A 58,510-nucleotide genomic window follows, 5' to 3' on the forward strand; every position below is an offset into this window, starting at 1 on the left:
CGAGGATGTCAAATTAGCTATTAAGGTTAAAAGAGAGTGTTATAGAAATCTAAGTAAGAGTCGTGATAATGAGAATTTGGAGAAGTATATGATAGCAAAGAAGGAAGCTAAAAAAGTTGTTCGAAACGCGAGGGCTAAGGTATATAAGGAGGTTTATGACAAGTTGGATACCAAAGAAGGCGAGAAGGATATTTATAGGCTTGCAAAGATGAGAGATAGGAAATCGAAGGATTTGGGTATGGTTAGATGTATCAAAGATGAAACGCAAAGGGTTTTAGTCAAAGATGAGGAGATTAAGGAGAGATGGAAAGATTATTTTGATAAGCTATTTAATGATAGTCATGCTCAAGATCTTGGAGACTTCTCCATTCCTTTTCATGAGATAAATCGTGACTTCATGCGCAAGATTCAAAAGAAAGAAATTGCAGAGGCTTTGAAGAAAATGAAATCAAGAAGGGCAGTTGGCCCAGATGGTATACCTATCGAGGCTTGGAAATGCTTGGGAGAGAAAGGTTTAGAATGGTTGACAAATCTTTTTAACTTGATTTGGCGAACAAATAAGATGCCTAATGAGTGGAGGAAGAGTACTTTGGTGCCTTTATATAAGAATAAGGGTGATATACAAGATTGCACAAACTATCGTGGTATAAAACTCATGAGTCATACTATGAAACTTTGGGAGAGGGTGATTGAGTCTAGGTTGAGGAAGGTTGTCATGATATCGGAGAATCAATTTGGTTTTATGCCTGGAAGATCAACTATGGAAGCTATACATCTTCTTAGACAACTTATTGAAAGATATAGAGAGAGGAACAAAGATTTGCATATGGTTTTTATTGATTTAGAGAAGGCATACGATAGAGTACCTAGGGACGTTCTCTGGTGGACAATGATGAAGAAAGGTGTTTCTCTCAAGTACATTAGTATAATTAAAGATATGTATGAAGGAGTAGTAACCAATGTCCGCACTTGTGGAGGGGTGACAACCAATTTTCCGATAACGGTTGGGTTACATCAAGGATCTGCTTTAAGCCCTTTCCTATTTGCGATAGTGATGGATGAGCTTACGAGATCAATTCAAGAAAATGTACCGTGGTGTATGTTGTTTGCTGATGATATTGTTTTGATTGATGAGTCTAGAGCTGGGGTTAATGCTAAGTTAGAATTATGGAGACAGACATTGGAAGCTAGAGGTTTTAAGTTGAGTAAGAGTAAGACTGAATATATGGAATGTCGGTTTAGTAAGCAACGAAGTAGTGATGGGAGTGTAGTGAAGCTTGGTGAGCAAGATATACCGGTGAATGATTATTTCAAATATTTGGGATCCATCATTCAAAAGTATGGAGAAATTGATGGAGATGTAAATCATAGGATAAAGGTTGGGTGGATGAAATGGAAAAGTGCTACTGGAGTGCTGTGCGATCGTAGAATGCCATTGCGGTTGAAGGGAAAGTTTTATAGGACGACTATTAGACCCGCTTTACTATATGGTACGGAATGTTGGGCTGCCAAGAGACATCATATTCAAAAAATGAGTGTAGCTGAGATGCGGATGCTTAGATGGATGTGTGGAAATACAATAAAAGATAAGATTCGGAACGAAGAGATACGTAAGAAGGTAGGTGTTGCACCCATTGAAAATAAGATGCGAGAGAATCGTTTACGGTGGTTTGGACATATTCGGCGAAGGCCTAATGATGCTCCAGTTAGAAGGTTGGAGAAATGAGAAAATATATTAGTTAAAAGAGGTCGGGGTAGGCCTAGGAAGACTTGGATGGAGATGATAGGAAAGGATATGAATGCTTTGAACCTCACCGAGGACATGGCGTTGGATAGAAATGATTGGAGGAAAAGGATTCATGTGGAAGACCCAAAATGAATTTCTTTTTTGGTTCATATCGCTGACCCCAATTGTTTTGGGATGAAGGCGTAGTTGTTGTTGTTGTTGTTGTGAATTATGACCATGTTTGACAATTTTATTTTTATTTTTTCCACTAGTTTTCATAAATAGAAATAGAAATCACCCTCTTTTAAAAAGCAAAGAACCTTTTTTTCTAATTATATTTTTCTTCCATCATTCCTCATCTACCTACCTTTACCACCATCATCATCCTTTTTCACCACCCATTTTTCAAGACCAAGATCATCACCACCACCACCAACCTTTCTTAAATACTAAAACCATCACCATCAACACCATCTCTATATCCTCTATATCCACTACTTCAGCCCACTGCAACAACCATCACCAAGACTCTCTCCTTCAACAGCAAGACCACCAACCCCTCTGCGTCAATACCTTCACCACACCACCCCCTTTTTTCAACAGTTAAATACCATCATCCCTACATCCACAACTCTCAGTGCTACCACTACCACCAACACCACCAAAATCCCCACTTGTTCAACACCCACACCACCATCACCACTATTTCAATACCAAAACCATCATCATCCCCGTCGTTTGACACCAAGATTGCCATCACCATTGCTGCAGCCCCCTCACTACAACACCAAAATCACCATCATCACCCCTTCGACCTTTTTAACACCAAAACCACCACCGCCCACAATCTTTATCCTCCCTATACTTTTTTTCATCTTCCCCCACCCACCACCTATCATTTTCTCTTCTTGATCCTAGATAGTTAGTGATGCAAACATTGACTTAGTTATAAGCAAAAATATAGTTATTATTTATAAAATATGTTCTTATTGGTTTATAAACAACAAATAAAACACACCCAAACAGAGCCTAAGTTCGTTAAAAGGATATGATTCTGGTTCAAAATAAGCTCTTTTAGGAGACTTCAAACAAACGAAACTGACAAAGTTTAAACAGCTTGCATGGAATCAACAATGGACATCTTTATTACAGCCCTGCATGAAGAAAAATGCATATGCAAATTTTTTACATTATATGTCAGTAGTATAGAGATTTCTGATAAAGATTCATATACAACAGCCTCTAGTTCCCCTAGGGAGTGCAAGTATTATCTGACTGAATAGCAGTTTCAGAACACAATCCAAAGCTACGCTTGTGCAAATTCCAATGCATTCCCATCTGGATCACGTGCAAATATTGCCGGCCTACCAGAGCGGCTGAGCGTGTAAGGAATACCTAAAGAATAAATAATAATCACATCAGAAATATACATTTTCATCTACAACCAGTAAAAATTCCTATCAGATTGTCGCCTTTTCTGTGTCAAGCCTGGAATACAGGCTTAAGTATTCAGATTATTAGATGAAAAAATAAAATTACATGAGAATCAATGCAACCAGATCTATCATGAACACCACAAATGTTACCAATTATAAAGACATTAATGAGAAGCATTCCTAGCACATTTTTATGTCAGCAATTTGGTAGCATTGCCACATATATATGTGAGCAATGTGATAAATATCATTAGGTTTTGAAATATCAACTCAATGTGATATTGGGAAGAATAAATAAAAGGAGAGAGGGAGGGGAACTGCATTAATGGGTTGGTCCAATTCTCTATAATGTTTCCTGTGCAAAATTTTGAACATAAATAGAGCGGACTTGTATCAAAGGGATCCCTTTCAGTGAAGCTCATATTGAAATAGGAGTCACAAGCAAAAGGATTTGCAAGAAGGTACGAGTTGTAGCATTACCTGCTTTATCAAAAATCTCCCTGAGCTTTGAAACATCGCAGATACTAATACAAGCATGGCGATCTCTTCCTCCATGTTCTGGACGCCCAGTTATAGGGTCTGGATTTGGAAGCTCCATCAAGTGAATCATTTCTGAACCCACCCATAACCAAGCACCCCTATACGGAAGCTTATCATCTGGTCTAGCTTCATTTATTTTTAGACCTGGTATATGCATCATGAGAATACATCAAGAAGAGGGAAATAAAGCTATTGACATGATTCATATAAGCAACTAACGTACCCAATATATTTTGATAAAAGTCGAGTGACCTTTCAAGATTTTCGCATAATATTCCCACATGATGAATGCTAATCACTCCAATATCTGCAAGAAACAGTCAAGTTTTATTTATAGATGCCAATTGGGAAAAGACTGACTTGTCCTAATACTACTTGCTAGAGGCGCCTCACTTTGTGAACTAAAGATCAAAAGAAACAAAGCTTTTAACATAAACTCCATTTAAATGATATTCTAGATTGAAAAGGTGCAGCACAAAAATATACTGAGCTTGATAGGAGTCTTGCAGTCTGGATTTCCAAGTAAATCGCTCTTAGGTCTCAAACTTGAAAACCAACTAAAACATTCCTTATGAAAACTTTGAAACCTGACAATTGTCAGCTTTCATTCATTTAGGATGAATCTTTGAAAATATAAAATGACTTGGACGTTCTTATAAGGTAATATTTTACACAGATGCTTCTCCAAAAATGTTGATATGTGCCCAGATGCAGCAAACTCTGATATCCTTGGTCTCTGGCAGTTAGGCATCTAACTGCTGGTTTCAAAACCAGCAATAAGATGCGTCCACAGGAATTTGATTGCAATAAATTGGGCAACAAATTTTGTGCAAGTTTCAAAATTTCATGATTTCATCTATTATATTGTCCTGAATAAAGTGGTTATATATCACATATGTGATTATCTGCAAGGTGCAATACAGTGATTTAGTGAAAATTGGTAAAATATTTTTTTTAAATAGCAATTGGATGCCTTTGATATCATTTTATGAAATAGTAGATAGTATCATGATATTTTCAGAATATGGAGATATTTGTTACTATAATTTGGAGCACAATTTACATTCTCCAACTAATATTTTCATGTAAACTATAGGTGGTGCATGCACAGCAGCTATCATAGCTCATGAGAAAAGCAACATCAGTTAAGGTATCTAATGAAAAAAATACACATATAATGTTTGAGAATAAAGAGAAGCGACCATCATTGTTACTAAGCCTCTTATTCAGTAGCCAATGATCGGGAGGATTTTCAGCATTGATATCATATTATTCAACTTGATCATATCCACTTACATGGCACAAAAATCTTTCATCTAAAACTTTTCAAGAAGTAACCTTTTGATTGTAGCAGTAAGATTCTTTGAATTGTCACTTGTGAGGATGTAATTTCCTTTTAACTAATCAAATCTGAAGAACCTTAAGGAATCTAGTTACACATTCAAATTCATGAAATATCAGTAATAACGGTAGGGAAAAAATATCAATGGTTAGGTTAAAAACCCAATTTTGGCTAACAATATGGAGTTGTGTCCACCAAACAAAGTCAAATTCATGAAGAACAAGATAAAAACCTTGAAGTTGTAATGAAATAAGAACAAAAGCAAACATACAAGAACACAACCAACCCACAAAGAACACTAATTGATCAATCCACACCACCCACACAAGGGTCAAGAATAAAGGATTTTGTATTATACAAATGCTTAAGAAAGCATTAGAATTTACAAGGGGGCTTAAAGCCCTATTTATAACAAGCAAGAGAGATAAGGAGCAGCTCCAATAGCTAGTTGGAGCTATCCCAATCGATTGTACCAAAAAACAAAAATAAAAAATAACAATTATACAGTCATCCCCTAATGGGTTGACTTCTATTACAAGGTAAAATAACCGAAATACCCTTGATGGGTATTTCGGTTTACATACATATGGACATACATATATATATTAATATATACATATGTACATATAAATATATATATTAGAAGCACATCTTAACACCCTCGCCTCAAACTCACGGTGTAACGACCAAAAGTTTGCCAAGTAGGAAGTGAAATCTAGGTGATAGGAGCGCTTTAGTGAAGAAATTCACCAATTGATAATATAGAGTTGAATCCTTCAGAGGTTTTGCAACATCTTTCTTCATCTTTGTACTGATGACCTCTAGAATATCAACTCATTTTTCATCTAAGAGTCCTGACAATTCGATGATCTTTACTGCATACTTAGTCTGTGATAACAAATAACCACGAGGTGAGTAAGTCACTTCTATTACAAGAAAATACCGTAAAAAACCAAGATTTGTCATATCAAAGTTAGCTTTGAGCATATCTTTAATATGACTAACAGTGTTGTGAGAGGCGTACGCCTCAGAGGCGAAGCGCAGGCTCAACGCCTCGCTTCGCCTCATCGCATTTACAACCTTGCTTGAGAGTCTCACGTTGTGAGAGGCGTACGCCTCAGTACCAGAGGCGTACGCCTCAGAGGCGAAGCGCAGGCTCAACGCCTCGCTTCGCCTCATCGCATTTAACAACCTTGATGACTAACTCACTATTTATCACCTCCTATGATAATCATATCATCAACGTAGAGAAGTAATATCACAATTCCTACATTAGAAGACTTAACAAGCAATGCAGTGTCAGTGTAAGAAGATTTAAAGCCAAGTTGTGTCATCACACTATTGAATCGACCATACCAAGCCTTGAGGGCTTGCTTTAGACCATACAATGTTTTGCGTAACCAAAGAATTTTTTCATATGCTAAACTTAAACCTGGTGGGAGATCCATGTAAACTTTCTCATTGAGATTACCATTCAAAAATGCATTTTTTACATCCATTTGAAAGATTGACCATTTTTTAATTGGTGCTATAGAAATAAAGGTTCTAACAGTAGTCATTCAAGCAATTGGAGAAAATGTCTCATCATAGTCTATTTTGTATTCTTAACTATATCTTTTGGCTACTAACATAGTTTTATATATTTTTAATGTCCCATCACTTTTAGTTTTTATCTTATAGATCCATCTACATCCTATAGTTTTCTTTTCTTTAGGTAATGTTTAAATTTCCTAAGTTTTTGTCTTTTCTAAAGCTTTTAATTTATCATTCATTGTCTTAATTCATTCTTGATGATTTTTGGCATCATGGTAAGATGATGATTCTACGTATGAGTGTATAGTTATTAGACAAGTTCTATATTTAAGTTCAAAAGAATCATAGGATATGAATATACTAGGAGCCTTTAAAATTCTCATGGATCTTCTAACACTAGAAGAATCTATATTTTGATTTTGAGAATATCTTTCTAAAGCACACGGTGGATGGTCTTCGGTACGTCGAGTATAAGTTTGAATTTGATTATGAGATAAGCCTATATTATCAAGACCCTTGTTCACATTCACATTCTCATGTGCATCATGAGTGTCCTCATTGTCACTCTCATGCATATCATGAATGTCATCACATCTTTCATGCTCATTGACAAGGTTGAAAAGAAAAGAATAGTCATAATGCTCTTGGATTTTCTCTTTACCAAATCCATTTTCGTTTTCAAGAAAAGAAACATTTCTTGAAACATATAATTTGTTCTCTTTAATTTCATAACATCTATACCCATTTTAATTTTTGGCATAACCTAGAAAAACACAAGGAATAGCTTTTGGAAAAAGTTTGTCGTTTTTGTCGGTAAGGACAAAGCATTTACAACCAAAAACTCTCAACCTTTTATAAACGGGAGATGTTTTAAATAATTTTTCAATAGAAGAAATGTTTTCAATGGTTTTTTAAGGCATCCTATTTATCAAATAAACCATCGCAAGAGCGGCTTTGGCTCAAAACATTTTTGGAACATTTCTTGATATAAGAAGTTTCTATTAGTCTCAACAATATGACTATGCTTCATTTCGGCTATTCCATTTTGTTGAGGAGTATGAGGACATGATTTTTTATCAATAATCTCATGCAAGTCAAGATAATTTTTTAACTTCTTTTATATAAATTTTCCTCAAAATTCATTCTAAAGATTTTAATATTAGTTTTAAATTGAATCTTTGTATAACAAAATATTTTTTAAAACAATCAAATACTTCGGATTTGTGTTTAAGAAAATATATCCAAGAGTATCTACTATAATCATCCACAAACACAACATAATAAGATACTTCTCCTTTGGATATAACCGGAGTTGGTGCCCATACATCCGAATATACCAACTCAAATGGATTTTTAGATATAAAATAACTAGGCCCAAAGGGTAAAGATTTTATTTTACTAAGGATGAAATCTGCACAAACAAAACCCCTTTCTTCATAAGAAATGGAAACAAATGTAATTTGGATACACTAGGATGTCCTAGTCTTTTGTACCATATTTCTATATCTTTCTTTTCCACAAAATTACAAAAAGTGTGTTTTGATAATTCAAGATTGTCCATAACATAGAGATCTCCTCTTCTATGGCCTCTCCCAATCGGCTTCCCGGACTGAAGATTTTGTATCAAACAATCATTAGATGAAAACAAAATTTTACATCCATGATCTGCAATTTGAGAAAAGAATAAGATGTTTAAATTCAATTTTGGTACTACTCTAATATTTGGTATAAAAAGGTTTATTATTTTTTTAAAAACCCAAAACTTTAATTTTTAAAGAAGTTTCATCGGCGGTTGAAATATAAAAATCATTTGAGTTAGTATTACATTCGGATAATATGAACTCATTTTGGGTCATATGAAAAGAAGCACTAGAATCAAGAATCCAAAAAGTCTTACCAGGGTCAATGCTTGTGGATACGGCCACACCCGAGAAGGAAGAAGCTTGATTTTTGAACATTGGTTGTAGTGCCTTTATGAGTTGTGCCAAGGATAATGAGCCGATGCATTTGGAGTTGTGTACACCATTTCTTTCAAAAGATGGTCCCATTGAAGTCACCTTTTTATCATCTCTTTGATTTTCTTTCCTTTTTTTAGGGCAAAAAAGCTTGATGTGACCTGACTCATAGCAATGGTAACATATTAGTTTCCTACTCTTCTAGTATTCATGATCGCCTCTTTTATCATTTTGACTTTTTCCATAGTTATTGGAATTTCTTTCATTCTCATTATTTCTTCCAAAATGAGGAGCCTTATAACTCCTTGTGTGATTTTCGGGTTTTGACATAGCAAGCACGAATTCTTCATCTTTTGAAGATGGTGGTTTTTTCAACATATTTTCCTCCATAGTTAATTCTTCAAGAGTTTCAAATATGGTAGGTACACCTCCTCTATGAAGAAGGGTCGATTTGGTTCCTTCAAATTCAGGTCTAAACTTATTAACAAATTGAAAGAAATGTTTTGTTCTAATTTATTTTTCACGGAGTTCTACATCTTGAGGGCAATACCATTTTGGCTCTAGAAGAGTTAATTCATCCCAAAGAAGAGAGAGAGCATTGTAATATTCTCGAATGTTCATCTCTCCTTGGGTTATAGTTCTCACATTATTTTGCACATTGCATATGTGAGCAATATCCTTGAGAATATACATATCTTTAAGATACTTTCATGCATCACTAGCAAAATCAAATTTTGCTAAGCTAGAGCATTTTTTATGTCAACACTATTGATGAGCCATGGAATGACCCATCCTCCATTCTTTCCATTTTTCTCAAATTCGGTGACAGCCTTAGACATCTCTTCTCCTTGAAGAGTCACTTTCTTTCCATTTTTCATCTTGGTAAGTATAAGTTTAGGCTTTATTTCGGTGTCATTAATCAAACCCCATAAACCCTTTTCTCATATTTTATGTTTCACTATGGATGCCCACGTTACATGGTTAGTATCATTGAGTCTCATGGGAATGGAAACGATCATTTCTTTTTCATCCTATATTTTTACAATAGTGAGAGAGAGAGAGAGAGAAATGAAGGTAGTAAGAATTTTGTTGAGGAGATCTTTGATGGTGCGCTTCCCGATGCAACGATCCTACGAACCACCAAAGCTCTTATACCATGTAATGAAATAAGAACAAAAGCAAACAAGTATCTCTTATGGACTTACCAGAACACAACCAACCCACGAAGAACATTAATTGATCAATCTACACCACCCACATAAGGGTCAAGAATAAATGCTTTTGTATTACACAAATGCTTAAGAAAGCATTAGAATTTACAAGGAATTAATGCCCTATTTATAACAAGCAATTATACCAAAAAACAAAAATTAACAATATACAGTCAACCCTTAATAGGTTGACTTCTATTACAAGATAAAATGACCAAAATACTCTGAGATTCTTCACTAGAACCTGTTTTGTGAGAAAGAGAAAAGAAGAGGAGAATAGGGGCTATGGCTGTCACGATTTCCTTAATGAAATCGTGACCTAGAACCTGTATTTAAAGTTTTAACATACAATATGAGTCCGAGTCTGTTATGATATCCAGACCCGGTACATGATACATTCGGTAACACGTGATATTATACAAAATACTACTTTTTCACCTCCCCTCAAGTTGATCATGGTTTTAAACCATGAACAACTTGCCTTTAAGCATCCAAAAACGATCTTTTGTTAAGCCCTTTGTAAATATGTCTGCTACTTGTCTTTCAGTATTAACAAATTCAGGCTCGATCTCTTTTTCTTCAACTTTTTGTCTTACAAAATGCTGGTCGATCTCAATATGCTTGGCGCAACTGTGATGTACTGGATTGAATGACATGTTGAGAGCACTTTGATTGTCACACAACAAGGTAGACCGAGAGATCGTTTCTCCCACTTCAATCAGTAAATGTCTGGCCCATGTGACTTCGACAGTAGCGGCAACCATGGATCTATACTCGGCCTCAGTGCTTGATCTAGCGACGACCTTTTGTTTTCTACTACTCCAAGAGACTAAGTTTTTTCCAATGAAGACACAATATACTGATGTAGACCTTCGTTCATCTGGATCTCCTGCCCAGTCTGCATCACAGTATACAGTAAGCTCACGCATATCCTTGCCAGACGATTTTGGAGAATATATCAACCCATCCCCAATTGTTCCTTTCAGATATCTGAGTATCCTCTTAACCGTCTACATATGTCCAGTACGTGGTGCATACATAAACTGAGACACTTGATTGACTGAATAAACAATATCAGGTCGAGTGAATGTGAGATACTGTAACATCTCTATTAGACTGTGATACCTGGTGGGACCTCACACAGGTCTCCATCATGAGTGTTTAATTTTTGGTGGAGCACACTTGGAGTTCCTAGAGGTTTGCAATCTTTCATACCTGCCTTGCCGAGAACGTCTATCGTATACTTGTGCTGAGTGAGAATCAAGCCATCAGCCCGGCTATCGACTTCTACCCCAAGAAAATAACACAAGGCACCAAGATCTTTCATTTTGAATCTCTGACCTAATAGGTTTTTCACTTCTTTGATGTGATCTCCAGAGTTTCCTATGATGACAATATCATCCGCATAGATTAGTAATAGGGTGATCACATTCTGCCTTTTAAAAATGAATAATGAGTGATCTAGTAGAGAGCGTGAAAAGCCATGCTTTTGAATCTCAAGTGAGAAGCTGTCAAACCAAGAACGAGATGCTTGTTTTAGGCCATAAATAACTGTCTTTAGCCTGCATACATGTGTTTTACAATCTTGCTCATGATATCCAGGTGGTTGTTCCATGTAAACTTCTTCCTTCAAATCCCCATGAAAGAATGCATTTTTTGTATCAAGTTGACTCAGCTTTCATCCATGTTCAATAGCCAAAGAAAGAATAATTTGAATCGTTCCCATTCTCACCACTGGGCTAAAGGACTCATCATAGTCTTGCCCTGCTTCTTGGGTGAACCCTTTTGCCACCAGTCTTGCCTTGTATCGTTCAATGGTCTCATCTGGTTTATACTTTATTTTGTAGACCCATTTGCATCCGACAACATTTTTGTCAGGTGGTTTAGAAACAATTTCTCAGGTTGCACATTTATGCAAGTCTTGCATTTCATCATTCATGGCTTCTACCTATTTGGTAGAAGTGGTTGCTTGATAATACATAATAGGTTCATCTTCCTTATTGAGGGCAGTTAAAAAGAGCTAAAAATCCAAGGAGAAGTTATTATAGCTAATCCACCAATCAATAGGATGTCGCATACGATTGGATCTTCTGACCTCAAGAATATGAGAGAAAGTAGGTGCAGCTGCTGGGGCGTGATTTAAAAGACCTGACGCGGTCGTTCTTTGTCTAGTATAGAAAATGCCCTTGTATCTGCCTAGTACCGATGATGGTACTTCTTCCCCATTCTGTGATCTCGGTGCACCAATAGTTTCAAACCTTTCTTCTTCCGGTTGCACGCAGTCTGAAGAACGGACTTCATTGGGACTAGCAAAAAGTTCTGAGTTCAGCCAAGGATAATAAACTTCAGTTGTAGTAGAAGGAATAGCCGTTGTGCCAGCTTTGTGATCAAAATTTTGTTTATCGAAGAAAACATGTCTTGAGATTCTGATACGTCTGTTAGCGAGATCATAACACCTATAACCTTTGTAGTCGTCTGCATATCCCACAAATCTACACCTTTGACCGATCAATGTGCATATAACAAACACATCCGAAGGCACGTAAATCATGATAACTAGGATGAACTCCAAAAAGACAGTAATAAGGAGACTTATTTTCTAAAACAACCATAGGTAATCTATTTATCACATGTACGGCAGAATAAAAAGCTTTTGTCCACAGATTGATGAGAAGATTACTATCATGGAGCATACTCATTGCACTTTCGACGATATGCCTGTGTTTTCGCTCAGCAATCCCATTTTGTTGAGGTGTGTGTGGACAGGATAACCTTCTTCCTATCCCATTATTTTGAAGAAAAGAAATAAAGTCACTAGATGAGAACTCCCCTCCTCCATCACATTGGAAAAATTGTATGGACTCAGAGATTTGATTTTTTACTAAGAAAAGAAAGTTTTGAAACAAAAGAAAAATTTCTGACTTATTTTTTATGAAATATATCCAGGTGTATCGAGAGTAGCTATCAACAAAAATTAAGTAGTATCTGCTTCCAGATCCAGAGGCAACTGGGGCAGGTCTCCATACATCAGAACATATTATCTCAAAAGGCTGTGAAGCTCTCTTATTAACAGAGTGAAAAGGCAATGCATGACTTTTGCATAAAAAACAACTGAAACACTTTTGACTTTTCTCATCCACATTGAGACTTTCTTTTGGAATGAGATTATTAGAAACAAGTTTCTCAATAAAATGACTCCCACAATGACCTAACCGACCGTGCCATAGGAAAGGCTTATTACATTCAGAAATACTAAAAACATTTGCTGAAGAGAAAGAACACGACTCTAGTGAAGACTTCAAATCCAGATGAGTAGAGCGGACAGGATGGCATGGAGCTTCTTGAAAGACATACATATTGCCTTGTCCTTTTCCTTCAGCGAATGTTTCCCTCGTGCGAAGGTCCTTGACCTGCACAGAGAAGGGAGTGAATTCGACTGAAGCATGATTATCATCAACAAGTTTAGAAACAGAGACTATTTTTCTTGATATTGGGAGCATGAAGGACATCAGAAAGTTCAAGAGTAGAATGTGACATAGGAATAACAGATTTTCCAACGTGAGAAACAGGATGGTAGGATCCATCTCCAGTGACAATCTTACTTTTACCAAAATAAGGAATAGGTTTAAAAAGTTTACCTGCATCACCAGTCATGTGAGTTGCTGCCCCTGAGTCAACGAACCAAGTTCATTGATCATTCTGCTTTAAATTCAATTCTGACAAGGCGGATATCAACAAATCTCTAATCTCTCCATTGTCTCTGATATTGCTGGACTTTCTTTTTGGTTCTGTTTGTGGAGTCTTTCCTTTATTTTCAGGATTGTGCCAACAATTCGCCTTGATATGCCCCCTTTTGTTACAAAGAAAGCAAGTGGGGATAGATCTCTGTCCTTGAGCATGGGTCGACATATTTGGAGTGCGAAGCAATCCACGTCCTCCGTGTCCATTTCGTCCTTGTCCTCCTCGCCCCTGTCCTCGACCATAAGTCCCCCCTGTGGCAAAAATTTCTTGAGAATTTGCATGAGCGTGGGTTTCTTCAGAAAATCCTTTCAGAGTCATTTCATACTGAATTAATTTAGCCCGCAACTCATCAAAAGTAAGAAGAGCAGGCAAGCACAGTAGTGAAGTGACAATCATATTATAATTGGATCCCAATTCACTCAGAGTTTGTTGCACCATATCACTGTCACTCACTGCACACCCTATAACTGCAAGTTGGTCTGTGATAGTCTGCATCTTGTTTAGATATTTCATGATGGTCATGGAGTCTTTTCTCAGCAGCTAAAATTCTCTCTTAAGAAAAACCATTCTCGACTGTGAAACTTGTGAATACGTCTGAACCAATCTCTTCCAAAGTTGCAGGGTTGTACAATTGTCAAGAATTGCAACAAGAACCTCTTGAGACAAGGTAGAGGTAATGTATGCAACTACTGATTAGTCTTTTCTTTCCCAGTTGAGATATTCTGCATTTTTGACATACACAATTGAAGTTGCCCCTTTATCATCTTTCTCTTCTCTCGTAACAAATTCTAGCGGGACTGGAGTGGTTTCATCCAGATGACCTAAGAAACCTTGGCTCCTTATAAAAGGAATGATTTGTCTCTTCCAAATCAAGAAGTTTGAGGTGGTTAACTTTTCATAAACAAACTGGTTGAGGAAACTCGAAGGAAGACTCGATTGAGAAGAATGAGAATCCATGAAAAAAAAAATTTAACAAGGGTAATCACGAAGTGCAAAAAATTTAACAAGGGTATTCAGGAAGTGCCCAGTCTAGTGCCAAAGAAGTTTGTTGGTCGGCCTTTTTTTTTTTTGAAGTTGAGCAACCTTCAAGAAACTGTCGATCAGAGACTGTCAGATTCAAAGAGGAACGAGACCTAAAATTTTCCCTTCCTTTTTTTATTTATAAGGTTTGTGATTGACGCAATAAGAAGTTCTCACACGTTGAACAAAATTTGAAACTAATTGTGTTTTCAGACAAAACGCAGATGGGTATGATGTGGACAGACAACTGCTATGCGAATATCAGTTGTGACAGCAAGAAGAAATATACTATAAAGTGGAGACGCTTGATAGAAATAAACTCAGATTGAAATCTGCTGTCAAATATAAAGTCTGGACAAAAAAAAACTTAATATTTCAGATCTGATGCAACTTCAGATCTGAATATTCTGGTTCAAGTGAAAAGGAGAATGCGCAGAGATGAAGTGCTTCAGATCTGGTGCAAAAACACAACCAGATCTGAATATCCAAGACGAAGAAGAAGATGGGTCGACTTTAGGGATTCACGTGAAACAAGGAATTCACGTGAAACATGATTTTTTAGGATAGTTTAAGAGATTCACGTGAGTTGTGATGATTTTAGGGATTCACGTGAGACGTGAATCCTCCAGAAAAAAAAATGAAAGGTGAGATGAAGAAAACGAAAGGAGAGAAAACGAAACCTCAAAGCTCTGGTTGCACCTTTTGGAAGCCCCTTCAAACCCTAGGTGGATCTCGGCTTTGATACCATGTGAGATTCTTCACTAGAACCTGTTTTGTGAGAAAGAGAAAAGAAGAAGAGAATAGGGGCTGCGGCTGTCATGATTTCCTTAATGAAATCGTGACCTAGAACCTGTATTTAAAGTTTTAACATACAATATGGGTCCGGATCTGTTATGATATCCAGACCCGGTACATGGTACATTCGGTAACACGTGATATTATACAAAATACTACTTTTTCAAATATCCCTATGGGTATTTCGGTTTACATATGGACATACATATATATTAATATATACATATACATATAGATATATATACATATAAATATATATATTAGAAGCACATCTTATCAGAAGTCACATTCTCAAAGCTTGTTGCATTCCATCAATCAGTTTCTTCAGCTGTGTGTGCACTTCTAGGATTCCTTCTTACGTCCAAGCAACTGAATGATGTAATCTTCCTTGAGTTATGGTAAAATGAATTTTTTATGTCTAGCTAGTTAATCACCACAAATATATCAAAGTCCATGAATTAATAGCATAAAAAATAACAATCTTTATTATAAAACTAAGCATGTCATCATGCACTAGTTAATGCTATTGGATAATGCATATGGTCCACTACCGATTCTAATTTTATGTGCAAGTAGTGATTATATGCCAAAGATGATTAAATAAGAACATGGACAGTAACAATCTTCATGGCAAAACTAAATAGTTCATCATGATCTAGTTAGAACTGCCAGAAAAATGTAAAATACAGCATGACTGCATGAGTTATTTAGCATTCTTCTGTCTGTATGCATCTTGGCATATTATGCATCTATTGCTAACTTCATATTTATTTGAGATGACTACCTGGATTAAAAAAATGTCACCCAAATATCATTTCTTTTCTTCTTTTCACAGCAATCATTCACATGGTACCGAATTAGAACCAACTTCAAGGAAGGTTTAGTTGTACATAAGTTATATGACCTGGTTCTTAGGTCATTAGCCAAAAGACCCATCAGATTATTATGCAGAAATAATCTAATCAAGGTTAACATTTATAAAGAAAAAGAATATTCAATATTTTTATTTTATTTTTCTTGGGCAGCTTTATATAAGGACCATAAACTAAACTTTTAATAGCCACATTTATAATACCTTTTTTTCATTTTCTTTGTTAGCCTTAAAAAGAATGTTAAAACAATACAGAGTAAATTTACATCATAGCTTCAAAAAGAGGCAATAAAGGCATTAAAAAAACACATTCCCGTAACCATAGATTTCTAGAGAACGAAAAAGTAAAGTGCACAACTAAAACACGCCTGTTTACAACTCCATAAAATCAAACCCCCCTTAAACTCATCTTAACACAAAAGAGATTTCCACAGAGAAAGTATAGACAAGAACAGGCTTATGCGAAAGTCAAAAACCTAAGATCATTTGTAACATGGGAAGACTAGGAAGTAGGAACATCATCATAGAACTATTATAAAACAATGATAATCCATCTTTATATACCTCATCAACTCGTTATGTGTTTTATTTCTAGAAATCCAGATACCTCACACAAAAAAGTTAAGATGGTGATATTGGCGAGATAGCAACATGTACCAAAAGCCTCGAATCTTAAACAAGTTGATGTTAATGAAGAACCATTATCCTGTTGAACCTCTCCAAACAGACTGAAAACACACCAACACTAGAGGGGATATGGTTTGAATCTTGAAATTGGTGATTGTATTGAATCATTGGTCAAATTCTTAAAATATACTCAGCCAAGAGAAAGGTTTAGGATTTGGGAGCTCCAGGAGTGAATGTCAGGAGCAATGTCACGAACTGACTGGCTCTAAATGGCTGGGGAGCATTTGTCCCCATCAGCCCTGTTACTGACCCATGAGTCTCACTAGCTCCAGTATCAGTAAGTCTTCTTGAGAAGATGAAGTGGGATCCGATCTTCTAAGAGGACCAGAAACTTGTTCCATAATCTTGGACATATTGTGCTAAAAGCCACAAACTGAGAGAAAGCTTTAGGGCTTAATGTCTTGGCGCTAAAGATTCAAAAGTTGCTGGCTTGGGCTAACAGAGGAACCAACATAAGAGTATATATATATATATATATATATATATATATATATGGAACAGCATTTGCTACCCTCGTGGGTAAGGAAACCCTTAGAACTCAACGGGGAGGTTATTTTGTCCAAATCTGGATGTGTTCAGCATAACCAAAATAGTAGGAATCAACTCTTGAATCATAGTTTTTGGACATAAAAACATGTTTTTAGGTTTGAAATTTTGGTACATTGTAGGCTGTTGGTATTTCAACCCTCAACTTAATATGTAGATCACGTCTGGAGGGCTGGATGTGCAAAAAACTGAAAACAAAAATTGAAAACATTACATTTTTCCACTAGGGAGTTCCTTACCCACGATATATATATATATATATATATATATATATATATATATATATATATATATATATATATATATATATATATATATATATATATATATATATACTACCCTTGTGGATAAGAAACCCCCTACTTGAACTCATAGGGGGAGGTTTTTTTACTAAATCTGACTTCATGGATATGTTCAACATGGTCAAAATAGTAGAAATTGACCCTTCGATCATAGTTTTCCGATGTAAAAAAAAAAATTGATGTTCAAAAATTTGATATATTGTATACATTGTACTCCATGGATTTTCAACCCTCATAATATCTGACATATACATCAGAAAAACATGATACAAAGGTATCAGTTTCTACTAAACTTAATATGTAGATCTGTTATCATTGCAAAATTTTACTTTTGCAAGTCAAATTGACCTTTGAAAAAGATTTTGAAAATAACTCGCCTCCATTTTAAAATGCATAATAATTTCGAAGAATGGGACTCGCTTGTCGGTACGAGGTTCAACCGTTCCTGGCACCATAACCAGGGGTAATCGAACCAATGATCAATCATGTGCTTTGCTTTGCTCAACTGTCAAAATCGATGTTTTATTCTTAAATGCACAAAGAATCAGATATGTGTTATGACTTTTTGAAAATGCAGATTTGAGAACATGATGTTTGCTTTGGATATTTGGAAAATACTTGGAAAAAGGACATTTTGGAAAATCGTGAATTACATTGAGAAAGTATTTTGAAGAAAAGGAAAATCGATTGCTGAGAAAATCTTTATGTTTTGAGAAAATCGAATTCTGAAGAAAACTTTGAAGATTTTGAGAAAATCGATTTCTGAGATAGAATTGGAAAATATATCAAAAGGGATGGGCGTGTAGCCTTGTGAAATTCTTTTCATGATGCACTCTAACCTAGATGATGCATGAATGCAATTTGAGAAATTTTTTTCTGAAGAATTTGAGGAAAATCTTTGAAAAAGGAATTTATGTGCCTTATAGGAATTTTCATTCAATAAATTCTCTACATATCCCTGACTATGGCCACGAATACGTATGGAATATAGTTCATTTGATTCTAAAAGAAGAAAATGTTTGGAAAAACTTTGAAATATGCAATGATTTCTGAAAATGCCTAAGAGTGTAGGTCATTTGTAGCTTAGAAAAAGGTATCTATCTTTTTGCCTTCATTGTTGCTTACGCCGGACTTAGAACCTCTCATGCTGCCACTCTTGCTAGTGATGTTCTTGGAGGAGGTGGCATATGCCTTCTTCTTGATGAGAGCTTTTCTGGGACTATCTTCGGCTTACTCGGACATCATTTTAATTATTATTTTCTTAAATAGCTGATATGTGGCGAGATCAATGTCATCCCTGTCAGTCTGACTCTGTGTTCTGCCAGATCGCAGAGAGGCCATTTCTTGCTCGGATATAAAAGAGTAGTTGATGTGCTGGACGGGTGCGGTTTTCTTGTTGGACCTTGTCTGAACCATGTAGAATCACAAGTGCTCTCTGCAGAATAGGAGGAATGATTAGACTCTGAAAAATGTTTTGGGATAAGACAAATAGAGGGAGAATATTTGTTGAAGATGAGGTTGACAATTTAAAGAATACCCCATTACCAGGGATTGGGTCGTCGCTGGAATCGCGACAATTGTGTTGATATTCTTGTAACAGAGATAAACAACTAAAATATGCCCTGTTACCTAGGCAAGGTCGTCAAACCATGATAAAGAGATTAATTGTTGAAGAAGAATGATTTTATTAATAATAAACTTCACAGAAAGAGGGTGAACAAACAATCTGCCACCACTTATGGTAATCAGAAGACACTTGAGGACCAGGAAAAACAGTAAGAGTGACAAAAGAATCTCAGCTATGCTTTGCAGAAAAGTATGTTCCGGACCACTGGGCAGACTTTAGATCGAATTCTGACACAATGCCTGACAATAATCGAGCCTCAATGCGCTTCTGTCTCTGTGAGAACTGCCTGACACATCGCTCTGGCTGGTAATAAACTAAGAAGAATGGTCTGAGTAACTTGAATCGTTTGTCATACGCGTAAGTGTACCGAGGGGGTGACTCCTGGCGGTTGAAGTAATCCCACACGATTTCTTCATTATGAAGGTTCTCGATCAAGAATCTGTGCTGAGAAGTAGGTAATGGATTCTTGCTGTTATATCTGAATGAGCTGGCTCGAGTTGGTATGTGCCAAAGGAACCAAGATTATAGTGCATAGATGCACCCTTTTACTAAGATAGAATCTTTAAGCACGAAACGGGTCAATCAACGGTATAAGAAGACAAGTGCGGTCATGGCGATCGAGAGACGGTTGGTCTGCCGACTTCCTCATCTTCGCAAAAGTTGTACTATTCTGATATCAACGTAGTTCTGTCCGTCCTGAAAGAAGGTTAGACCTACGGTGCACAAGATCATTGCATGTTGAATCTTTTTTCGCGCTGCTCGGGATAAGGAGTCAACTTCTTCAAATGCTCCATACTGTTGGTATAGCTCAAACAAGTCGACATATTGGCTCTCATATGCCTCTATCAGTGGCCAGAATCTACGTCCAGTCGTACGGGCTAAAGCATCTCGAAGGTCAAGTCCCTAGACGTTGATCAGAAATTGTTGCTCCATGGGATCATCTGGCTGACCAGCTGGGCTTAGATAGACCCATGATGTTTGAGAATTCGTCCAGTAGTAGAGTCATCTCTCTCCACGGGAACCAAAAGGTACAGGTACGTGGATTTCACCGCTCTGCTAAAGCTTGAATCAAATTGCCATTGACGATTTGTTCTCCCACTACTGATGTCGGTTCCAATCCGCAGTTACTCAGATGGTCCGGGAACATACAGAAGAAGTTTTTGAACCAAGAATAGTACCACCGGGGAATGAAAGGTCTGGTGTTTAGAGTTCGATGATCGGGGAAACCTTGTTGCATCTCATAAGAGATATGACCCTTAGAAAAACTGAATCGAGTTGACTGGATGCCATCATGATAGACTGAAGAATAAAGAGGAAATCAGGACAAGTCTTGAAGAAAACCACACAATTTTTGAAGAAATTGCAGGCAGGATCAAAATAAAGCTGAAAATTCGAGATCCAGAGGAACGGAATGATAGGAAATCGCCTGGAGTTTTGAAGAAAATAGAGGTTTTGGGAAAATCATCCAGGGTTTGAGAAAATAAAAGGAAATGTATGAAAATAAATGGAAAATAGGGTATTTTGAAGATCGTCCAGTATTTTTAGAAAAATTATGGAAAATATGAGAAAATAAAGAGAATAAAGAGAAATAACCAAAGTACAGTCAATCACATCCTGTACAAACAAGTATGCACATACAACATTCCTTAAAGGCTGACTCTAGATGCACAAATTTTGAAATAGTTGTAGGACTCTAACCCTAACTCTAAAGCTCAGATCATCTATGTTCAATCATGCTATGACGATATACTCAAGCTGAGGCTCAATGTACGTGGCATAAAAGAATTTCTCTTATTCTAGGCTCATGTTTTCCAACATCCTTGAGTGTCTGCCGATATACTTTGGACTATGGCCCTCGGTACGTGGCAGGGGGGGGGATCAACCCAAATAGGTGGCCAAATTGTGAAGCTTTGTCCCGAACTATGGTTCTGGAAGAAAGCCCAGCAACGTGGTGGCCAGGTAAAGATAAGTGAGGTTGTTTATGAAATATGATCAACATGCAAGAAAACATAATGCTCTAATGACCTAAAGAAGTAGAATTTTGAAAAATTTATGAGAAGCAAACATTGTTTTCAATCAGATCTTAGATTGAGGAGGATTGTGTTTGACCTAAGTCTAAGTGAGCATGAATAATGCCTCCTCAATCGGTCCTACCAAACCATACCTAAGTCTATATGCAATCCATGTCAGGTGAGTTTGATTCTAGGCTCCTAGGTTCACATGAAATAGAGCTGACATTGTAGAACACGATTTTGACAAGTTGATTAGGGCAAAACACAAGATTGATCAAACGATGAGAGGTCCCATCATGGTCGCCAAACCTGTTATCAATGCAAAATTTTACTTTTGCAAGTCAAACTGACATTTGAAAAAGATTTTGAAAATAACTCGCCTCCGTTTTAAAATGCAGGATAATTCCGAAGAATGAGACTCGCTTGTCGGTACGAGGTTCAACCATTCCTGGCACCATAACCAGGGGTAATCGAACCAAGGATCAATCATGTGCTTTGCTTTGTTCTGCTCAACTGTCAAAATCGATGTTCTATTCCTAAATGCACAAAGAATCAGGCATGTGCTATGACTTTTTGAAAATGCAAATTTGAGAACATGATGTTTGCTTAGAATATTTGGAAAATACTTGGAAAAATGATATTTTGGAAAATCGTGAATTACATTGAGAAATTATTTTAAAGAAAAGGAAAATTGATTTCTAAGGAAATCTTTATGTTTTGAGAAAGTCGAATTCTGAAGAAAACTTTGGAGATTTTAAGAAAATTGATTTATGGGATGGAATTGAAAAATATATCAAAAGGGATGGGCGTGTGGCCCTGTGAAATTCTTTTCATGATGCACTCTAACCTAGATGATGCATAGATGCAATTTGAGAAAATATTTTATGATAAATTTGAGAAAAATCTTTGAAAAAGGAATTTATGTGCTTTATAGGAATTTCCATGGAATAAATTCTCTACATATCCCTGACTATAGCTACGAATATGTATGGAATATAGTTCATTTGATTCTAAAAGGGAAAATTGTTTAGAAAAACTTTGAAATATGCAATGAGTTCTGAAAATGCCTAAGAGTGTAGGTCATTTGTGGCCTATAAAAAGATGATAAATCTGGGTTTCGTTCATATTTTGACTATGGCCACAAATATGAAACCCACCGAGCTTATCAACTCTTTATAAGCTAGTGCACGTGTCGTTCATGTAGACCATTATGAGTTCAAATATGCATGAATCATCATCCATCACACAATTATATTATAAAAGAATAAACTATATGCAATGCAACCCTATTCTAAGCAGGAAAAGTAAATTATTATTCCAAATTTACAATTAATTTACATCACTAATTGAATTGAAATAAAAGAAAATAAAAAGAAATACAATCTTGAATATCCCTGCAAGATTAGCAAACTTGTTAATGAAAATATGTCGACTTTTCTGGATTTATCCAACAATATTTAAAATTGAGGGATTTATCCAGATATAAGCTTTGTTCCATGTTTTCTTAAGATAAACATAATAAAATATCATGTATAATTGAATAAATAATAAAAATAAATAACTTTAAAAGTCGGAATTTTGAAAAAAATAACCAAAATGCCCTTAAAAACAAGACTATGGCCTTGAAATCAGGGTTTTCAGAAAAGATTTTTGTAAAACTTTGGATTTAGGGCTTAAATGGATTCAAATAAACACCAAATCGGGTGTGAAGCACCCTAGCATGATTATAAGCATGATCAAACCCTAAAAAATTAAACATTTTGTAAAAAAATTGAAATATCATGAAAATAGCACTTTTTGCCAGTGTTTTACTCGAATCGGGACTTCGCAGGCACCCTGTTTCTATGATTTAACTAAATAAAGCCTCAAATGAATTCCAAAATTCACAAAAATTGACATGGACACTTCTAACAACCCTAAAATTAAAATAGAATTGAAAAATAGAATTTTTAGTATTATTTTGATAAGAAAATTGAATAAAAACATGAAATATGCAATTTTGCTTGTGGGCACGTACCTGTCACAGTGTCAGACCCGCATCGAGTATCAAATCACCATAGAAATTTATAAAGAGATACTAGACATAAACAAAAAAAAATCTTTTACAGATCGGTAAAATCATCTTCGGTTAGGGAGATATCGCTCCAGTAATATACGCTTGATTCTGACAAATATATAACAAGTTAAAATAAACACATCCGGTTTCGGGTGCAAGGAAATATATTAAACTGTATTAAAAATTTATAAAATTTTAGCTGATGACAGTAGATACACAGATGAAGATACTCCTTTTTACGGATCATCAATCGGATTTCCGGTTAGGGAGATACGATCAGCACAAGTCGATCTAGGGTTTAGACAATGCATAACGGGCTCTGTAAAACCGATTATGATTTCTGACAGAGGAAAAATAACAAGCAGATATATAAAAATCTGAAAATTTTACAGAGAATACTAGACATGATAGCGAACCAGGGTAACCGGAAGCGCCTAGCTAAAAGGGGAAGCGCGCTTCGGAAGCGCGGAACGCCGCGCTTCCGAAGCGTGGGGGGAAGCGTCCCCTTTTTTGGGAAGCGTGTCCCCCTTTTTTGGGAAGCGTGCTTCCCTTTAATGGGGGACGTGTTTCCCTTTAATGGGGGACGCACTTCCCTTTAATGGGAAGCGCGCTTCCCCCTCGTTTCCCCCACGCTTCCCCTGTTTTTTCCAATTTTTTTGTATTTTTTATTTTTTATTTTTATTTTTTTCGCTTCCCCTTCGCTTCCGAGACGCTTCCTAGGTCGCTTCCGAGACACTTCCCGAATCGCTCCTAAGTGGTCCCACGCTTCCCCGCTTCCTAAAATTTTGAAAGTGCCTCGCTTCTCGCTTCCCGTATCGCTTCCCGCTCCCGCTTCCTCAACTGGCAACCATGTAGCGAACACACTGCAACTTACGGATCGTCGATCGGATCTCCGATGAGGGAGAGATCGCCTCGACAAGTCGTTCCCAAATCCACATAGCGATTTCACGGTTTAAAAAGCATAGTTCGGTTTTAGATTTTTTTGACAGGGTTACAGAACCCAAAATAATCCGATTTTTTTATAGGGAATCACTGACATATTCACGGTTTAACCCTAAAAAAATTATATTTTTTTGACAGATACTTGAACATAAAATAGCGAGGTTCCCGCGTGCCCAGGATCAAGAATCACATATTATCGATAAAACATGAAAAACCTTAATCTAAGCATGGAAAATAAAAAAAACTTGCAAATAACATCACAAATTTGGATTTGATGTTTTAATGAATAGAATAAACATGAATATGGTAAATAAATAAAATAAATCAAGGAATACACGGTTAGAATTTGATTTAGCCTTCGGAAAGAGGGATTTGACCCATTGAACGGGCGAATCTCATCTTTTATTCGGCTTGAACACAAAAAACGATAGTTCAAACGATTTCAACGGTTTGAAATCATGAAAAATGCCCTCACACAGCATTAGATCGCTTTCTTGAATCGATTTCACGGTTCTTGAATGAAGATTTGGCTCAAATCTCACAACCAAGGGGCGGCAATGGTTAAATCCATAAAAATAATCATGAAAAATTAATGAAATCAATTAAAATAATAAAGTAGAAGACCTTACCTTGGGCTGCTGCATCAATGGAGGAAGGAAGGCTGCTGGAGGAGAGAGAAGGAGCAAGAAACAATGGGAGAGAGAGCATGGGTCGACCCCCCCCCCCTTTTGGCCCCTTTTATAGGCATTAATTAACCTTAATTAGGATTAGTTTGACTTTTTGAAATTTTATCTAAAAAAACTAAGGGAGGCGATTTTGGGTAGAGTACTAACCTAGATGGGACACTAACCTAATTAGCTTAATTGACTCCTAACTAACCCTAAAACTCCCTCAAATGTGGCGCCATCCATGGGGCCCACATTTGGTTTTTAAAACTTTTAATTTAAAAGTTAAAAATAAGGTTTAAAAACACCAAAGTAAAAACGAAAATTTTAAAATCAATTTGGAATTTTTCAAAACTCCTAACCTACTTAGGACATTAACTAATCCTAAGCTAACCCTAACTCTTTCAAATATGGCGCCACCTAGAGTGGGCCCCACTTGATTTTTCAAAAACGATTTTAAGCTTGAAAATACAGGTTTTCAAAAAGAGGTTTAGAATAAAGTTGGTTTTCAAATTCAAAGTTTTGGGTCCATCAGAGTTCTAAATGGATCGAGACTCCTCCAGATGTGGCGCCAACTGAGTGGGCCCCACATCAGGGTTTTGAAAGAAAGTTGAAATAAAGACTGAAAAGGGTTTTAAAACAGAGTTAAAATCATCATATGACAATCGAAGGTTTTAAAAATAGAGTCCTAAACGAACTGAAACTCTAGACTAAAGCCCTAAACCAACTAAAACTCTGACATTTAGGTTTTTGAAAGCCGAACGAAGAAGTTTTTGAAAGATTTTCTCAAAAGTAATGAAAATAAGTCAGAAAATGCAGTCAAAATTAGAGTCCTAATTCAATCGAAACTCTGAAATAGAGTCCTAAATCAACTGGGACTCTGCAAATGAACTAAATTTTAAAAGACGAATGAAAAGGTTTTTAAAACAAGTGGAATTGAAAGTGGAAATAAAATTCAGAATAGGGTCCTAACCCGATTAGGATTCTAAGACAGAGTCCTGAAATTTTGAAACTCTTGAAATTTGAGTTTTTTGAAAGACAAAGAGGTTTTGAAAGATCTTTTCAGAAATTGGTAAAAATGAACAAAATACGAGATCAGGGTCAGAGTCCTAATCAACTGGGACTCTAGGATAGAGTCCTCGAATTTTGAAACTCTTGGAACTGAATCTGTTTTTGAAAAACAAGTGAATGTGAGTAAACAATGAAATCAGAGTAGAGTTCTGAACCAGCTGGAACTCTGGGGCAGAGTCCTAAAATTTTGAAACTCTACAATAAAGTCCTGAAATTTGAAATTCGATTGTTTGAAAGATAAATAAAGAAGTTTTGAAAGATTTTCTCAAAAAAATGAAGTTAGGGTTAGAGTTCTTATCCAACCGAAACTCTAGAACAAAATCCTGATCTGACTAAAACTCTAAAATTTTGACTTCTTTCGAAAGATTTTGAAAGAATTTCTTAAAAATAGGTGAAAATGGCAACAAACGATAGAGTCCCGATCCGTCTGAAACTCTGAAATAGAGTCCTAGTCCAACTAAAAGTTTGGAATTTTAACCAAAATAGAAGATTTTGATAAATTTTGTTGAAAACAAGTAAAAATAGAGATGGAAGACAGAGTCCTAGTCAGACTGAAACTCTATGATAGAGTCCTAGTTTGACTGAAACTCTAAGATTTTTGTCTTTTTGAAAGTCAGATGAGAAGGTTTTTTAAAACAAGTGAAAAACATGAATAAAGGATGAAATCGGGATAGAGTCCTAATCCGACTAAAACTCTAAGACAAAGTCCTAGTCTAACTGAAACTCTAAAATTTTGGCCAAAATGAAAGATTTTGAAAGGTTTTCTCGAAAATCGATAAAAATAGAAGTGAAAGGTAGAGTCCTGATCTGACTGAAACTCTGGAAAAGAGTCTTAGTCCTACTGAAACTCTGAGATTTTGGCCAAAATGAAGGAAATGGACTAGGGATAAGACTTCTTCTGGTTTAAAATCAAAATAAAATTTTGAAGAGGTTCAAAAATGTAAAAGGACAGAGTCTTGATCCCACTAAAACTCGAAAATTTAAGAAATTTGGATGAAAGAAGAGATCCAGAAGTGACACCACCTAGATGGGTCTCATCTGAGAATTGGGATCAGTTAAAATTGAGTTAAAATGAATCCAGATCGCTTTCTGAGGAAAATATTTTGAAATAAAAAAATATAAGATCCTGAGGGTTGACAAATGAAAAATATTGATCTAAGACCCAGGTTTTTGAAATTGATTTCGAAAGAAAAGTTTTAAAATCGAATATGGATTTCAAGATTTTGAAAAACCAGAGTGCTGGATCTCGAAAATGACGTGCAATCTCATGGAATGTAATGACATGACATGAAATGATACAGAATGAGATAAAATGAGATGCAAAAGGCAAACTCTAGATAAGGGATTTGAAATCCCGAACCCCTGGCAGAGACAAAGAATTGAACATTTACGTTCAAAGGTAAAAATTGATGATTGAATATGAGCCAAAATAGAGATTGAATCTTGATTGCAAGATGAAATATTGGAATTTGATGCAAAATTTGGGCTCCGAATAGCCTTGGTTCAGCTAACAACCAATTGGTCTTCTAAAGACTTTAGAGAGTGGGTCTCAATGGCAGGAGGCAGGTGTTTGTGAATGACAGTGAACAATTTTTCTAGAAGTTTCCTTACCCACGAGGTAGCAAATATTGCCCCCCCCCTACACACACACACACACATATATATATATATATATACATATACATATATCACATGGATGTGGATGCAGGTACGGGATGCAATGCAAATTTGCTTGGAACAATACAGCATTTTTCAAAAATTAGGATTCAGAGACATGGTCATACATATATTATATATATTTTATATAATAATATATATTATTCATTAAAATTTAAAAAAAAATATATTTATAAGCATACCTTTTTATTGTCTCGAACACCATGTCATGCATGTCAGACACTATACTGAACATGTCGAACACCATGTATAGTGTGTCCGACCTTGTGCCAAACACTATATCACGTGTTAGATTCGTGTCAATGTGTCGGACACGGTGTTGCATGTGTCATACATGAATCACATTGAATCTCGTGACCGGATTTGTGTTATGTCGTACTGACACAGGATTCTCCCCTTGAGGTATATATATATCACTGATAGGGGTATCTGTTAAAATATAATGTATATTTATATATATATATTTAGATATATAGATTACGACACATATACATATATATATGATATATATATGTCTATGTGTCTATCTATATATCTAAATATATATATATATTTATTTTGTAAAACCCGATAGGGGTATTTCTGTCATTTCACCTGTACACGCATATCATTGATATGCTTTTTCTTTTCTTTCTTTTTCCTTTATTCTTTTTCTTTTTGTTTCTTTTTGTTTTCTTTTTAATCATTTGAGAGGAGTCCACATAGAGTCGTTGGAGCCCCTCCAACGGTCATATTTATGACCGTTGGAGGGGTCCAACGACTCTATGGGAGCCCCTCCTTGGGTCCCTTGCTGTGTATAAATAAGGGGCACAGCCCCATGTATTTCCCAAGCTTCTTGAGAAGCATTCTATGAAGTGAGGTATATTTTTTTACCTCTTTTTGTGCTTGACCACTTTTGTGGTTTATTTAGCCCCTTTGTGGCCTCTTGTGTATGTGCGTGCTTCCGTGCTTTCGCTTGGAGACTTTGCCCTTTTTCATTTGGCACTTCATTTCATGGTATCAGAGCCTTGGTTAAGAAGGCTTCATCGGATCCTCCCTTGACAAGTAGTACCTCTCCTCTCTCTTGTCTTATTAATTTGTTTTTCTAAATGGCCAACAAAGATGCAAAAATCGATCTCTCATTCAAATTGGATGGGACCAACTACCGCATGTGGGCCGCCGCTATGGAGAATAATCTCAAAGGTAAAAAGCTTTGGGGTTACGTATGTGGAACCATTCTGGAACCACAATTGAAGTTAACTAAATTTGAAGTGAGGAAAAAGCTTTGAATGAAGAAGAAAAAGAAAAGGCTATTCTTGATTATTCTTCTAAAATGGAAGATTGGGAAAGTGAACATGCTAAAATCTTGGCATGGTTCATGAACAATGTCGAATTGAAGATTTGTGCAAACCTTGCAAAATTCAAAAAGGCAAATGAAGCATGGTTTTTTATGAAAGGCATGTACACTCAAAGAGACCTTGCTAGGCATTTTTTTTTACAAGAGAAGGTAAGAGCTACCAAGCAAGGTGATATGAGCATTAGGGACTACTATAGTGCCTTATCCTCTTTGTGGGATGAACTTGTCCTTCTCGAACCACAATGGGAAGGAAGTGCTATTGCTATGAGACAAGAGCAAATGGAAAAAGAGAGGTTCTTTCAATTTATTCATGGGCTTCGTCCCGAATTTGAACAACTTAGAGGATCTCTACTTCATAGGGCCTCTACCCCTCTAAGCGATATTTTGGTCGATTTATGTCAAGAAGAAACCTGTTTGGCCTTGAAAAGAGATGTTGATGAAGTGCATGCCGTGTCTAGACCCGGCAACAATGTTAGATCATATAAACCACCACATTTTTGGAAGAATAATGGTGGTGGAGGGAGAAAAATCGTTTGTCATAATTGTAATGAATCGGGCCATATTCGTCCCGATTGCCCTAGATTCAAAAAGAAGGTGGCTTCCGTGGGGGAAACTCCCCCAATCATCAATGAAGATTCAAAGAAGGATGGTGACATAAAGGAGTCCATCGCTCATCTAACCGAAACTCTTCAACAATTTATAAAGATGAACGCCTCTACATCATCCTCTTCACCCTCCACTTCCGGTGCCGCCATCTCCTCTTTTCCAGGTATGACTTCTTGGATTCTTGACTCGGGTGCCTCTTTCCATATGACTCCAAATGCATCACTTTTATCAAAACCAAGTCTCAATAAATTTAAATCATATGTATCCACCGCCAATGGAACATCTTTAAATGTTGAAGGCATTGGAAACCTTGAAAAAACTTATGACCAAAACAAAGAATTTTTTGTTCTCAAAATCCGAATCATTCCAAAACTTAATCTAAATCTTTTTTCGGTCTCTCAAATTACCGATTCTGAATGTAATGTCTCTTTTTCACCTACCCATTGCTATGTGCAGGATCTCCGGTCTGGGAAGCGGATTGGGCAAGGCCATAGAAGAGGGAACCTTTACTATATGGATTTTTTGTCTTTGCCATCCAAATCATTTTGTAATCATGTTCAATCCAAAGATATTGAGACTTGGCATAAGAGACTTGGACACCCTAGTATCTCCAAGTTGTATCTTTTTCCGTTTTTGGAAAAAATTTGTAATACAAATACTTTTACATGCAATGATTGTATTCTTGGGAAAATTCACTCTCTTCCATACTCTCATAGCAATTTTGTGTCAAAAAGACCTTTTGAACTTGTGCATTCCGATGTATGGGGACCGGCACCTGTTATGTCCAAAGGGGGCTTCTCTTACTATGTTTCTTTTATTGATGATTTTACTAGATACTCATGGGTTTACATTATCAAGCATAAATCCGATGTCTTCGTTAATTTTAAAGAGTTTCACGCTCTTGTTCAAAATCAATTCCAACATAATATAGCCACTTTTAGGTCTGACTCAGGAGGAGAGTACATGTCTAAAGATTTTCAAAATTATTTTAAAACAAATGAGATTGTGCACCAACGATCTTGTCCTAAAACTCCGCAACAAAATGGTCTTGCGGAAAGGAAACATAGACATTTAATCGAAACGACAAGAACTCTTCTTGTGTCTAAAAATGTTCCTAAAAACTTTTGGGCCGAAGCGCTTCTTACCGCAACATATCTTGTGAATCGTATGCCCTCTTCTTCTTTAAAAAATGTTTCGCCCTTTGAAAAACTATTTAAAATTACTCATGATTTTAATAGACTAAGAATCTTTGGATGCAAATGTTTTGTACTTAGTCTAGGACAAGATAAGTTGTCACCTAAAGCTATAGAATGTGTGTTCATTGGCTATGGTGAGAATAAAAAAGGCTATAGATGCTATGATATTCGAAACAATAAATTATATGTGTCGAGAAATGTAAACTTTATTGAAGATCAAAATGGTTTCGATATCCACACATCTAAGGAAGACATCGATTATTCTTTTCTATTCGACTTAGCTCCTAGGATTGAGTCCCCTGAAGCTATTACTTGTGATACTAGTTGTGACGGAAATTTGCATTATAATGATATACCACAACATGATAATACTTCCCAAAATGAAAACCTTAATGATATAAATGTATATACTCGGCGGATAGGAAATGAACATCAACCTGCTATTGACAGATACTCTCAAGACTTCTCTTTAGAAGAACCTATTGATAACAATCCACCTAGGAGATCTTCTCGTACTAGTAGGCCACCAAAAAAATTTGTATCTTATGAATCCTTTTTGCCGAATTATAGGGCTTGTCTCATGTTAATACATTCGTATCATGAGCCTACCTCATTCAAGGAAGCTAAAGATCACCCACATTGGATTGGAGCTATAAAAATCGAACTAGAGGCTCTTAACAAGGCCCAAACTTGGAGCATTATTCCTCAACCTTTAGGAAAAAAGGCAATTGGGTGTAGATGGGTATATAAAGTCAAAACCAAATGTGATGGGTCTCTTGAAAGATACAAAGCTCGTTTGGTTGCAAAAGGCTACGCCCAAGAATATGGGATTGATTATGAAGAAACCTTTGCTCCTGTAGCCAGAATGACTAGTGTACGAACCCTAATTGCTTTAGCATCCATCAAACAATGGCCGATATATCAACTTGATGTTAAAAATGCGTTTTTAAATGGAACTCTGTGTGAAGAAGTTCTTATGGATCCTCCGCCGGGTCTTGAAATTGGGAAAGGTAATATTCTAAAATTAAACAAAGCTCTCTATGGTTTAAAACAAGCACCAAAAGCTTGGTATGATCTTTTTAGCAAAGTAGTTCTTGATAATGGTTTCTCCTCATGTTACACAGATACTGCTTTGCTTGTTAAATCTTCTAATGAATACATTACAATTTTGTTATTATATGTTGATGACATGATTATCACAGGTAATGATAAGAAAGGTATTGATCTTATTAAAAATATTCTTAAGAAAAATTTTGATATGTCTGATCTGGGTTTTCTAAGGTATTTCTTAGGAATTGAAGTTGCATACTCTCCCAAGGGGTATGTCCTATCTCAGATGAAGCTTGCCTCTGACATTATTGCTAAGTCTGGGTTGACAGATGACAAAAGGGTGAAGACTCCAGAAGTGATCAATGCCAAGATAAGAGCCAATGATGGCACTCCTTTAGCAGACCCCACGCCTTATCGTCAATTGATTGGATCCTTAACATATTTATCTATCACCAGGCCTGACATTTCACATGCAGTTCATAGTGCAAGCCAATTTCAGACTGCTCCTACCACTACTCACATGGCAGCAGTAATGAGGATTATCAGATATTTAAAAAATTCCATAACTAAGGGAGTATTCTTATCCTCTTCTTCACCTCTTACTTTACTTGCGTATACTGACTCTGATTGGGGGGGTAACCCCGATGATCGTATTTCTACCACAGGTTATTGTGTGTTTCTTGGGGGAGTCGCTTATCTCCTGGAGGTGTAAGAAGCAGCGTAAAGTTTCTCTCTCGTCTACCAAAGCAGAATATCGTGCGATGGCCACTACCACAACTGAGATTATATGGTTAAGAAGCTTACTTAAAGATATGGGTGTCTCATTCTCAACTCCTTCGAAGCTGTGTTGTGACAACAAGAGCTCCATTTATATTGCTAGCAATCACACTTTTCATGAACGAACGAAGCATATTGAGATGGACTGTCATTATGTTCGAGATGAGTTCCTACGCGGCACCATTCAACTCCCATATGTTCCTACCGAATATCAGTTGGCGGACTTCTTCACCAAAGCCTTGCCTTCGCCTCGCTTCTACTTCCTCCTTAGCAAACTCTCGGTGATTTCACCATGTGTTTGAGGGGGGGTGTTAAAATATAATGTATATTTATATATATATATATATATATATATATATATATATATATATAGATTACGACACATATACATATATATATATGATATATATATATATATATATATATGTCTATGTGTCTATCTATATATCTAAATATATATATATATTTATTTTGTAAAACCCGATAGGGGTATTTCTGTCATTTCACCTGTACACGCATATCATTGATATGCTTTTTCTTTTCTTTCTTTTTCCTTTATTCTTTTTCTTTTTGTTTCTTTTTGTTTTCTTTTTAATCATTTGAGAGGGGTCCACATAGAGTCGTTGGACCCCTCCAACGGTCATAAATATGACCGTTGGAGGGGCTCCAACGACTCTATGGGAGCCCCTCCTTGAGTCCCTTGCTGTGTATAAATAAGGGGCACAGTCCCATGTATTTCCCAAGCTTCTTGAGTAGCATTCTATGAAGTGAGATATATTTTTTTACCTCTTTTTGTGCCTGACCACTTTTGTGGTTTATTTAGCCCCTTTGTGGCCTCTTGTGTATGTGTGTGCTTCCGTGCTTTCGCTTGGAGACTTTGCCCTTTTTCATTTGGCACTTCATTTCAGTATCAACGAGTCGGGTTTGGTTCAGACCCAGGTGGAACCATACTTGGACCAGATTTTCGGGTATGGTATCAGGTCCAGACCCAGGTCTAATTGGGTCCACTATAAGAGAAACCATACCCGAATCCGATAAGAACTACATGAACCAGACTCGGACCATACCTGGTAAAATAATATTTTTTAGCATTTTTACATTAAAAACCGTGGGTCTTAATCGAAACTCGAGTCGGGTTTAGGTCTGGTATAAAATTTCACAAACTATACCCGGGTCCGTGTACTAATCGGACCTTCGGGTCCTGACCTAGGTCTTAATCGGGTCTTCTTGTTTGTCACCATACTCGGACCCTATAGGGTTTTGGTCTGGGTTGGGTCGGGGTAAACCCGACCTATTGACACCCCTAATCACTGTCACCGATATCGGTGATATTTTGAAAATATCACGAGAAATACTGATATTTTAAGGTAGCTGATATTAAAGGTATGTTTGAGGTTGTTTTGGCACACCTTTTGTTTTTTGGCTTTTTGTTTTTATCTTATACTTTTGTTGTTGATGTATATCTTGAGAAGCTAAAGTCTGTGTCTTTCCATGTGTAGGCAATTGAAGAGCTTGTAAGAGGCCATCCTTCATCCCTTATAGGCGTAAGTAATAACTTGGAAACGATTTCATGCAGTAGGTGCTGCAAAACATGAACTTTTATTTTTTCCAATTCTTTTCGGATTGTGGAACTCTTTTGCAGATGAAACAATAGAAGTACTAATATTTTGATGATGAAATAGGCCATTTAAAGAATTAAAAATAGGTTTTGAACAAAATCTAGTCCTTTAGATATATTTATTTTCCATTGATATGCTGTTTTGAAGTTGATTATAACGATATTTTTGGGAAAAACTCTTCTTTTTTTATTTTAAGTTTGCATTTCATATTTTTTTGTTTCTTTTTTATTTTAAAACCTTTAAAACATGTTTCTTTATATTTTTGGAAGAAAAATAATGCAAAACTTATTATTTTCTTAGTTTTTTTGTTGTTATTTATATTTTTTCAATTTTTTAAACTCCCGGGATATTCTTGAGATTTATCAACTTTTGAAAATCTCTCCGAGAAATACTCTCGCCGAGAAATTACCTTTAACGATAGAGGTGACTATATATATATATATATATAGTGAGAAAGAGAGGAGCAGCTGCATACCCTGGCCAACGCACTAGCGACGTCCATGATGGATGGCGCTAAAGCACCCCGCATGTTGCGCATGCAAAAAAAAAATCTTTAGCAGCGGTTGCGATTGCCGCTAAAGATGTTTTTAGCAAAAAAAAAAGATGGCTGGGGTGTAGTCTCTCTCTCTCTCTCTCTCTCTCTCTCTCTCTCTCTCTCTCTCTCTCTCTCTCTCTCTATATATATATATATATATATATATATATATAGTCATTTGTATATGCAATCTAGTAGAAACTTATAAATGTGATCTATATGGTGTCTTTAGTAAAAAACTAGTTCTGGATCATGTTTTTGCAACATATAAGTTGATTTTCCAAGGGCTTCAAACATCAATGGCCTATAATGTACCAAAATTTCATGACTCAAAAAATCATATTTTTACATCAAAAAAGGATGATTCAAAGTGTAATCCTTGACAAAGCATGCCAAACCCATCTATAAAGTCAGATTGAGTGGATACAATTTGCGCTAATGATTTTCCAACTAGATTGTACATACAGTAGATAGTAGCAAATATACATACGTAATACATACATATATATAGAAAGAGAGAGAGAGAGGAGGATATACTTTGTTATGGTGCCCTTTTCTTTAAGACCCTTCAAGAATCAAAGTTATAGGTGGTTTTGGTTTATCTGAACTAGTATATGTGTTTATCATTGCTTATTTATTAGAATCAATCAATTGATTTAATGAAAAAACTTGAGTATTTTATTGCCAAGTTTTAGTGTGATATCAGTTTTTTTATTTTTTATCTCTGAAAAACGCATCTGAGCACGAGAATTACCCAATCTAGTACGTTTTCTGCCGAGCAAACCGTGATAGAGACATCTACCAATTCAGATGAAGTTAAAAATACCTGCAACTATGATCATTGATGGGTCCTAACGAGAGAGAGAGATGCTTATGCATGGTCAAGCCCCATATCTAGCTTTTAAGCATAAAATTGCCACTCTGTAATCATCTTCAGAACTAACATCCATATCCATTTTCTCACAGCCTAAACCACTCAGCCACATAATAGGAGTGTGTCACAATCATGCAAATGCACATATTGCATGCAAAAGTCTAGAGATAGCAAAGTGAGAGCACCAAAAAGACACCAGCATTGGGGATGGTCCAAAAGCTCACTGAGATCCGCAACTTGGCATTCAACTGCTTAAAAGCATCTCATACGCTATCATGAGAAACAAATGATTGAGATACCAAATGAAAGAAACAATATTTATGAATAAAGAACAACCTTAGGACTAGAAATTTTAGAACTAGCAAGTATGATTATTAACTATCCATTAATGAAAAATGAATTATAAATCAGCTACAACATAAAATATCTAATGAACAATTAGCGAAAAAATAAACCAATAAAAACATAGCTACCACAGATTAACCATTAAGTACAAAATACCAAAGTCATTAGTAGTAAAGATCAAAAATCATAAAGTCATAAAGTCTTGAAAATTTCTTAACATCATCAATAGACTAACAAAAAATGAGAAAGGAAAGAAAGATCAAGCATCATCAAAATCATCATCTATAGAGTTCATCGCCTTCCGATTGTTGTGCATCATTTTTTTTCCTTCACTTTCATATACAGCTCACCTTCTTGCTTTGCCTCCTCAAATAAATTGATTATTTCAATACAATTGCATTTGCATTGATCTTTTCTATTTCTTGAATCTTGCCATCCATGAGTGTATTCATGCACACATATATCAAGTCATTGCGCCTCTTTGGTAAAAGTTTATTCTCTTCTTTGTATTGGCTGCATTAAAAGCACTCTAGATCCTCACAAGAAACAATAGATGCTAAGCCTCCAACAATGCATGTGGTATTTTCTGTGCCGCACAAAGTCGTTCAAAGCTGAAACTAACATACCTGGTGGACGTTTCACATAGACCTCAATCAAGTTGCATCTAAGTAGGCACTATTCAAGATATGCAGGAATTTCACCAAATATAGAATATGAATATGGTTTATTATGCCAAATGTTTACATACTAGAATGCCTGTATTGAATCTACCCATGTGCAACTACCCTCCCCCAATTATAGTATCATAAGCCATGTGTTTCTTTTTGTTGTTTGATCATCAATCAGTCCATTATTAGAGATAAGACTTCATATTTCTCCATTTAGTTTTATAGTTCTAATACATGCATGTACTGCATTTATGCATTTCCTCTGATGTTATGTGCATAAAACACTTGTTTTTCAGTTTTCATTGATCGATTTCTCTGCATGTATATCTGGGTGTGGTGCTCATAAAAATTAAACCAACATTATTTGAGCAAATAGCAATGATTTTGTGGCAAGTATCATTGTATGCTTTGTCATAGTGATTCATCATTCCAATTGATCTCTTTCTTTTTATTTTTTTGTTTTTCTTTTCATTAGGGGTTGATTTTCTATTATCCCATTCTTACACTGTAGATGTCTGGTGATTCTGTGTTTTCCACAATTTGAAAAAGTTAACTCTAGATAAAACCACCATATGAACCTTTAGCTATTCGATATAGAACTCAAAATTTGATTAGAAGAAGATGTAGTAAAAGTTTTACAGATGTAAGAAGATAGTAGTAAAAGTTTTACAGCACATATACAGCATGCATTTGTTCAATCACCCACACTTGGAGATTTTTATTTAGTACATCTAAAAGTGAATGGACCATTTGTCACCTAACCATCAGAATCATTTAGTGTTGTGGACCCTCTCTCAAGTGCATCCCCTTCAACATAAACCTTAGAGTTTCTGCATATATAAGATGCTTCCTGTTTCTTCTTTCGTTTAACGACTGAGAAGCTATCACATGACAGCATAATGCTCTTGGAAAGCACACAGTGATTCGCAAGTTTAGTCTGTCCAAAAAAAATATTCATGTAGTAAGCACAAGTATCTGGAAGGAAAAGCTTTGCTTGACATGATCAAACAATGATATTCAGCAGATTCCGAACATGAAATTGACAAAGAATTTCAAGGGCATCCTGATGAATGAAAATGCACGAGAAACATGATTTTCGTCACAACATGACGGTCTACTTTTCTAAGAAAATATTGCAAGATGTAACATGGAATTGACAAAGAAATTTAAAGGGCATACTAATGATATAAAAAAGGTGCCTTGAACTTAATTTCACTTACAGGATCATATACTTCACATTCCCAGTCAGAAAAGGCTAAGTAAATGCTGAAAGATATAATGTATAAAATCTGTAGAAGCAATCATCCAATTATATGTGATACAGTTTTGAGCATTTGGTGGATTTCCCTAATGACAGGCAGATCAAGCACAGTCAGGCGGTGGTTTGACCTCGGAATCTCCAAGGTTATGATATTGTCTTGATTCAAAAGGGTTATTCCGAACCAGGTAGGTGTCAAAGACTCAAAGATAGTAGCATTTACCGACTGTTAAAATCTTAAAATACTTCAATGATTACAAGATTTCTTGTTGTATTGGCAGTTGTTTAAATCAACAACTACTTGATGGATGCAATACGAGGTTTCTCATTGTGTGAGCCGAAACGACACATAAGAAGAAATTTTGGCAGTCATCTGTTCAATTAAGGGATGAAAATAGTTTGCAATAACTCGTTCTGCCCAACCAAAGGGAGAGGTAGTTCCAGCTAGAACTTCAAGAATCGGTGCATGAAATCATACTTATACACGGTAATTCTTGTAAGCAATCATTGACAACGGAATGGGTAAAAGAATCAAATGTCGGAGGATTGGTAAAAGAACCAAGATGCCACTCAGGCCAGCACAACTGAACATGTTTTTTTTTTTCTCTTGTTTGCTTTAAACCCAAAAGTTGAGGTGTTGGTAAGCGATAGAATTTGTTGGGCAACTCAAAGGACAATTTTTTCTGGTCTAATTCATTTGGAACACTAGGAGAAGGACAAAAATTACACCAAAAGAATTTGGTGGTCATGAACATGCTGAGTTAGAGATAATCACATAAGAGGTTTCCTTTAATAATCAGCAAACGGTGGGTTTAATCAACATTACCCAAAAGGCCTTTTCTTAATAGAAAAGCGTATAAAACAGAGAGGACGTGCCTTGGGAAATGAGGTTCGAAGGGAGACGATCATTGAAGAAGCAGACGCCATCCTCCTCCCTTTCTCCTCTTTCCTTCTTTCTTGCTTTCACGGGGTGAAGAGGGTGAAGAAACGAATGGATGCAGGTTTTGTTGCAATGCCCACGATTTGGTTGGTTAGGAAGGGAAGGGGCGGGGCCTGCAGGGATCAAAGAACCACATACCTCTCCTCCCGCCCGGACCCACTCATGCTCATGTGCTTTTGCTAGACGGCCAAAAACGGGTTCGAGTCTTCCCCAAGCTCGAAAACTTGTTGAAAAATAAGATACGAGGACACGGAATGTTTTTAGTTTTTATAATAAAACAGCTATCTTTTGATCATTTAACATTAAATTTTATTTTTTATTAAAATAAACATCTACGTGTGTCTCGTGCCTCGTGTCTTGTGCCTCGTATCTTTGTTTTGTGTCTCGTGCCGCCAGAGACACAACCAGCACAGGGTGTCATTAGTTTTTACTAGGGGTGTCAAAACCCGACCCCCACCAAACCCTATAGGGTCCGGGTACGGTGACAAATAAAAAAACTCGATTAAGACCTGAGTTGAGACCCAAAGTCTGACTAATACATGGACCCGAGTATAGTTTGTGAAATTTTATATAAGACCCGGGCACGACCCAAGTTCCTATTAAGACCCACACTTTTCAATGTAAAAATAAAAAAAAAGTATTATTTTACTGGATATGGTCAGGTGGTTTCTCTTATAGTAGACCCAATACCATACCTGAAATTATAATCCAAGTCTGGTTTCACCGGGGTTGGGTTCGAACCAAACCTGACCCGTTGACACCCCAATTGCGACAGTATGCTCCTAGGCTTTCATCCTTCTCAATGCAAATCAATGGTGTCCAAGGCAATCACTTTTTCAAGACCAGGAAACTCAGACATTTGATCCACTCTCTCCATCTCACAAATATTGATGATTAAAATAACTCAATATTTTTAAAATATTACTTTTTTTGTAAATTAAAACGCTAATGGCACTGTTTTGCAAAGTTTATATTATTCACATTTTTATATGTCATATATAATGTGAAATGTGCTACGTATACTAATCATTGGCATGTCCGTATAGTCCGGCCCTGCAAGATGCTCGAGTCTGGTTCCATGTCCTTGCTCCCCCGACACTTTTTCTGACGATTTTCCTGACAAGTTTTTCGGTGACTATTCTGTCACACGGTGGACTCCTCTCTGGTAGGTGTTCTTTTGCACTTTGATGAATTTGGACATTTTTTTTTCAAGTTTTTGTGCATTGTTCATCCGAGCATTGTCAACCTTATTTGGTGATATTTTGATGGGTATTTGTTATAAGATATGCATCTATATTTTCTCATGTAATGTTGCTCTCTATCCTTATGGATTTCGACATTCTACTCTATCACATTTGTGTGAATTGTTTCATTTGATGGTCGTCAACCTTCTTTTGTCAAATTTAATTAGTCTGTCATTGTTTTATTTGTACATACAAGTTAATTTTATTATTGTCGATATTTTGAAAACTATGAAGTTGAAAATTTCATACCCCCTGAATGTGATATACAAATATGCTTGCATGGCCTTATCTGACAAGGATGTGCAATAAGATAGCCATTTGCATGTGTGTATGGATTGTTCAGTGCAATCTTGTAAAAGATTGTCAAACATTGTCATATGTTCATTTGTATTTGTGTGTAGTATTTTCTTTTTCATTACTGTATTATTGATTGTTTTTGTCATGTTATCCCAATTAACATGTAATCATAATATTTTCAGTATTATCAGTACAAATATTGCTTAAGATTGTAGTGTCTAGGACTCTGTAATAAATGGTTTGAGACATTAGGTTAAGTTACGGTGAATCAACAAAAGGTAATGGTTTACTATAGCTATGTTGGTGATGAGGATTGATGAATTTTATTGTTGTTAAGAATCAACAACTTTAATTATGTTGAATTGGTGAAATAAAAAATTAGATTGGTCGAGGAAGATCTGATGTTTCGCTTTAGTTTTTGAAGTGAAGATTTTAATGATATTATAAGGTTGATGTGCATTGAAGATGATGATGACATGGCTTCAATGTTGAGTGGTACCAATGTTTATCTTGCGATTTCACATGATAGAGACGACAGGTTGAAGAAGTGTAAAGATGTCAACCTAGTGAACTTGCATACAAGGACATGAGAGCTCAATAATGCATCATCAAAGCACATAAGCTTTGAATTAAGAGATGATATTGTTGATGAAGACCCATCCTTTATTAAAACGGTTGTAAATGATGAAGATATGTCACTAAAGATGAATATATCAAAGAAGCACCGTAAAACTTGTAAATTTTGGATATTATAAATAAATAAATAAATTATCTTTATCTTCGAGTTAAAAATATGTTTTTATCTTTTAAATATCATTTATTGGTATTTTACATGCTCAATTATTCTTTTCTGGTCCATATAGGCAAAATTGGCATTTTTAAAATTATTTTAGACAAAATACTATTAAAATATTTAATTTATCATGAAAACTATTTATTTAAGTGAGTCACAACTCACCTAGGTGTTTTCAAAGTGTTTTGAACCTAACTAGATGTATTTTGATGGTTTTCAAACAAAAATCTAATAAAGGGTATTTTGGTCATAAAATAAATTATGGGGATATTTTGATCAAATAAATTATGATTTTTTAAAGTATCAAAACTATAAATTATTTGGTATTAGTATGGCTATTTAGCGTTAATAAAGTGTAAGAATTTATTTTTGGAAAAAATATACGGATTTTAGTTTGGACATGTATCTCATACGGGTTAGACCTAAATGGATCAACCCAAACGTGAAGTTTTAAGGGTTTTTAAATAGTAAATAAAATTATTTTTAATTATAAAATTAGTTTTAGACTATACTTGGAAAAATATAACTTTAATTATTTTTAGTTTTGATTTTTATAGGATTTAGAATCTATTTTTAGGGTTTTAGGTCATTTGGATCCAAATGAGACCCATTGGAAAATGCACCATTTAGAAACCATGTGGTCCCACTAGGGAACCCAACACACTTTATTCCCTTCTTTTTTAACCTAGAGGGTCAACACCCTTATTCCCTCTTTCTTTTCATTTTTAGGAAACTATTTTATCTTCTTCCCTATTTCATTTCTCCTTGGGAATAGAGCCAACCTATGGATTTGCATTGGATCTGTGTGGGGATTGATGCCAGCCATCTCCTCTCCAATGTGAAGGTCAGATTTTCTCTCTGTATCTTCTTATTGTTCCTCCTTTCTCATCTCTTTTTTTTTGTTCTTACCTTAGTCGATTTACCCTATTATGGTTCTCTTTTGTTTTTGCACCACATCCAACCTTGGGAACTGTGTCCCAGCTGGATTGAACCTCTTTCGAGATTCAATTTCGTGTGAAGGTGTGTATCCTCCCTTTCAATCTCTTTTTTCTTCTTATTTTTATCAATTTTAAGTGTTTTAACCCTAGTTGAATGGCCTAATTAGGGCATATTGGATTGTTTGTGCATTTTTTTCCCTGCATTGGGATTTATGCCCTCAGATTTGGGCTACTTCCACTCTATTCAGTGCGTGAGGTATGTTTTTCTCACTTCCCTATGGTTTTTCTTCTCTAATTTGCGTTTGTTTTGCTTATGTTTCTTGTGTGGTGCTTTTCTCATTTTGTGTGCCAGATTCCTAACATTGAGAATCATGCCCTGCAGTTGATGCCAGCCCTGACAACTGTGAAAGTGTGGATATCAACTGCAGTGCTTTCTTCTTCTTCGCTTTCCTCATTTTTGGGTTGATTTTCTAAGAAAAATCATTGTTCCTTTGGATTTGGGGTGCCTTAAGATTCGTGCAACCATCGTTGTTTGGCTTTGGACTATGTGCAAAACAGAGGAGATGCCCGACATAACCGTCAAACTCTGTTTCTGATTTTAGGTATATTGTATTTTGTTATTTTTAATAAAAAACAATTTACCGATTTGTGTAATTGTATCGGTATTTGTGCGAAAACATATTTTGATAAATTTCTCATTATGTGTCGTGTTATAGTGCTCTCCAACAGTGAGAGGATGCCCAACTGAGCATTGTTGTGTATTGCTTGGTGTTGTGTACCGCACACCAAGTGTTCGGTGATTTGCCCAAAAGGCGATTTGCGAGGAGTTTCGCGAAACCCCTAGTGTTTCAGATTTCGCCATTTGCATATTTTGATTTTATGAAGGTAGGTTTCTTAAACTGAAATTATAGAATTCATAATCTTGTTATTTGGTATTAATCTAGTGTGTTTTAGCATTATGTTTGCTTAAGCATTGTAGTGTAGTACCATATTTAAAGAATTAGGTTTAGAAATGCCTAATTCGATGATTATACATGAAATCAAATATTTGATGTATTGATTATGTTATTAACATAATTAGAATAGCATAAGTAGTACTATAAGCATGATTTATAATTATGAAAATTTAAATTATGCCTTGGGAATTATGTTGCATGCTAAGTGTTTGGCGAAATGATCATGAAAAGAAATTTCAAATTTAAATATAGTTTCAAACAAGACTTTAAAAATGTTTTTAAAAGTTGAATATTCAAAGTCCGTTTTGAAGTGAGTTTGATATACTTTGCAATTATACTCTTTATTATGTAGTTTTGCATCATAAACATGCACTTGAGTGTGTGCGAATATGCATAGTTAACCATGTTAACATGCACATCGCAAGTGCAGTTTTTGCACCTCCACATGCATAGTTTGTGTTCGCAAATGAAAAGTGCTTAAAGGCACTTATTCGTTCAGTGTTTATAGTACGAATGCTTATATATATATATATATATATATATATATATATATATATATATATATATATATTGCAATGTATAAACTGTTATGTAGGTACAAAAAATAAAATGATACCTAAATGCTAAGTATTCCTTGCGGCTAGAAAAGCCACGCACATTAAATACAATGCAAATCGGGTAAACATTCATGGTAAGTACAAATGATGCAAATGCATCATACAAAGGAATGTATAGTTTTATGCAACATATTATGTACACACACATCACCTAGTTGTGGATATCTAGGACTGTTGTGATTGTGGTTCAGAGATCATGTTGAGCATGATTTGAATGAATGAGAATAGAAGTGTTTTTTTCCTATTGTAATTCGGAGACTGTGCTTGACATGATTTTAGTGTAGCGACGATATGAAGTGTGTGGGTTGCATGATTGTATCCGATGTTGTGTTTAAATTAAATCATGTATAAATGAATGTTATGTTGAATGTAATGCATAAAACCTTATTATGATTGATGCCATGCATAAATGAATGTTATGCTGAATGTGATATATGAAAAATGTGTTATGACCTGCATAAAATCATGTTAGGCTACATGTCATGCATATAGTATGCAATAAACGTACTAAGCATGAGGGCATGTTATATCTGATTCATAAATGAGAGTATGCTATGGTTATCATGCATGAGAGCATATTATAGCTTATTCATACATGAGAGCATGTTATGACTATTATCCATGAGGGTATGAAAGGGTTATCCTATGAGATATTGACACTGGAATATGACCTATGACTTAATAATAAAGATAACCTTGGGACCATGGGTTCAATTGAGGCGCCAGTGAAGCCAGACTTTCAGAGATGGCTGGGACCTTCCAATCTCACAAGATGGCTGGGTCCATCCCAATCTCACGCGATAGCTGGGTCTGTCACGATTTCTTATATTCCTTGGAGAGGGAAAGGTGGTACAAACCTTATGGGGTATTTTTTTGAGAGTTGCAGGACTACGTATGCCTTGTCCCCCACCCCACTAATGTATAGGGGACAGGCCTACCCAAGGATCCATAGGGTACGGTCAAAAGCTCTATATAGTAAGGGAAGACGTTCCCTTTTGTTTTTAGCTCGGGCAGCGTACACGGGCATAGGCCCGTACGAGGCCTCTGTGTCCATCTCTCAATCGATGTATTACAGGATTGACCTCTTGAGATAGACCCAATTAAGCTATAGGAGGGCAAATAAAATACATAGAATAATAAATACTATGAACCCCTCAAATTTTTGATATTTTTATAAGAAATAAAGGTGAATTTCATGCTAAAATATTATTTGAACTTAAGATGAGATTTAATTATAATTTGAGCTTTAATTTGAATTTGTAATTAATCTCAAACTAAGAATTTATTTCGAATTGGTTTCGATTTTTAAACTAGTTTTAATCTAGATTTAAGATGGACTTAATTGGAATTGAGTGTGCATTTGAATTTCGATTTCAATTTCTAGAATTCAAATTTGGATTTGGATTTGGATTTAATTCAGATTTAATAAATGGATCTCGGATATTCTAATTGGATTTCAATTTGATTCAAATTTTTATCTAAGCTATAATTAAATTGAATGTTAATTCAGAATTTGAATTATACAATAATTTGAATCCTTGTGAAATTGAATTTAGAATTTTAAATTGAATTTGGATTTAATGCCTTTAATTTTTCAGAGTATTTTTAATGCATAAAATAATATTAATAAAGGTTTTTATGAGAAAGAAATAAAAAAATACAAATTTCATCTAAGTTGAATGTTAAAAGGCATTTTAGGAAGAATCAAAGTTTATTTTAGTTAGAGTTTTGTGAAATTTACATTCAAAATCGAATTTATGAAAAATTGTAGAATAGTTGGTAAATTTCATTAAAATAAAGTTGAAAAGGATTTTAGATGAATTTAGGATAATTTGACATGTAAGTAATGTCATTTCATTTAAATTAGGATTTGGCTTTTGTCAATTTGAAATCCATAATATAAATAATACTAATTATTAAAATAGATTTTTAATGGAATAGAAAACTGGGTTTAATTCGAGTTAATAAAATAGTAAAGGTCCATAGGGTGGGGTGTCCCCTATGTGGGCCCATCCTATGTGGCATCTCATGCTGAAATTATATTTTTAAAAGTTGTAAGTTAAAAACCCTAGAAATTGATATTTCAAAAGTTTTTTAAAAACGAAACAAGCAAAGAGAGAAAAAATGTAGAAGTCAAAACTTATCAAATAAGTGGTGTAGTAGTGTTAGGCTAAGTGGTTTTGGAATTTAGAAAGTTTAGGCTGAAAATTTAGGAAGTATGAAGGTTTGAAAACAAGAAAAAAAAATTATATAGAAGGGACAAAGAGGGGCTCATGCCCCCCTCCATTGGGATTTTCTAGAGTTTTGTCTATTTTCTCCCTCTCATTCTCTCTTTTCCCTCTTGCATCTCTCCTTTCTCCATTGTGTTTAGGAGGTCTGAACTTCCATTAAAGGTATGTTGATCAAGAAGTATTAGCCACACATCGAAGGAGTTGTGCAGATCGAGCCATCGAACTGATCGTTTCGACATTTACACCTATCGATTTCAACAAAACAATATAGGGATTCTATTTGATACTCGTAGATTGAAGCTAGTATGCATGAGCATATTACGAAGCTGTATAGGCTTGAAATCATACATCAAGTGTCACACATGAGGCACCGTTGTCGATTTCAACCTATTAGGCATTGGATTGGTCTTCAAAATTGATGATTGGATTCATGTACTGATTCAAGTAGGAATTGACCATGAATATAGTTTGATAATGCATTTCGTACATATGTTATACATATACATACGTATTGATATGTATATATACATATATATGTATAAAAGTGTACAATTTTCAAAAAAAAAAAATCTTTTTTTATGCACTATTGGATTTAATCAGGTAAATCGGGCATAGCCAATTTGTCAAACGTGTAGTATAAGGGATCACGAACTGGTCCACTCATGGACTAGTCTTGATCAACTTGAGAACAGCATGACCAGACCCTAGTAGGTCGAGTTGGTTCAATTCTTATAAAAAAAAAGTATATAACATGTTAAAGTTATGTACAGTGCAGTTTACCAAAAATGTTTATGAGGAAATTATTTCATGGTAAAAGCCGACTTGTTCATCTATGTGGTTGTGTGTGTGCAACTGTTTATAGTTCTGTTCTCATGATGATAATGTGTGAATTCAATACATGTGTAGTTATGTATAGTCGACTATGGAATTAGACCATGATGATGATGTGAAGTTAGAAAAGTATTTCAAAAATGATTTCTTCAAAAAATATTTTTGAAATCATGTACATGTTTTGCAAATTTTTGTCCTTAGGCATATTGGATCCATCCTTGTTGTATATGTTGACATTATGGAACTGATATGCTTATGAGTACACATGCATTCAGTCCATCATGACTGATAAAATAAAAATATATGAGAAAGAGCACTTTGTGATGTTTGTTTCTAAAAACCAAACCGATTTTTGAAAGAACATAATGTGATTTTTGTTTCAAAACCATTGGCGACCTTGAATAAATCAAATTTTTGGTTTTGTTTAAACCCAGCCCATAAAAAGAAAAAAAAAGTTAGCAATGTATGAATTTTTATTTCGATGAATTAGTGAAAAGAAAATATGAGACATGTGTTAGTCATTTCACCTGAATGTGTATTCTCGGCTATGTGTGAAAGAATCTAACACATGTTCAGTGAATCGATCGTATCTTCCTCATCTAGAGAAGTCTTTACGAGCGTTTTGCGGCATTGGAAAGCCGATAAAATTTCTTACATTCTGTGAGAATACAAGCTCTATTCTCATATTGTACACAAAATGGTGACAGTCGAAACAATAGGTTAGTTTGGGGCCCAAGCGAGTCTCGAACCGGCTCTGGACCGAATCAATAGTGCATGTAATGAATGAATATTTTGAATCATGTTTTAAAATATTAACTAAACCTGTAAATGCACTTTCTAATGTTGTATTTATGTAAGTGTTAAGTGCCTAAAGGGGCATGAACTAAAAAGGGTTTATTCTGCATTTGTATGCCTTATTGCACACTGTTATTGGAATGAATGTATTATGCATTACGTGTTATGTGATTGTGTATGGATGCATCTAGTTAATTATGATCAATGTCTATTAGTGAATGCATGAATAAGTTTGACATGTTACAATTGTATATGTGACATAAGATTCACTGACATTGAATTCTGCATCCATGAGCTCGAATGGGATGCATGAATCTTAGATTAGATTTATTTTGTGCATGTATAGATTATGGAATTAACAAATTAAAAAGATAATCATGTGACACTAAATCTACTGAGCTTACTATAACACCTCAAATTTTGTATCCTGAAAATCATGGATTTTTTTTTAAAATAGTTTTATAAAAACTACAGTGAAAAATTAAACGAGACAAAAACTTGGCGCGCTACTTCTCGATTACATTCATTTTCGTACATACATTTATCTTAGAAAATTAAACATTCATAAATCAAATAATATCCATTATATCTCCAAATTAATAATAATTATCCATTTAAAAAAAATAAAATAAATGATCAGATTCTTGAGCATTTAAAAATGCTCTCAATCCAAAACACTCAAAGGTTGAGAAAGGCTTGGCTCGGTCTCCGTCGCAACCTCCCGTCATTGTGTATGAGTTCACTCGCTACCTGAAAACATTAACATCAATAGGGTTAGACAAACATATCTCAGTAGGGTAGAGCTATTCAGAACACACAAACTAGAACAGGTAAGCAAGAATTACTATAATTTTACATGCATTCAACAAGATTAAATATAACACAGTTTTAAACATCAATTTTTAATATCTCAATCAGGCATACATTTGTGAAATGCATTCAATCAACCATCCGCTTAAACATGATTAATTAAAAATGCATGAACAATTAAAAATGCATGTACTTACCATTGCAGAAGCCAATTTTATGTAGAAGCTCATTTTATGCATGAGTCAATTTTTACCTTTAATTATATTTTCTTTCTTATAAAATGGATGTCATGCCTATCTAATGCACAGTCATTCAAGTTACAATTTCATAACCCTGTGAAAACAAACACAGGCAGAAGTTCTAGGTTAGGACCACGACACATGCAGTGTTTTCAATCAAAGGGTGGCTTTAGCCTGGCTCAGCACCATTTGTTAGTGCCTGGTGAGGGACGCCAAGAGCAAGAGAAGTTCTTACACTATCATCCTGATGCATCAAACTTTACTCATGAGATTTTGTACCTTCATGTTGCAGTCTAATGTGAAGGGTTCTCCTATCTTCATGGTTGGGGAGGAGCAACCTTTCATGCTCAATTTGATACCCACGAAGTCAGACTAGTATCACTTACCTTCTCTTAGTAAGTATCAATCATTTAATGTTATATGTTTAACTTTTAATTACTTATTTTATATGCAACATTCATATAACAGTCTCATTCAAATAATTCGGCCATTTCAGGGCCTATAGATGCACTTTTGAAATCTTTAGTTTGATATCACTGCATATGCTTTATTTCTTTCGAAATCATGCTTGAATACATAAACAATGCAATGAATTTTCTTAAACAATTGATGCATCCATTCATTCACATCATCATTGTCATGTATATGGCAGTCATATGCAAAAAATTGCAGCATGCTAAATTGTAACGACCCCAACTCATACCCCTTGAAAATATGATTTTTTTTTAAACCATTACAGAAATCTTTCCAGAAACCCGGGGCCTTTATAGTTCCACTCCCAATTGGATAAAACAACCAACCACAATAGAGCTTACAATTATCATCCATACCAAACCAAACCTTTATTGAAATAATAAGTGATAAGTCTCGAGATAATTGCATAAATAAAGAATTCAGAGTGCAGTAACAACTAAAATGAAATGAAAAGGAAATAAAAGAAGAGTCATGTTGTCCATCTGTGATATGTCTAGTAAGTGTGTGACACTCGTAACTCTCCCAAAAGTCAGTCGTATCACTGATCACTTGCGGCTGCGAAAAATCATAGAAGTAGGGTGTCAGAACCAAAATCCTGAGTACAGGTACTTCTAATGAAACAAGTGAGCTAAAGAACACATATATGATTTGATGCAATAGTTCAAAAGAATACAATTATGACAATTACATAATTCAATTAAGTATTTATGCAACATAGAGCATTTATTAAGCATGAAGGAACATTAATCAATAACAGGAATCACTATTTAAGCAATACAATCATATGAAATATATTATGGAACAATAATATGCATTCACCAACATTTAACAATTAAGGAAATATGTACAATGTGCATGATCTAATGCATAGCAGGAATATGCATGATTTATGTGTAATGCATGAACACTTTATTATCTTTTCTTAAGGTTTTTCTTTTCATATGCATGCTCTATTAAATGCACATCATTTAAGTTTTCTCTTTTTAATTATCATTGCCCGCGAATACACCAAATGGGTAAAATTTTCAGAGGTAAAGTAGGGTTCTCAAGGTAACTTAGCACACAAGTTGTATTTTATTTACTGGGTTTCAAACTTATCCCTTGATCGAATCACCTTCGGAACATTAGACCTCCACATATAATGTCGAGACACCAGGAACCCTCTACGCCCACAAGTGTCACTTTCTTGGTATACCAAAATAACATATATGTTTACACACCACCCCTAGGTAAAGTGACAGACTCTTCTTAAAACCGTGGTCAGGAGAAAGAACCTCAATATCGGGTTCAGGGGTCAAAGTAAAGCACACAGAGTTTTTGTATCCTTGTGGTCCCCCAAAACCGAATCTCTAAGATTCTCATTCTTTCGATGAGAGATCCCAGAACTTATATTACACTGTTCTTATTTATTGTCTTTTTATTAAAAAATAATTATTGACTTTTACAATTCAGCATAAAAAGTAAAGGCAAAAGCTCGCATCTACCCCTGTGAGAACCATCATGGGACTCCCGCCCGTAGAAACACATAGAACAATGCAATATAGTGCAATAAAAATAAATATGATTTTTATGATGCATTTAAAATATATAAAGAAAGAGCAAACCAACGCTCGAGGCCCACCAAGCCCATGATGATTCATTTCGATCATCGATACATCGTATGCAAAAATCATAACAATATGCAATGATACCAACATGATTCTAAATACACATTCATTCATAGCAATTTAACAAAGTGCATGAGGTACCACAATCATATGCATGTGTTCACCATCTATGTGCAATTACTTTATTGTGATCACTTAACGCACATGCATTCATTCATGATTCATAAGTACATGAGAACATTTATACAGGATTGTACATGCTAAACACATCGATTTCATGCATGCACAAGCACTTAAAACAAATCCATAAATGCACGATAATTAAACATGTCCCATAAATGTAGGCATATGAAACTTTTCATTCATAACATGTGTTAACATCCACACACATGAATATAACCCAGATCTAGAAATTGAATTTCAGGGCTGCATATATTCATATCATGTATGCACCTGTACCAAAACAAACTTTGCAAAAACATGTTAACGGGCGTGCATTCATATCCAACATGCTAAATTCAAACTAAAGCATAAGAAGAACTCCATTCATCAGATTAAGTCCACCATATATGAATACCCCAATTTTTTTAAAATTTCAAAAATTCCCTTTTTGCCCCTACCCCACATCTTCTGAATAATTGGGTCAACTTTTGATCAACTTATAATCATTTCTCTGATTCATTTGAAGATCCAAAATCCAATTTTATCTTCTGTGCTTGATTCAACCTCAGATCCAGATCGAATATCCAAATCCAATTCTAAGTTAGATTCCCTGTTTTCAAATTTTAAATATACCAAATCAATTTTCTGAATAGCTTAGTCATTTCATCCAGATCCGATATCCATTTTGGATCCACTCCTCTCTTTTTCTCAATTCGAGATCCAAACTCGAATATCTATTCAAAATCTCGGATCCAGATCCGTTTTTTAAAATCAATTTCTAAAATTAATCTTGTTATTTCAGAAAACTCTTTTTCAAAAAATCCTTAATTTTTAAAGCAAAAATATTTTATAAAATTTCTTAAAAGCCTCATCTAAATCCTCTCTTTCAAATTTTTAAGATTTTTCCTTCAAAAACTTAAAAAAGAAATATTTTCAGAAAGTAGTTCGGCCCTCTTTTTTAAAAAAATCTTATTATAACCTTCCTTTTGGAAAAAAAACTTGTCACAACCATCTTTTTGAAAATCTTGAAAAACCTAAGGGACCCGTTTTGAAAAATTCCCAACGGCCTCTTTCTATAACTACCATCGCAAGGGGAGGGGTCGAGGTATCCATTTTCAACGCCAAGAAGCCTCTTCTCTCGCTTCTTCTCCTTCTTCCTCTTCCCCCTTTTTTTTTTCTTCCTCTTTTCTTCTAGTTTTCCCTTTTGGTTTACTGAAGGAGTCCAATCCATCTTCAACACCCAGAGGAAGCACCACCACCATTCAATCGATCAGCCATGAGTAAATCTCTCTACTTCCCCTTTCTCTAATTTTCTTTTCTTATCTTCTTACGCACTTTCATCTTTCCTTTCTGTTTTTACGAATCTCTGAGTTGTCCTTCATTGTTTAACAACAAGCCTCCTTTGTAGTGCCGATCTTTATATAGTAGTATCGGCCTACATATGGCAATATCATTGGAATACCCATATTTCAACATTTTCTTCATTTTCTTTGCAATCTATTTCTAGATTTTCTTAATTTACATATGTTTTGAATATCTGTTTATGCTATCATATATTAGATTCGGTAGTTCATCATCATTTTTTTTCAATTCTGTAATGCATTTCATCTGTAGGTCCTTACTTGCATCTAGCTTGTAGCATTACATTTAATCCAGTATTTCATTCGCATCGGATTTGATCCAGCGTCAAGATTGATCTCTTTGTTGATCTCATTCTCATCAATTCATGTTTTATCGGATCTGTTCACCTTAAGGCTGCAATCTACCATGGGAAGTTGATCGGTGCCTTTGCACTGATTTCACATCAGAAAAGCATTATGGAATTTTCGTCCATCTGCAGCATGATCTGCTTTCTATTCATGCTCTTTATTATAATTTTTGTTTCCATCTTTCGTTTTATATAATCTTTTAGTTTGATTTTGTTACAATAGCATCGTGTCTTGTTGGTATAGCATATCACCTTAGATTACATTGATTTCACCATGAATCGATTCAGATTCACAGCAAAATCTACTGCAAAATCTTGTTGTTATAAGGAAGTTGCTGGGACATTATGCGTTAATGTCTCTTGAGCACAACTCTGCTAGATTTACTGTGAATAGGATTCGATTCACAGTGAATTTCGATTGAGAAATCACATTGAAAATATTATGAACAATCTAGAAGCTAATGGTGATCAAATCCCAGAGAGGTCATCCACTGCAATTGAAGGAATAACAGAAGATCAAGAGTTTATTAGAGAGTCTTCCTTTGCCAGCATATTTTCCACATTATGTTCAGCAACCTCTAGCTGATTTGATGTACCCACTACTTCAGCACTTGCATTTTCATCTCATGCCACATTCACTTTTTGCTATACTAATGGTTTGTGTAGGGAATCTTCATCGTGTTGGCTGAACGTGTAAGGCAAAATGTTCTTTTCATTTCTTTTATCCGGATCTTGCTGAGTGCTTTTTCCTTCAAAATATGGTTCTTTCTGGCAGAGTTTCTAGCCTCTTGTGATGGCTGCAGGCCCAAGTTTGTTTTCAGATTCTGAGTCAAATGTGCTTCCCAATGGGTCCTGTCCCCGGTACATAGTTTGGTTGGTTGGTCATTCATACTAACTCTTATTGGAATCAACCATACTGATGGCTGAAAAACATGTCGGCCTGGTCTCACTGTTCCTCAGCAGGTTTGTTGTTGGTAGCAAATAGGTCGGTTAGTAGTTGATTCCTTGTATATGAGGAAAGTCATATGTCAAGCTCATAGATATCAGTATACAGAGGCTTACATGATGGGATTAAGTCGAGCTCCAGAATCATACTACCTGAGAAGATCATCAAAGTCGTTGATGCTAGCTGGGATTCATCCAATCTTTAATGCTTTTCCTTTTTTATTTGGTTGAGTTGTCAACTCAACACTAGATTCAAGAATCTCCTTGATCCACCAGGAAATTGATATTCAGTCATCTCTCCTGAATAACCATGTGTTTTCGAAATCACTTCTAATCATGCTCATTTGTAAGTGCAGATACTACCAGAGAGAGTTCATATCATCCTTATAATTCATCACAAGCTAACCTTGTACAACAGAACAATTACTTTTTTTTTCTTTTTTTCCTTTTCCCGTAGTGTTAAGTTGTTTCTTTTAGCTTCTTTTGACTATTGAATACTCATGTTATTAGCCATTTTATGCATGTATTGTACTCTGGTTTGGTATTTACTGTTGACACTGGTTCTACCCATATCAGTTTGAGCCAAGCACTAGCTCTTTATAAATCACTCTCAAAGAACAATCTGTTTGGTTTCTTTGTAGGTCTGGTTTCTGCATTTATCTCAGTACCTTGCTTTAGTGTAGCCACATATGCACACCATGTTGTGTGCAATCACAAAGACTCTTGTATATCATATTTTGATATGATGAGATCAATTGATCAAAGTTGTGCTGATCTCGATTGACTAAGGTTGCCCAAGTTCATTGGTTTGCCGTGTAAAAATCCATAGTTCACTGTAAAAGGCTTTGATCCATTTGTGCAAAAACCAATTTTTTGAACTGATATGAAACATTTCTCTTATATATGTTGATCTAAAAATAGATCTTGAATCGTTGAGAACTACATGTTCTGATAATCAGGTTTGCCTCTGCTCCACTGTTGCACCTCTACCCTTTCACTTGCACACTTGCAACATTACCTACACTCATTGTACTTGCAACATCACCTACACTCACTGTACTTGCAGCATCACCTGCCCAGCACACCACTTGTCATCTCCACAACAACCTAGGAGTTACTATAGTCTCATCTGCCTTCACAGCACTTGTACCCTTCGCAACTCACATTCAGCACACTTACACTACTGCACCTTTACACTTCCACTTGCACACCTACAGCATTACCCACATCCCTTGCCACTTTCACAGCACATCACCTGTCCACTGCACTTGCCTCACTCTTATTCACTTCATTGCATATCACTTCACTTGCCTCTGCACCATCACCAGCCCCTTTGGCCACACCCTGCATTATGCTTCACTCCCTGCAACACGGTTGCACCTGCACATGCACAACACCTTCACCTGTTATACCCTGCATCATCACCTATTTATCAGCCACCACCTACCTTCTCATTGTACATTGCACGGCACCTGTGGCCTCTTGCCCTGCTGCATCTATGCATCATCACCCACACTCACCTACATCTTCAACTCCCTATCAGCTACCATTTTGATTTCAACTGCACAATTTATCTGAGCATGAACATCCACAAGCTATGTCCTTTCCTACAGGTCAAAATGCTTCTCGTATGGTTGGGCAGGCTAACACACCACCATAAATCTAGGACAATCAAAAACTTCCTTGTATACCTCAAAGCCAAGCTCAAGCTAGCATTTTGCTGCATTCAGGTGTGCCCCTGCAGACACAACCTCAAAATTTTGGACTCCAAACTATATCATCCTCAAGTTTAGGTCTCCTTAAAAATCCTTTCAAGGTCCTTCCAGATCAGACAAGCAAAAATAGTTTATTGGCTTCTATTATGAATAGTGGCTTGTTATTTCTACAATCTATTGCATCAATTGACGTGCCTAAAACCACTAGCAATATCTCAAACATGAGTTATCCTGAGCCTGAGCATTCACAATTAACTTTAGGCATACAACCCCCCTTGCCCAGTGGACCACCATCCATGCAAATCTCAGCACCTCACACACTTAGATACTTCACTCTACCCCATTTCACTTCTTATAACATAGTATTTGCACTTCCTGCACCTTCATTTTCTTCACCACTTCATCTACCTATTAGCCGCCATCTCTACACCTTCACTCGTTGCCTCTGTTGGAGTCACCTGCTGTGACCTCCTGTATCTTCATAGTACAGTAGCTATGTGGGATGTTGTGGCTTTACATATCTTCATAGTACAGCAGCCCTATGGGCTACTGTGGCTTGTCGTGTCTTCATAACACAGCAGCCTCGTAGGCTGTTGTGGCTTTTTATATCTTCATGGCACAACAGCCCAAAGGCTGCTATAACTTCTTGCCACTTCATCTCATCTTGCACTTTCATTCCCTTCATCACCTGCACATTGTTACATATTTCCTGCATTTCACGATGCATAGAACTATTGCAGTTTCATCATTGCATCATATGCATTCACTGTAGCCTCAATTTCTGTACATTGTATATTGCCTACATATTGCTATTCACTGCATTTTCCTCGTTTCCTGCATCTTATACACATGCTACCATGTGCACCCCATCATATGCATGAATATCTTCCATTTTCATTTCAGCAAATACATCTTTATAGGCATTTTAGCAGATATCCAGCATAAATATCACCTATACATTCTCGCATGCATTTTTTCATAAGCATCTTACTTAGATGCATATGCATTGTCTCATTTGTATGAGTACTCTATTTAGGTATATTGCATAGACATTGCCTTAGGCAAATTCGTGTGCATTTCCCATTTTAGCATAAACACCATACTTAGGTAGATGCATCTGCATTTTATCATTAGCTTAGTGCATTACATATGCATTCCAATATATATTTTCTCATTAGATTAGTGCATTACATATGCATTCTAATATACATTTTCTCATTTGCTTAGTGCATTACATATGCATTCCAATATACATTTTCTCATTAGCTTAGTGCATTACATATGCATTCTAATTAGCATAAGGCATGCCATATGCATTTCTCATTTAGCATAAGCATAGCATTTTGCATATTTATTTCTTCACTTAGAATTGGCATGATCATATGCATTTCAGTGCTAATCTCTCTTTATATGTTGTATTTTTGTGCTAATTCACTTTTGCAGAGAAGCTTAGAAGATGCTTATTTGCTTTCCTAGATTAGGAATTTTGATATTTCAATTTCAATTTAAGACTGTAATAATTTGATATTAATGAGAACTTCTACTTTTCAGTTTAGAATAAAATGTATGAGCATATAGTTCTCATAATTGCTTATGACATCTCATTTTATTTTTATTTTAATTAAAAAAAAATCACAATGGTGAAACATGAATGGCACGTGCACCTTTCTAATAAGAAGTAAATAACCCTAAGTAAATGATTCACATTTATGGTCATAGTCAAAATGTGAACAATACTTAGAATTTTTATCTTTTATGTAATAACATTTGACCTCCACTTAGGTCTCTTTTGAAAATCATCATATTTTTCTAAAAACATTCTTTTTCTTTCTCTATCAGAATTTAAGATATAAATTAACTTGAGATATATTTATGGCCATAGTCATGGGGTATATTAAAAGTTAATTTTATTTTAAATCCTATAAAGGCACAAAAAATTATTTTATTCTTTATTAGAAATTAAATAAAGATTATATTATAATATATTTGTGACCATAGTCATGAATGTATTATGATTTAATCTTATTTCAATTCTATTAAAGAATAAAATTTGCTTTTAAATTCCAATCTTTAAATAAATTTCAAAACATTCATCATTTAGGATATAATTGCATTTTATTTCAAGTCATTTTCAAAACTCCAAGTGATTTTGAAATAAATTTTCAAAAACCCAATTTTCATTTCTAAATTCAAAATCATTTTCAACTTCAATTTATAAATTCAAATTCATCTTTTATTCTTAAATATCATTCAAATTTACTTCCAATTTTCAATTCTTATTTCTGAATTTCACCTTTCTCAATTTCATATTTTAAAACTTCAAATCTCATTTCAAATTTAAATGTTAAGTTTAAATTCTTTATTTCTTTTCAAATTTCTAACTCTACTTTCATTACAAATTCAAATTTTAAGTTCCGAAATTTATGTCAATTCTCAATTTAATTTCAATTTATAAATTCATTCTTTGAATCTCAATTCCAATTTCAAATTTCAATCTCCAAACTCATTTCCAATTTCAAAATTAGACTTCAATTCCAAATCTCAGATTCAAAATTTTTAATTTCAAGATTCCATTTCACTCTCAAAATTCTGATTTATCAATTTCAAAACTCCAAATCCACTCTTTATTTTTCAAATCTCACTCTTTTCCAATTTTCATTTTCGATCTTTCTTCTTCAATTCAAATTTTAATCTATTTCAATCTTTGATCTTCGTTATGATTTCAACTTCAGAATTTCAAGTTTTCTTTTCAAAATCTCAATTTCATTTCAAATTTCAAGTTTAGATTCAAATCTCAGTTTTTCAAATCAAGTTAATTTCTGAACCACTTCTTCAAAGATATTTTCAAAATCACTTGGAATATCCAAAAATTTTGAAATATTTTCAAAAACATGCATCATGTTCCAAACCATCAATTTCAAAATTCATTGCACAACCATGATTCAATGTGCATTTAGGGTTTTAGAATAATCATTTAGATAAATCTAGGCAAAGCAAAAGGCATTGATTCGATCTTTGGTTCAATTACCCCTGGTAAAGGCGCCAGGAACGGTTGAACCTCGTACCGACGAGCGAATCTTGTCTCTTCATTTTTTTGCAAAAATTTTAAAACAGAGGCGAGTTAATTTTCAAAATCTTTTTCAAATAAAGGTCAAGTGAGACCTTGCGAAAGAGTTTCCTTCCTTCTTT

General features: G+C 35.3%; 1 protein-coding gene across 1 annotated transcript; it reads right to left on the bottom strand.

The window, feature by feature from the left end:
• Positions 1-2,850: 2,850 nt before the first annotated feature.
• Positions 2,851-39,034, bottom strand: LOC149829427 (Lactoylglutathione lyase / glyoxalase I family protein). Its single transcript, XM_090015935.1, has 5 exons — positions 38,896-39,034; positions 37,524-37,698; positions 3,926-4,009; positions 3,643-3,846; positions 2,851-3,121 (listed from the first exon to the last, which is right to left on the bottom strand). Exons 1-5 carry the CDS (start codon positions 38,944-38,946, stop codon positions 3,033-3,035), a joined length of 603 nt encoding a protein of 200 aa, XP_089872061.1. The 5' UTR covers positions 38,947-39,034; the 3' UTR covers positions 2,851-3,032.
• Between the last annotated feature and the right edge of the window lie 19,476 nt (positions 39,035-58,510).

This window comes from Nuphar pumila, chromosome 8 (genome assembly GCF_984573655.1).
Source record: "Nuphar pumila chromosome 8, dmNupPumi1.hap1.1, whole genome shotgun sequence".
Taxonomy (NCBI): domain Eukaryota; kingdom Viridiplantae; phylum Streptophyta; class Magnoliopsida; order Nymphaeales; family Nymphaeaceae; genus Nuphar; species Nuphar pumila.

Bases quoted from the DNA above. Each gene is read 5' to 3' on its own strand.
- LOC149829427 (XM_090015935.1), bottom strand. From the start codon at position 38,946: ATGGCGTCTGCTTCTTCAATGATCGTCTCCCTTCGAACCTCATTTCCC. The intron at 4,010-37,523 runs GTTAGGTGACAA...TGTTTCTTGCAG, and splicing joins AACACTAAATGATTCTGATG to ATATTGGAGTGATTAGCATT. The intron at 3,847-3,925 runs GTACGTTAGTTG...TGCATATACCAG, and splicing joins CTTTTATCAAAATATATTGG to GTCTAAAAATAAATGAAGCT.